This window comes from Mastacembelus armatus, chromosome 15 (assembly GCF_900324485.2).
Source record: "Mastacembelus armatus chromosome 15, fMasArm1.2, whole genome shotgun sequence".
Lineage (NCBI taxonomy): Eukaryota > Metazoa > Chordata > Actinopteri > Synbranchiformes > Mastacembelidae > Mastacembelus > Mastacembelus armatus.
Window position 1 is genome coordinate 22,941,905 of NC_046647.1, and position 60,948 is coordinate 23,002,852.

The following is a 60,948-nucleotide window of genomic DNA, read 5'->3' on the forward strand; positions in this document are numbered from 1 at the left end:
TCTGATTATATAAACATATATTTAATTAGAGCCTGAGGACTAAAAGCAGAGGACTGGTCGTGTTCTGCTCATGACTCCACTTCTTGTTGTGGACAGAACCAGGCTGGTTGTCTCCTCTGTTGTTATGTTGAGCCAAGACCAGCAGCGTCTCAGCTACCATTTAATTTGTTAAGTTGTTAATCAAACCTGTCTTTGATTAAAAACCGAGACATATAATAAAAGTGCAGCACACATACTGTACACTGTGTTTCTAATGAAGGCCTGTGGGTCTCCCATTAAAGTCAACATGGTTTTGGTTCCTTGATGAAATTGTGATACAGCTCTGGATGGTTTCACACACACACACACACACACGCACGTTGCACTTCCCTTTTATTCTCCCTCCATGTTTTTTCCTGTTCAGCCGTTTATCTTACACAGTGCAGTCTAAGCTGTTATAGGAGACTATGTCCTTTTACTGGCACACAGACTGATCACAGTCTGAGGAAACAGGGGCCCTGGATCCTGGCTGGCAGCTCTTTTAGTGCTTCCCTTCTGTAGTAAAGTCCGGAGTGGCTTAGATCTGTCTCATGAGGGAAAAGTGCTAATGTTAAATACAAGTTGTCTCTCACAGTAATAAGTTCCTTCTCTGCCTTGTTTTGCTCTGCACTTTATCTCCATTAAGTCGTGGTTCAGCACGACTCTCAGGATAAAGGAGAAGGGATCAGCTCCTTTAGACCCATTTGTTCTGTGCCCACAAAACGACTACATGTCAGCCTTTATAACGTCCAAAGCTTCCTGCAAAGTCCCCATTTATTTCCACAGTGCTGCTGGCCTGTTGGTGACTGGACTGAAAACTGTACCCCAGACCCCCGTTAGCTCCACACAGGTCCCTGTAGATCATATCCATCCATCCATCCATCCATTTTCTACCGCTTATCCGGAGCCGGGTCGCGGGGGCAGTAGCCGAATCAGGGATACCCAGACTTCCTTCTCCCTGGACACTTCCTCCAGCTCTTCCGGGGGGACACCGAGGCGTTCCCAGGCCAGCCGGGAGACATAGTCCCTCCAGCGTGTCCTGGGTCTTCCCCGGGGCCTCCTCCCGGTGGGACATGCCCGGAACACCTCCCCAGGAAGGCGCCCAGGAGGCATCCGAAACAGATGCCCGAGCCACCTCAACTGACTCCTCTCGATGTGGAGGAGCAGCGGCTCTACTCCGAGCTCCTCCCGGGTGACCGAGCTCCTCACCCTATCTCTAAGGGAGCGCCCGGCCACCCTGCGGAGGAAGCTCATTTCAGCCGCTTGTATCCGCGATCTCGTTCTTTCGGTCATGACCCAGAGCTCATGACCATAGGTGAGAGTGGGAACGTAGATTGACCGGTAAATCGAGAGCTTCGCCTTCTGGCTCAGCTCCTTCTTCACCACAACGGACCGGTACACCGACCGCATTACTGCTGCCGATGCCCCGATCCGTCTGTCAATCTCACGTTCCGTCCTTCCCTCACTCGTGAACAAGACCCCGAGATACTTAAACTCCTCCACTTGAGGCAGGATCTCTCCCCTGGCCTGGAGATGGCAAACCACCTTTTTCCGGTTGAGCACCATGGCCTCGGACTTGGAGGTGCTGATTCTCATCCCAGCCGCTTCACACTCGGTTGCAAACCGCCCCAGTGAACGCTGGAGATCCTGGCTCGATGGAGCCAACAGGACAACATCATCTGCAAAAAGCAGAGATGAAATCCTGTGGTCCCCGAACTGGACTCCCTCCGGCCCCTGGCTGCGCCTAGAAATTCTGTCCATAAAAGTAATGAACAGAACCGGTGACAAAGGGCAGCCCTGCCGGAGTCCAACGTGCACTGGGAACAGGTCTGACTTACTGCCGGCAATGCGAACCAAGCTCCTGCTCCGTTTGTACAGAGACCGGATAGCCCCCAGCAAAGAGCCCCGGACCCCATACTCCTGGAGCACCTCCCACAGGATGTCACGAGGGACCCGGTCGAATGCCTTCTCCAAGTCCACAAAACACATGTGGACTGGTTGGGCAAACTCCCATGAACCCTCGAGCACCCTCGAGAGTGTGTAGAGCTGGTCCAGTGTTCCACGCCCAGGACGGAAACCGCATTGTTCCTCCTGAATCCGAGGTTCGACCACCGGCCGGATCCTCCTCTCCAGCACCCTGGCATAGACCTTCCCCGGGAGGCTGAGGAGTGTGATCCCTCTGTAGTTGGAACACACCCTCCGGTCCCCCTTCTTAAAAAGAGGAACCACCACCCCGGTCTGCCAATCCAGGGGTACTGTCCCCGAACGCCACGCGATGTTGCACAGGCGTGTCAGCCATGACAGCCCAACAACATCCAGAGACTTGAGGTACTCGGGACGGATCTCATCCACCCCCGGTGCTTTGCCACCGAGGAGCTGCCGAACTACCTCAGTGACTTCGGCTTGGGTGATGGATGGATCAGCCTCCGAATCCCCAGCCCCTGCTTCCCTTATGGAAGACGTGTTGACAGGATTGAGGAGATCCTCGAAGTATTCCTTCCACCGTCCGACAATATCCCCAGTCGAGGTCAGCAGCTCACCACTTCCACTGTAAACAGCATTGGTAGAGCACTGCTTCCCCCTCCTGAGGCGCCGGACGGTTTGCCAGAATTTCTTCGGGGCCGACAGGTAGTCCTTCTCCATGGCCTCACCGAACTCCTCCCATACCCGAGTTTTTGCCTCCATCACCGCCTGGGCTGCAGCACGCTTAGCCCTGCGGTACCTGTCAGCTGCTTCGGAAGTCCCACAAGCCAACCAAGCTCGGTAGGACTCCTTCTTCAGCTTGACGGCATCCCTTACCTCCGGTGTCCACCACCGGGTTCGGGGATTGCCGCCACGACAGGCACCCGAAACCTTACGGCCACAGCTCCTAGCCGCCGCGTCGACAATGGAGGTGGAAAACATGGTCCATTCGGACTCAATGTCCCCAGCCTCCCCCGGGATCTGGTAGAAGCTCTCTCGGAGGTGTGAGTTAAAGACCCCTCTGACAGTGGGTTCGGCCAAACATTCCCAACAGACCCTCACAGTACGTTTGGGCCTGCCAAGTCTGTCCCGCTTCCTCCTCCGCCAGCGGATCCAACTCACCACCAGGTGGTGATCAGTTGACAGCTCTGCCCCTCTCTTCACCCGAGTGTCCAAGACATACGGCCAAATGTCAGATGACACGACTACAAAGTCGATCATTGACCTCCGGCCTAGGGTGTCCTGGTGCCATGTGCACTGATGGACACCCTTATGCTTGAACATGGTGTTCGTTATGGACAAACTGTGACTAGCACAGAAGTCCAACAACAAAACACCACTCGGGTTCGTATCGGGGAGGCCGTTCCTCCCAATCACGCCCCTCCAGGTTTCACTGTCGCTGCCCACGTGAGCGTTGAAGTCCCCCAACAGAATTATGGAGTCCCCGGTAGGAGCACCTTTCAGCACCCCCCCGAGAGACTCCAAAAAGGCCGGGTACTCAGCACTGTTGTTCGGCCCATAAGCCGAAACAACAGTGAGAGACCTATCCCCGACCCGAAGGCGCAGGGAAACGACCCTTTCACTCTGGGGGGAAAACTCCAACACGTTGCGGCTGAGCTGGGGAGCTATGAGCAAGCCCACACCAGCTCGCCGCCGCTCACCGCGAGCAACTCCAGAGTAGAAGAGAGTCCAGCCCCTCTCAAGGAGCTGGGTTCCAGAGCCCAGGCTGTGCGTGGAGGTGAGCCCGACTATCTCTAGTCGGTACCCGCTCAACCTCCCTCACAAGCTCAGGCTCCTTCCCCCCCAGTGAGGTGACATTCCATGTCCCTAGAGCCAGTTTCAGCCCCCAGGGATCGGGTCGCCGAGGTCCCCGTCCTCGACCACTGCCCGATCCACTGTGCACCGGCCCCTTATGGATCCTCCTGCGGGTGGTGGGTCCACAGAAGGACGGCCCCACGTCACTCTTTCGGGCTTTGCCCGGCTGGGCCCCATGGGGGGAGACCCAGCCACCAGGCGCTCGCCTACGAGCCCGAACCCCAGGCCTGGCTCCAGGGTGGGGCCCCGGCTTCGCCATGCCGGGCGACGTCACGGTCTTCAATTGTCGCTCCATAAGGGGTCACTGAACCGCTCTTAGATCATATCTTATTATAAAAGTACTGTAAGAAACCGAGAAGACTGAGATCTATTCCCGAGGTATATCTGGCTTTTGGTACCATCAGTGGGTGTAGTGAGGGTCTTTTGGTTTTCTGTCCAGACTGTTTCAGAGGACTTGACCTTATGGTCCCTTTGGAAGCTGCAGTTTGTGTTGCTGTTGATTATACCATGTTCAGTTTAACCTACAGTTGTATTGTGGGAAATGTGTAAACAGTCCAATCATGAACTAATTTCAGGAAACATTTTGAAACTGAAGACTGTTGTGTTTTCCTTCATTGTCCAGTCCAGCTGTGCTGAGCTACACATCTGGCTTATTCACGTTTCAGCTTTTTGCGACCTTAGGTCACAGCATCCATCAGTCTCTGTGTTATCTGTTATGTCGTATTAAGACCTGTCCACTGAACCTCCTTCCCCCTTCAGCTGCAGCAACACAGACACTGATATAATGAGGTGTGTTTATAATGGCAGACTCTTCACACAAAAGCCTGTTTAATGTTTAATCATTCAAACTTCAGAATCCTAAAGAAGCCTCTGATTCTATTTCTTTAATCCTGCTCAGTCCTCGTCCGTGGTCGGGTTCTGTCAGCACCTGCCGTCTACATGATGCGTCTTCCAGCCTTCTGACAAACTGACATCTGCCTTTGAAAATGTTCCCGTGTGGCTGATTTTCCAAAGGGAGCGTATTAAAGTGGTACCTGCCAAACGGGGTCAGAGAAGCGGTGAGCGTTCAGCTTTCTGAGGTTTGTAGTATCTGCCAAAAACTCTGACCTGGCACCTCGTGAGTGAAGAGCTTTGATCCATTTAGCTGTTTCAACAAATGCTTTGCTGAGTATCGTTGCACACACACACCTAATTTCACTTCGGTGCGTCTCACACACACACACACACACACACACACACCCCGTCTTCTCCGCTTTGCTCTTTTAGATTTCACTGTTTTTTTTCCTCTAAGTGAACAGCAATTCTTTTGGATCAGCCTTGTGTTTTTACTTCGTGTGTTATCCCTCTGACTGTTGCTCGCACTCAGTCGATGCCGTTCAAAGATTTTCCCCCTTTTCCCTCCAACCAGCCACATTAGCCAAACGGACCAATTTGTACTTTTCTTCAGCGAGCAAGTCTGATCTCACAGGTTCCTCTAAAACAAATACCATTTAGCTGAAATGTATAATTGATGAAGCAGCTGCCATCCGACCGCACCGGAAGCTTTCAGCCATCTGCTGTAGGACTGAACAGCTGAAGGGTTTGTGCCGCACAGTGTCAGCCTGGATACACTTTGCGTCCCAGTCATTCCGGGGAAAGATGCTTACAGGCACAGTGATACAGCTCTAAGTGACCTGAGAACCTGGTGCAGCTTCCCATAATCGGCTCTACCAGCCGATGTGTGATGTCAGAAATAAAAAGCTAAATGACACATTAGCATAAATGATCATAATTACAGCTGCAGTGACACTAAGGTGTCCCTCACATGTGGTTATAACACAGATGTGATGCTCAGTTCGTCGTGACTCAGATCAATCTCCAGATGTTTCCTTTTTGTCTTGTTTCATCACTGAGCATGAAGCTCGTTTCCTTCATGCACATCAATAATTTGATTGATTACTTCCTAATATCACCTTTATCATTCGTTATGTTACAATAAATGCAGCACTTCTACATGCGAGTCTCTAAATGACGGAGAAGTCAAAGTGACGGAGCTGTGTTCAGTATCCACATCCCGAGCTGTAACTACGATCCTTAATCTTTTTCACACGGTGGGACACAGCAGTGGGAATGAGATGGCCCCCTAATGGGAAGGGATCGCTGTCTGCAGGGGAGGAAATGAAATTTAAGGAAGAGAGATATGGAGGAGAAGGAAAGCCTGGCTCAGAGGACTGACGTGTCTGTTCTGAGGTTTTAGGAACGTTCGGCTCCAGAGTTTCAAATCTGAATCCTTTATTTGGCCAAGTTAAATTTCAATATGTCATCAAAAGTAGAAAGGAAATTCATCAGCCTGTCTGGAGGTTCAGTTCAGTGGCCCCTAAACAAACACCTGCTGAGAATGTTACCAACCATTCAGTGGCTGTTATCAGCTGTTACCTGGACCATACATGTTGGTTAGTAGGGCCCTACTCTGCACTGAACCAGAAGACACCCAGAAAACAAGGACCCCTGGGTGTCAAAGAGGAGTGAGCATGTAAAGGCAGGCGCAGTAAGTGTAATCTGGACTAATGCTTGGATTCTGCTCTAAAGTTAATCCTCTTTGTCCTTTCAGCTGATAATGAGAACACCAGAGCGTGTCAGTGACAGAAATGGGTGCAGGAACGCGTCTTTGTACGATGCACCGCTAAAATCATCAATGCTGCAGGAAACGGCCAATGACAAGGAGCTGCTGGGCGACACAAACAAAATCCAAACCGTGCATTAAATTGAAATAAACTCAACTTAAGCTAACTTAACTTTAACAAAGAATAAAACCTTGTGAACCTGCGTCTGCACAGCAGCGAATCTAGACGAGAGCTTGGGCTGAACAACAGTTGCTGGCAGAAACAAAGCGAGCTGCAGAGAAAGGAGTGACAGACACTGAGAACAGCATCAGAGCGAGGCGGAGGAAAGAAGGGAGGGATCGACAGGGCACAGAAGCTATGAATGCATGTCTGGTGGGAATGAATGAGAGCTGTGAGGATGTTTCCAGAAGCTGTTTAAGAATTAATCCGAGTGTGAGCGGTGAGCACGAGCACAAATACATCACATCGAGCCGCAGAGCTCCCTGAGCTGAGGCGGCTGAAAAGGAATATTATAAAGATGCAAATGTGGCCCATTTACCAAGATGCACAAGCTCAGATTGAAATTTTGAAAAGTGTGTGTGTGTGTGTGTGTTTGTTTGGTTTGTATGTACTCAAACACTGAAGCTCTGGCACACACAGCTGATGGGACATTCAGTGGATTCACTTCTTATAGTGTTGGAGGTTTAAACTCTTTCCCATCAGTCTTCACTTGTAGTGACCAAATGAAAACACGTTTTGAATGATTTTTATAAATTTGCTAAATAAAGAGAATGACTGGTTCTTCCCTCTGGGATTTGGGATTGTGGCAGATTGTCCAATTCTTCCTGGCAGATCATATGGATGGGAAGTGTCTGTGAACCTATATCTTCAGGTCCCTTTAATCCTGGACTTTGTCTGGGCCCCTCAGGACCAGTCTCAGACCAGTTTCAGACTGGTCCTGATGGTGGTTTAGGTTGGTTGCTGCAGCTTTTGTGAGAAACTGAAATAGTTTTGTCCCCCCCCCCCTTCTCAGCTAACGAGGACACTATGTCAGGCTGAATGAATGAAGAGAAATAATAATTGTCTGATTATCAGCAGACTCACCGCCAGGGTCAACAAATCGGTCCTCACTAAGAAAGCAAGAGACGAGCACCCACACACACCCCTTGTTCAGAATAATTACCCCTCCTGCATTCAGCGGCTGGAGGCATTAGCCATTAGCTCTGTGCAGCCCAGAGGCACAAAGGTGCTGTGAGGAACAAAACGTCTCCCCACAGGAAAAACCTCCCCCATATTTTTACAGCGCGTTGATTTTCCCTGGCGAACGCTCTGTTCCAGAGACCCTTTAGGGCGCCGTCTGAATAAAGCGTCTCTCAGGGCTTTCAGTCAAATAATGAAATTTCAGCCGAGCTGCTGAATGAGAGGCAAGGATGTGGAAACAAGTCGCTTTCTCTGCTGCTGCTCATTGTGCTGCTGTATGAGCTGATTGCTAAGCAACTATGAAATTATCAGAATAAAAAAAACTCCAGCTTTATTGCACTGTGCTAATTATGTTAGCTCGAAGAGTTGCTGTCTCACTGGCAGCTTAATGCCTCCATTGTCATTCGAATTAGTGTCCAAGGGCGTCTCACCACCTGTAGGTCACTGTGTCCATCAGCATCATAATATCCTGAAGCTATTGAACTTAATCTAATTGGTCACTTAGCAGAAGATTAACCTCTGTTCAATTTATTTGTCCAGCTGACTGAATGTGCTGACACTCACTGGTTGGACATATATTAGGGTCTGAACCCAGGTGGACCCGGGGCCTTTCTGTGTGGAGTCTGCATGTTGTCCCATGGTTCGGATTAGGGTCTGGACCCAGGTGGACCCGGGGCCTTTCTGTGTGGAGTCTGCATGTTGTCCCTGTGTCTGTGTGGGTTTTCTCCTCCCACAGTCCAAACACATGCAGGTTAGGATTAGGGTCTGAACCCAGGTGGACCCGGGGCCTTTCTGTGTGGAGTCTGCATGTTGTCCCTGTGTCTGTGTGGGTTTTCTCCTCCCACAGTCCAAACACATGCAGGTCAGGATTAGGGTCTGAACCCAGGTGGACCCGGGGCCTTTCTGTGTGGAGTCTGCATGTTGTCCCTGTGTCTGTGTGGGTTTTCTCCTCCCACAGTCCAAACACATGCAGGTCAGGATTAGGGTCTGAACCCAGGTGGACCCGGGGCCTTTCTGTGTGGAGTCTGCATGTTGTCCCTGTGTCTGTGTGGGTTTTCTCCTCCCACAGTCCAAACACATGCAGGTTAGGATTAGGGTCTGAACCCAGGTGGACCCGGGGCCTTTCTGTGTGGAGTCTGCATGTTGTCCCTGTGTCTGTGTGGGTTTTCTCCTCCCACAGTCCAAACACATGCAGGTCAGGATTAGGGTCTGAACCCAGGTGGACCCGGGGCCTTTCTGTGTGGAGTCTGCATGTTGTCCCTGTGTCTGTGTGGGTTTTCTCCTCCCACAGTCCAAACACATGCAGGTCAGGATTAGGGTCTGAACCCAGGTGGACCCGGGGCCTTTCTGTGTGGAGTCTGCATGTTGTCCCTGTGTCTGTGTGGGTTTTCTCCTCCCACAGTCCAAACACATGCAGGTCAGGATTAGGGTCTGAACCCAGGTGGACCCGGGGCCTTTCTGTGTGGAGTCTGCATGTTGTCCCTGTGTCTGTGTGGGTTTTCTCCTCCCATAGTCCAAACACATGCAGGTCAGGATTAGGGTCTGAACCCAGGTGGACCCTCACACTTGGTTCCAATCTAAACCTCAGACTCACAGGGTGAGAGGTTTTGCAGCACCAGGGACAGCTCCCTGTGCAAACCCAGAAACCGCTGAAGTTTGTTGTGGTGCTTTGCTGAGTTACATTAATCTGAGACTTCATTATGTCACTGTGCATGTTCTCTGTTAGACACTTAGCCCCTTTCCATAGTATAGTTAGAAAGGAGTTGACCCTGTAATAAGTCATTTAATTATCCTTGGCAGTAAATGAGCTTGTTCTTCTTCACCACTTCTTCTCAGTGTCAGTCACAGAGGAAACGACAGAGACAAGGTCACTGTTGCCGTGAGGAGTCCAGAAATCTTAATTAGCCTCTGACAGACAAGTGGCGTGTGGCAGACTTCAGCTGTCACTTAACTCCTCTCTGGTTGTCACTAAGACCGATTGTGATCGTATAATTAATTTCTGAAGCGGGTTACTCAGAACACATTTTAAATAGCAGCTTCTGCCCACAGATGGAGACTGGGACTGCTTTTTCTTTCCATTTATATCGACGTTTATGAACAAAGTCATTATATTCGTTTTTCTGCGTGTGTGTGTGTGTTTACAGAGTTAATATAACAACATTCAAGCTCTGGCTATAAGTTATATAACCATGCAATGTGAAATAAGCAAAGAGCACAGACAAGTTTCATCATTTCTTTTTTTCAGAGCTGCAGGATGAAAATCTTTACCTGATAAATATCAAAGATATGTTGAAATTGTGACATTCAGCAGGATGTGACCTGACCTGATTCTCAGAACAGCCAGTGCCATCACCGACACAGTGTCGACTCACTGGGAAGTGTTGGAAAAATTGGCACCATGCACTTCAGGATCTGTTGCTTTTAGTTAAATGAGAGGAGACTGAGCTGTGGAAACCAGAACTGACATGCACATGAATTTAATGCAGGTGTCCAAGTAAATTAATTATGGTTTTTATTGAGTGTGTGTGTGTGTGTGTGTGTGTGTGTGTGTGTGTGTGTGTGTGTTGGGTGTGTAGATAAAATAATTAACTATTTAAGACAGTAATCATGCACTCACAGAACATGTGTAACACCATGTACCCAAAGAGTTCGGCCGCTCTGTATTTGAAATTTACCACCTGCCCCTTTTGATTTTATCTGGAGATCTGAGTGAGATCTCTGGTCTCAGTGATCCATCAACACAAACATAACCGTGTGTGACCTTTGACCTGTACATATACACATACAGAGGAAAGAAGCTCGGCCATCACGTGTCTGATTACGTAAGAGCAGAGGAGGAGGAGGGAAGATGGAGATCACTAGAAACAGCACATCCACTTTTTACTACTCAAAAGCAAAAGTTCATCAGATGTTTCTGAACAGTGGACGTTAACTAATTTATTTAGATAACTGGTAATGCTTCCTCTGAAATACAACCAGGTTGATGACGAGTTAGTGTGACTATCTGTTCTGCCTAAATCCAATAAACTGATTAAATCCCACAGACAAACTGTTCAGTTTATTCAGTTTATTCCGTTCATGCTTGGACATATTTTCATCGTTAACCGTCGTACAACACTTGCAATGACCTGCAGTGGATAATAACAAACCCAAAATCTCTTGCACATGTGAAAACTAGAGGGAAGCCCCCTCAGTCAGTTTTCCTTTAGGAACCTAAAATTAGAACCAGGAGGTTCTGAAATGGCATCACAGCTGCAGACTGGGGTTATATAATCATGTCTGAGTCCATCACTTATTCACCCGCTAAAATAAATAAAGTATGAAAGAGTGAAGGAGTTACAGGACAGGAGCAGCAGAGGTAATGACTGCTAAAAAGGAGAGGTGTGTGTGTGTGTGTGTGCGTGCGTGTGCGTGCGCGCCCGTTCCCCAATCAGTCAGAAGCAGGTTAGTGCTGTTGGTGTCTGACATGATTTGTGAGCAGCAGCAGTTTCTATTTAAACCAAACACATCCTCTAATTCACCTGAACTATTTAAGAAAATGCTGGAAAAGACCATGTCATGTGCTGCAAACACATTTTTGAACAGTTGCTGTAAATGCGTGGATTAAAATATTACTACTTCAGAATAAAAGCCACTGTAGAGTACATCTTGATAGTTAAATGCATTTAATGTGAAAGGCCTGCTGCAGTTTAATCCAGCTCCACCTGTGTAGGAAAACAATATGGTTGATCAATGAGATAAAACTACTTTTTAATTTGACATTATGTTTGATTGACAGGCTGCTTTTTGCACCGTGGCAGCCTCGGTCCTGGGACCAGGCTGGACTTGTTTATTAAAATGTGCCACATGTGCCTCTTCAGAGCTGCTGAGTTATTAGCAGCATCAGTGTCACTGACTCGGGCTGTTTTCATGACGGTTTGACTCCTTTGATTATGTCCAAGTAAATATTTGAGTTTCTGCTGGTGTTTTGTTGTGTTTCTAAATTCCCTCATACGTTGCTGGTCCATAGAGACCGAGGGTGTTTGTTTCAGTAGTTTCCACATCTTGGTGCACTGGGTGAGCTTTTGAGTTGTTTCTTGAAAAGAAGCCACAGATGTGCACTAACAACATCAAATTAAAATGAATGTGCAGCTGATTGTAGCCCACTCATGTAATTGCACATAATGCTGAAAGGAGGGTCTTGTGTGGTGAGACGATGTGGTTTTGTTTGATTAGATCTGATGAATTACAAACCAACTCAAGCTGTGAGGCATTTATCATGAATGAGACACAGATAAGCAGGAGTTTCATACTGCAGCCTTTCATAAATGACCCGAAAGCTGAGGATCCATTTTCCCACAGAGAGAGTTTGTGGAGGGAGGGAGTGAAATATAGTGAAGGAGACAGTTTATTAGGACGGAGTTAAAGGGTGAGTGAAAAAGTGGGGAAGATAGGAAAATAGGAAAAGAGGAGATGAGGATCTTCCTTTGGTTTCAGTCCAAAAATGACTTTTTGGTTGAGCTTCTTCTGGAAACAGGATCTTTTCAAGGGCAGCACAAGTTCAGGGAGATATACGAGGGCAAGGAATCTACAGCTCAATACATACTCGTCATGGCCCAAAGAATGTGGTTCATCTCAGCGTTGAGACTTGTGGTTTGCTGAAACACACTGTCTGAAAACACCATATTATGCTGTTATACTGGACTCAAAGGCCCAGTCCAGTCCTGTGGGCCTCAGCTGTAGCTCCTGGTTCACAGTGCAGCGTTTGCTTCCTCACTGAAACAGGAGGCATCTTGATCAGGCTGTGTTGTGTTTAACTGCATTACCCACAGTAATTCCATCATCATTACTTCATCTTGGTATCAGAGTCTGCAGAGTTACAGCCAGATAACGTTTGTTTTGTTCTGACTAATTACTGATGTGGATGTTTACAGTCCGTAGTTTCAGCCACTGTAACAATGATAATGTCATGAGAATCAGATGTGTGGTGGAAACGTTCAGCTTGTCGGATGCTGTTTTAGATCTTTTTGTGGAGAGACATGAAGCCGGAGGGTCCACAGCAGGTTTCGCATGTGACCTGTGGGAGCTCGGCTGAACAACGTTTCTATGGTCTTTGTTTTTCCCTTTGTTAGAGCTGAGTGCTCAGACCTGAACCAGGAGAAATAACACCGAGTCCACATGCATAAGATGTGATTTATCAGGTATCTTTGCTTCATCCTCATCTCACCAGCCCTGCGATATTTTGGTGCAGTGCAACTCACTGCGAGAGAGATTCATATTTTGAGTATCGCCACTAATGAGCAAGCGAGAGCTGCACAAAAGAAAACATGAGCCGATGGTCATTAAGAGCTCTTTCTCCTCCTCCTCACGGGTCTCTGTGCTGAGGCTTTCGTGCAGCACGGAGGCAGGTAATCACACATGATTTGTTTGGAGGTATTTATGGCTCTGTTCATATGTAAATGAGCATTTTTAGGAAAAGAAGGTGAAAGTTTCCCAGCCACACTGGGAGACACAGACTATTGTTCATGGCCGTGCTGAAATACAGGCTGCAGCTGAGATCAGTGTGAAATTATTTACATCGATTTATGAAATGATTTAAGGATCCCCAAAACCCTGTGCGATGGTTCGTCCGTCGGGGGATGACTAGCGAGCTAATGTCTTGCTGTTCAGGGACAGTTGTGATGTTTCCTCCTGCTGGTTTGTTCACATGCTGCCTGTCTGTCTGTTTGTTTGTCTGTCAGCCATCTTTACTGTGACAGGTTTGGGTTTATAGCTGATCTGACACAACAAATAGCAGCACAGGTTTCACCCTGTCCCACGATGGTCCCAGTCATTTAAGGATTTTTAAGGATTTGACTGAAAAGCTAAATGAATAAATCATCATCATCAGTGTCTTCATCAGCCAAAAAGCTCTTTAGTCTTCAGTTTGTTCTCATCATATCTGCCGTCTACGTCCAAACAGTCTTCACTTTGTGTTCAGCACATCAAAGTGTCTATGCATCTTCGACCAAATGAAATTAAAATGTGACCGACTGAAGTGAGTTGGCTCGTTCGCTGTCAGCCTGAAGAGACGACGTCTCTCAGCTGCTCTTCATTCTGCAGCAGCCTACAAGACGAGAGACAGGGGAAACAACATGAAAGGATTTTGCCTTTTAATTGGAAATTTGGGGTTACCAAAGTACTTTGAAGATCCTTGCTGCTTCCTAAGCAGTTTCTGGGGTGTTATATTCCCCCGGCCCTGTCCAAAGACGTACTTATTTAGGGATCATCTACATGTCAGACTCTTGCTGCTCCCATTTAACCTCGCTGCCTAAAAACCCTCCTGTTGGACTTTTTTTTAACCCTTTACACTTATTTTCATGAAGAGACTCTCTCACCACACCGGCTTTCCCCTCCTGCCTACACTGTGGTTCAGTTCGATTCATCAGAGTGACGGCTCCTTGCTCGTGTCCTTTTTACTCCAGTAGTTAATTGGATTAACCCGACCGAATCCACCGTATCATTCCTTCAACCGAGTTCTCTGTGCTCAGCGTAACGCCAGCTGCTGCCACGACTGCTGCATGTGGTGAGGAAGAGGTGACCAGGATGTAGAAATGAGTCAGTGATGGAAAAGAAAACACATTTTACAGCCTAAGACTGTGAATGTACAAAGCCCTAAAACAGAAACTCTGATGGATGGATTCAGGTTAAAGAGACTATAGGCAAACAGTGACGCCTGTGAAGGAGAAGGGATCGAAGCGAGAAGAGGAGGGAAGAACGTGTGAACAAAAGGAGGAGACACAGACTGAGGGGAACAATGACACAACAAGAAATCAGATATTGTGAAGGAGAAAGGGGGACGAGAGGCAGGGACAGGCCTGGTTTGTGTGAGGGAAAGAAAAGCCATGTGTAAAAAACGATGACGGACAACGGTGAGTTTAAAGACCAGAAACAGGAGACTGAAGGGAGGGACTGTGAAAACAGAAAACAAGAGCTCTAGTAAGGAAATGAGAATAACATACAATTTTACTGAGACAGAAGAAGATACTTGATATTTAGATGAAGGAACTGGAGCTTTTAAATGGGGCAAAACTGTTGTGAACATCGCACAATGAATTTAGGTCACAATCTAACAAAACAATGCAAGTGGCATCCTCAGATGATTTGGGGGGGGGCTGTGTTTACACAGTGGACATCTATTTTACATAAAGATATGATCTGCTTTAAAAAAACAAAAGAGTAAAATGGGGGAAATGCAGTTAGAGTGTGTGTGTGTGTGTGTGTGTGTGTGTGTGTGTGTGTGTGTGTGTGTGTGTGTGTGTGTGTGTGTGTGTGTGCGTGTGCGTGTGTAATTAGGTAGGCTGGCTGAGAAAGCAAAGACAGACACTAGCTATAATTTGTAAGCACTTTAAAAGCACAGTTGGCTGTTTAAGAAGGACCTTTCAATGCACCCAAAGCCAAATTTGTGCATTATGTTTCTGCACAGGCTGGAGATTTAATGGCTAGTGGGCGTTTATTATACGTAAAGTGGCTAAGTATGAAAACTCACTCCCTCATTATTCTCAATCTTTTATCCAATAGGGCAAGTTTCACTGCTTAAACTGTGTGTGTGTGTGTGTGTGTCTGAGTAATGGCTGAGTTAGATGGTCATGAAAGCTTTTATGGTGGACCTTCTGTGGTTTCTACAGGACGAGGACGTGACATTAAATATTTTGAAGCGTCTTCGTCGTGTCGTCAAGCGGCTCCTGACGTCGGCCTTTAAAACTAAATTCCCCGACTTTCTTTTTTTTTTTTTTTTAACTCCTGTGACTCAGCACTTTTTAAAGTTGTTTATTTCTGCGTCCAGCCGACAAAGAAGAGCATCTGCTTTCAGCCGGAGCTGGGCTTGTGTCCACTTGATGAATTCTCCTTTTAGCTGCTATCTCTGCAGCTCACCAGCTGATCGTTAACTTTACCGTCTGGTGCAGAGGACACAGAGATCTGATCCTTCATTTGAAATCAACCCTTTTTCCATCTTGATTTAGGGAACAATGTTCTTGTCTGACTTCTTTTTCTGTGACATGGGATGAATCAGAAGAAACTACATTGAGAACATGAGGACATGGTCCAGACCAGGCCAGTGTTCACTGATATCCACCACCTCCCTGGATTGTGGTCTGGGTCAGGTCCAGACCAGCTGTTTCACACGTCATCACCTCGTTAAATGGCTTCACATGGGCCAAGCTGCAGCTCGTAGTACGTCAGAAGGTTCAGGTCATCAACGCTCAGACACACAGTCTGCTGATTAGTTCTGACCCCACATGGTCCCGTTGACCACTGAGCCTCTGAATGGTGTGATAAAACCAGAACCACCGAACTAAGATTGTGTCGACTTGGCAAAAAGCCACTACAAAGTCTGTCTTCTGAAAAATCCAAAGTCAGGTAAAGTGTCTGAAAAGTGAAACATAATGTGCCAAAGATTATTTTCAAGTTAAGTTTTAGTTTTGACCCACAGTTCATGTGTCTCAAGGTGAAAACTTCAAGTTACCATATGATGATTTTTACATTTGTTTTTACGAAATTTTAAGGTTTAGCAAACGTGTCACCTGCATTTTCTTCCTCATGGAACATTTTTAAAGTAGATTTTTTTTTTTTTTTAAGGGTAGATTACATCCAGTTTCTAGTCAGCAGTCTTCTTCTTCCCTGCTTTTGTTGGTGCAGATTGTATTATCTCCTCCTGTCTGGACTGACATGACACCATTCAAAGGGGGTTGTGTGTTGCGTCCCATGCTGCGTGCACCCACAGTAAAATAAGCAAAACGCAGACGGACAGCTTCGGAGCAGCAGAGGTCAGGAGCTCCGCACGGAGCCTTTAATTCATCCTGAGCTGGATTTATACAGGGCACAGCAATAAGACCATAATTGTGATGGTGGATATTAGTCTGTCAGCAACACAAAGTGGCTTCAGATGAGTTTCCCAGTCAGGCAGCCTCCTCTGCTCATGCAGATAAACACTGTTCTGTCTGACATCCAAGTGGAAGTGTGATGTTATTGTCTTAGGGAGGAGGTCAGGGTGCAGGGCGGGTGGTTTGGTGAGCAGAGATCTCACTTCAGCTGTCGGTGCTGATATTTCCCCCACCGCTAACCGGGTACACTTGGTTCTCTAAACGTCACTAACCCTTAAGGAACCATCGGATGATTCCCTCTCTGCCTCCGCTGCAGCTCTGTCATCCGTGTGGGCATGTGAGTGATTTCAGGTGGACCGTCTTTGCCTCCACCAACGACAAATCAAAGATTGAACAGTCGTCCTCACAGCCACGGGCCTCGGGTCAGAACCGGTGTCGCTGCTTTCTTTTCTGCCGCCCCCTCGCTCAGTGACTCGTCTTTGACTCATCATGTTAACATTGCTAGTTAGCTCACGTCACTGTAATAACACCAGAAGCCAGTAATTCAGAGCTGAGTGAGTTAGACAGCAAACTGCTGCCTTTCCCTTTTATTCCTGTCTTTCATTCATGTGCATCCCATCTCTCCCCTCATTTCTCCTTTCACAATATTTCCCTCTCTCTCCTCTTTCTCTCAGCACATCCCCTCCTCCTCCTCCTCCTCCAGTCCTGCTTTCTGCACCTCCCACTCATTTTTCATTCTCTTTCACTTCCCATCTCCATCTCCCTTCTCTTCCCATCTCAGGCCTCTTGTTTCTCACTCCTCCTCCTCACCAGGCATGCAACACAACTCACTTTTGGACTTGGGGAAAACAAACTTCTCACTTTGCAGCTCACAAAGCCAAACTTTGCCAGGGAAAGAAAGAATAAAAAAAAAAAAAACCCCACAGAATCCACTCGGTCTTTGGTGTAGAGGCACAGTACTGTAACACCTACAGTGCTTCGGCTTCTCCCCTGCTGTCCGCTGCGTTTTGAAGACAGCAGAGTGAATACTCTTTATGATATTTCTGAGCGTGAATGTGGGAAGGCTGAATCGATAGCAGCCGCTCATGTAAACGCTGCCCTGGGTGGCAAAGTAAATGAGTCAAACAACAAACCGCATCACTGCAGGCATCAATCACAAATGTATGCTGATAGATAGAAAACACAAAATCGATGCAGCTTTCTGTCACGCACAAAACTCAGCTACACTTTTAGTGCAAATGCTCGCGGTTATGACGCTGGATCTCATCTCCATCAATTTGATTTTCCACAGTTGTCAGGCGGAGGTCCTTGCCTGTGCTGACGTCCTTTAGCAATGTACCGGCTGGTGTGAGAGGCTGCCCAGGTATGCAAACTGGGCTGGTCTGAAATCTGCAGTGGGTAAAATTTTGTTCACAACAACCCTGAAGCTGAACTGGAGTGCATGAGTCAGAAAAGACCTTTTTCCTCTGTCTGTTAGTGAGTGAGTGAGTGTGTGTGTGTTGTGTGTGGTGTGTGTGTGTGTGTGTGTGTGTGTGTGTGTGTGTGTGTGTGTGTGTGTGTGTGTGTGTGTGTGTGTGTGTGTGTGTGTGTGTGTGTGTGTGTGTGTGTGTGTGTGTGTGTGTGTGTGTGCGCGCGCTAAAGCGCGTTCAAGCTGAACACAAAGGAGCTGTGCTGTTGCGTAACAGTGAGTGTTAATACCATGTGCAGCTACAACAGTCAGTCACTCAGACTCACACTCAGGTATCTAGTTAATCCTGCAGGTGATGCAGAGTCTTCCTAATCCAAGTAGAGAATCATATATGTTCATCTGTCGTCACCATCAAAAAGGAAAAGGGACGATCACAAAGTCTGAATGACACTAATGTCAAAAACATCACAGCCTGCAGGTTGAGCCCTTCAGTATTTGGAACTAAGCAGTGCAGCCCTAAGTTTGGCAGATACAGAGTTGTGGTAGATTAGAACAGGAAAGGAGGATTATTTTGGTTTTATGTGCTTCATCGACTCTGGTACCAAAAACAAAGATTATGAAGGTAAAAACTCAGCAGCAGCAAATGTCCTGGTTATTCTGGATAATCAGCAGTTTTCATAGAAATAACTTTGACTGAAGGAATCGTCCTGTTGAGACGTGCCCAGGTTATATCTTATATTCTTTATAGGGTCAGAAACCTAATAAAACATGTTTTTATTTCATGATGTGTTATTGCAGTTTATGATGTTGATTGTGAAACTACCTGCCATAACCTTTTTTAATGCCTCATATATATATATAAGTGCATATTGCACACATAAATATCAGTGTGTTATGTGACATTTAATCTAATCTTTCTGTTTATATGAAGAAAATGAAATGTAACCTCATACCTGATCAAGGTTTTCATAGTTGTGCAGCAGCAGCAGCAGCACTGGGGAGCAGCTTTTTGGCAGACGAGCAGGAATTTTAAAATTTGGGTCAAAAACAGTGTCCTGGTTTTTGAACGTGGTGTTATTGAGTTTTCTGCTCCAGCTGAGAATCACACACAAAATATAACAAACACAAAGATGTTTAATGAACATCCGGTTTTTTTCACTACCTACCTTCTGTCTCCAAAATTAAATCTCATTTGCTTTTTGCTTGAATCAGATTCAATTATTATTATTATTTTTTGTTTGTGCACATGTACGTCAGAGAAGTGACTCACCAGTCATTTAGAGAAAAACTCTCTTTTCGAAGGTGCTTGAGTAAGAATCCTCAGGAAACAGGAAGAAGTTTAAGAGTTTGTCTTTTAGTGTGTAATGTAACTAACTTCCCATACCGGCCTGTGGACACGGGCACATGTCCTACTCTAGTATATAGATGAGTTTTAACCTGCTGCTGTTCCCGTTTTGAGAAGTTTTCATTTATATGTTGATTATTTTCAGGAGCGCTGACACAGCGTGACTGTTTAAATCCAGGCCAGTGCAGTTTGTTGAGAGAGTTGTGGATGTATTAGCCGTTTAGCCTCGGTAACTGCCTCACACATCACAAATGTGTGAAACTGCTCGGCTCCCTGAGGTTTTTACTCAGCTGGTTAGTGATTCTTCAGTTTCACTGGGGAATTATTTATTTCTCGCTTCCTAATTGTTTCAGCCTCTGGCTTTGCTCTGCTCCACGTCAATATTTGCATTCAGCCAAAATTACAATCTGCAAAGTTCAAACACGTCGACTCTGTCTCCATCAACCAAAACCCATAAAGGACTCACTTGTCAGTTCTTGCTGAATGCTGTGTATTTGGACCGGATTTGTAAACGCTCGTCTCAGTTCCACAGACAAAGAAGTCAGAGCTGTTAAATATAACACTCACTCAAACAGTCATTTACCGCGACAGCCTTTTGTGTATCTCTATGCTGACTGTCATGAAACGAGGTCCTTTTATTGTCTTACAAATAAATGTAATACAGCGGAGGGCGGAGGTTTTGGTTCTTCATGTATTTTTAGAACCTGGACCAGTTTTATTCTTAGAGCTGTCTAATCAAACACGGTGCAGCTGGAAGTTGTAGAAAGACAAAAGCTTTGTTCAGTTTCATGTGTCATTTTTAAAACTGAGCAGAAAATCGTTTGTTGAGACAATAATTCAGTTTTAGAATCATCTTTAATGTCAAACATGGTTTGAGAATAACAGCGAAGCTTGTGATTGACTTTTGTACAGACATAAATTAATGCTTCTTAATCTTGTGCTCAGGTTCAGACCCAAACACACATTAGAAGGTATTGACACTGATACCAATCAGACCAATCAGACCTGCTTCACACGTGGATTTAATTAACACGTCTGCTCAGATAAAACTGTACAGACTATATTTACATTTGAAACAGGCTGTGGAGCCTTTAACATGGTCTGTGTGCTCGCACCTGGACTGTTTTCCTTTTCTATAGGATCTGAACATGTTTCATGGACAATATGGTCATGACAGTTTATTTTGAAAGTCTGTGGTTCAAGTAAAAGCATAAACATTTCACTGCGACAGCAGCAGCAGCAACAACATAAGGATCTTGCAGTTTTTGGTAATTACACAAGCAGTTTGGCGTCTTGAGTTCTTGTGTGTTCACCTTAAAGCTCGTCTTGTTGTGGTGGGGTCACTGGACAGTAGATGAGTGAGTCACTTCCCTTTTCTCCTTTTCATCATAAAGTACAGAACAACTGAGCTCGTCCCTGTGCAAAACTACTACAATGTACATTATTACAATATTCAAATTACAGTGATAGTTTTGAATTAAACACATTAACTAGTTTCCTTCAGCTTCAAACCAACAGGGTAGATGGACACACTGGAACATGGGCCTCAATGCATCATTGATGATCGTATGTGTAATATTTAATCTGCTGAAAAGATGTTTTTCATGGACCTTTGCTAAAAATGAATTCAATATTTAATGGGTAGAGTTTGTAATTATACTTCTGACAGAACTTTATCTGTAAACCCTGACGGTCTGGGTCTGGGTCTACAGACCTCCCACCTAAACCTGAAAGGTCTCAGCAGTTCACCTGGTACATGTGCTCATGTCCCCTGTGGAAAAATAAAACACACAACATTCGACAGAGAGGAAAAGCTAAAGAAGCCTGAGCTCTGGGTGTTGATCTGTTGGTTTCTGCTCTTGGTGAAGATCAAACACATTTATCGACCAGAGGAGTGTCGTCAAGCTGTCGGGGCTGAGATTCATCTGACAGTTTTTACAGCTTTAATTTAGTTTTAACACATCTCCCCTCCACTGTCTCTGAGAGGCAGCTTGTTCCTGAAAGCCCTCTGAGAGTCTGCATGTTGTCCCATGGTTCGGATTACGGTCTGGACCCCAGTGGACCCGGGGCCTTTCTGTGTGGAGTCTGCATGTTGTCCCATGGTTCGGATTAGGGTCTGGACCCAGGTGGACCCGGGGCCTTTCTGTGTGGAGTCTGCATGTGGTCCCTGTGTCTGTGTGGGTTTTCTCCTCCCACAGTCCAAACACATGCAGGTCAGGATTAGGGTCTGAACCCAGGTGGACCTGCAGATCAGGTTGGTTGGTGGCTCTAAATTGCCCATAGGTGTGAATGTGTCCATCTCTGTGATTGGCTGCTGACCTGGACTCAGGGTAATGACACGACGACCAGAACAGCTCAGTTCTCAGAGAACTCTAGTCCCCTCGTGTCCTGTGCAGTTGTTTAGCAGCCTGATATGATAAAAGATACAATCAGCACAAGAATAAACTGAGTGTCCTGTTTCTCTCTTGTTTTGTTTAGTGCAGTTTGGATGTTGTTAAGTTTGGACCCTACAGTCGGTACGATTTGCCATTAAGGATCAAAGCCAGTGCCAGCATTTACTTTAGGCAAATCTACAGCATCTCTGTGGCGACAAAGGCTCAGAGCTGGGTATGTGTCTGTATTTAAGAAGAACAGCCTCCGTTAATGATTAGAGGGAGAATAAAGGCAGCAATTACGACGCTCACACTTCTTCACTAACGAGACATTGTTCTGAAACTAACTGGCCTCACTTGCTCCTTCTGTTAGTCGCTGTACGAGCTAATGAGGACAAATGTTCAGAGGTACACGCTGTACTAACACTGGGGGCTAGTAACGGGGCCATCCTTATAGTCTTGAAGTACTGAGTACACAAAAACAATACTGCAGTAATCTCTGTACACATGAAAACTTTAAAAATAAAACACGCTGCCTGATCTGGGGCTGAACACGGCGACATGGAGCTTGTTCCTGCTGCTGCACACAGAGAACGGCATAAATATTAATGAGCATATACAGAACACGAGCCGTGTCACTGCTCCATTACTGAGCGGAGACTGTGCTCTACAACAATGAAACTCATCATCTGCCCACTAATCTGTGAGAGGTGCTTGATGGGAGCTGTCATCTGTCTTCAAACAGCCCAAGTCATGTCTCACAGCTCTGTGGTCCCATAGAGGGACAGGTGAAAGACAAATACTGCTTCCTAAAGTCTGATGCTTTGAAAAATATAGTCAGTAAATGAATTCATTAGAGAACACAATCAGTTAATTTCTTAGAGGCCTAGACAATCTGTTTTCTCAGTCGGCTTCTTTTAATGAAGTGTGATGGGAGGTATCATGTTCTGTTCAACAGCAGTGTTTCTGTGTTTATGGTCGGCCCCTGTGTTTTGGGGCTGGGTGGTGCTCAGTCAGACTGTTGAGATACACAGGAGATCAGATCTGATCACCCGTAGACACTGGACTGGCTTCGTCGTTTGCTGTTAAACGTTTAACAAGCCATAAGCAAGAATGTTTTTTCTCATGAACTGGGTTTGATTAATACCAAACTTCCTGGAGCAGCTTCTCAGATTTAAAACCGTTTGGGTTTTGGGCTGATTCTCAGACATTTGGTCAGTTAACCACATAAAGAAGAATCTTTAAAGGAGCTTCTCCAGCTACTGTGTGACTTTGTGCACAATAAGGTCAAAGGTCAGTCGTGGTCATCACCATGTGCCCACAGGAAGGTCGTACATGTCCAGTCTGAAGCACACAGTGGCTGGTCTGACAGGAGCCTCAGCAGTAAGGTAAGTGGTCATGACGTGAGGGAGAAGGAGGGACCTTTGGCACATTGGACACACAGTGATACTGAGTTCTCTCTGAATTAAAGTCTGCAGGGACACTGCTGTTTGATTCTGTACATGTCAGTTCAGTTTTAATCTTAAATCGTTCACACTTGTTGAAGCAGCAGTGAAAACAGTGACTGTGATTAGACTTTGTGAGACAAAGGTGAAGGCGTTTGAGGTTTTAGCCTCGTCCGACCCAAGAACTACTGCACTGTTGTTTTCCTCGGGTCAGTCTGAGTTATCTCCACCCTCGGTGGTGGACAAGTACAAAGTCACTGTGCAGATCCACCTGCTTCTGTCAGTGTTTTTACATGAAGGACAGCAGAGCAGCAACTTGTCCTGAAAGCAGCAGCTGTCCTTATGACTGAGGGACTCCACCATGGTGGGACTAACAGTTCAGAAGCTGTGAAAATACTGATAAACAGCAGCAGAGTTCACTGCCACTGATTCAAGCTTCCCCAGAGTTTCATCAATCCTCAATAACGACTTAGGCTTCCTCTGTGCCTTCATGTGCTCCTGTTTAATCTCAGCATCCTGTCTCTCCTCGCCTCAGCAATCATCCCGCACATGTGGGGAAATAACCAGTCTGCCAGCGTGGGGCTCTGTGCCGTAGCCCGAGCCCCACTAGGTGTTTTCTCTGTTGGGCTGTGTTGGCAGGTCTATAGCTTTACACATCAGTATCTGGCTTTTCCACCAGTTTCAAAGCCTCGTGCATCCCAGCTGCCGACAGCTTCCGATTGATGTTCCTGTAGCGGCAGCGCAGGAGGTTGCTGTAGGTGGTCCTCAGATCGCGGTTGAAAAACGCATAAATGAAGGGATTGATGAGGGAGTTGGCGTACCCGAGCCACAGCAGAGTTCTCTCCAGCCAGAGCGGCACGCAGCTGCACTCCACGCCGCAGACGAAAGGCCTGGCAGTGGACACCAGGAAGAAAGGCAGCCAGCAGAAGGTGAAGGCTCCGACCACGATGCCCAGCGTGGCTGCTGCCTTCTGTTCCCGTTTGAAGATGGACTGGTTTTTCCTCTTCCGCCGTTGGTGGTGCTCACCGGTCTTGAGGAGGCGGGACACACGCGTGCTGCACTCCTCCTCCACCTCCCGCTGGAGCTTCAACGCGGCCGCCACGCAGTCCAAGCTCTCCTCCTCCTCCTCGCCTTCCGCTTCCTGCTCGGCCTCCGTCCCTTCCACGCTTCCCGTTTCTCCCGATTCTGCTGGACGGCGAGCCTCGTGCCCTCCTCTCCCACCCCGTGGAGCCACCCCTGCGCCGTGCTCCCCTTCCCTGGGGAACCCGGTGATGGTGTGCTTGGCTGCGCTGAGTTTGGCTGCTCGGTAAATCCTGTAGTACATGATCAGCATCACTGACATGGGGATGTAGAACGCCACAGCCGTAGAGTAGACGGTGTAGCCAAAATCCTGACTGATGAGACAGACCCTGCCGTCGTTGACGTTCTGCGCCCAGCCGAACAGGGGGGGAAGGGTGATGGAGGCAGAGAGGAGCCACACCGACAGGATCATCTTGGCCATGCAGCAGCCATTTTGCCGGACAGGATACGTCAGTGGTTTTGTGATACCCAAATACCTACAGAGGATCAAACATCCACAAGGACATTTTCAGAAGCAATCAGAGAAATAGCAGTTTTTTTAAAAAAATCAACATACTGAGATATTGTGTTGGCTTGTCTGACCCTGACAGAGTGATGCTCTCCCCACCCTCAACAAGGTGCCCTTGAGCAAAGGATTATCAACAATCTGTGGTTGCCATATGCAGCCCCAGGTGGGAGCGCGGTCATTTTGAGTAAGACCGTATGAGATCAGCGTTAAATAAAGCCCAGTTTCAACACAGTATTTACCTACAGCGTCTCAAAACCCTCAGGGGGAGAATTCTGCTGAAAATGACGCGTCGCTTCCGCCGCTGCTGATGTGATGAGCCGTTTTATAAAACGACTGAAAACATCGACGCATGAAAAGGTAGAAATTATTGATCGTTTCAGTTTGAGTTTGCCCTAAATCAGACGCGGTATTTAGTTCCAGAGGAATCTAGTGCACAAACAGCCAGAGGTCACAGGTTTGATCCCCACACCTGCCACTTTGACTCAACAGTTTTATCTACGCGCTCTGACTTCTCTTACCCAAACCCCGTATGACGCTGTGTCGCAGTGGACATAAGTTTGTTGTGTGAATATCAAATGTGCGGTTTAAATAGTGAGTATGAGCCACATGTGGTGGTTCTGGTCCCGGAACGACGATGCGTAAAAATGGACTAAACCAGCGACATAAACATTAGAGTCTCGTGTTTTAGACCAACTTTCCCATCAGCCTTTTCTGCTCCAGGGGCTTTAAGGGATGTGGCTGTTCGGAATCCTGCGTTCACTTAGTGAAGACGAGAATCTCACCTGTCAATGCTGATTACGCACAGAGTCATAATGGACGCGGTGCAGCACATCACATCCATGGCGATAAAGACGTTACAGAAGAACTGGCCGAATATCCACTGACCACCGATCAAGTCGGTGATACTGACGAACGGCATCACGGCCACAGCCACCGACAGGTCCGCCACGGCCAGAGACACGATCAGGTAGTTGGACGGCTGGCGCAGCTTCTTGACAAAGCACACGGAGATGACCACCAGTAAGTTCCCGCAGATGGTGGACAGCGTGAGCATGGTGAGGACGCCCCCGATCAGGACTTTCTCCACCGGTCCGTAGCTCAGGATCTGCTCCCCGCACCGGGTCCCGTTCGTCTCCATGACCTCGGGTTGGCTGGAGGTGGACGGAGACGTCGCTGCTGCCGCTGCTGCTGCCTCTGCGGCGCCCTGCGCAATCTTCAGCAGCTTGGGCGCAAGTGCCCCCGAGATCATCATGTTGGTGTAGCCCCCTGGATCTTCGCCACCGACTCTATCCTCTATCATGAACGACGACCTCATGTTGCCGCTACCGAAAGTCCCGTTACTCGCTCCCACAACAACCATTCTGGTGCCTCCGGTTCCTTTTTATCCATGGACTTGGAGACTCTTCCGGTGGTGACATAGACGCGCGCACAAATGTGCCGGTGTCGATGTGCGAAATGAGTAATAACTTTCCACAGTCCCCCTCAGGTGAAACTACTCTGACATGCTCTCTTCCCCTTCATAAAGTCCGGACGCCTTAATTCTTCTATTTACAGACACACTCGTCATTACGCACGTGGTGCGCCGCAGGCATATTCCCAAAATACCTGACCTATAAAATTGTGGTTTCTGTCCTGTTGTCGGAGGCCACCCTGGACAGCATCCAGCTCGATGTGGAGTAAGGCTGGAAACTTCAATCACATATATATCACAAAAGTTGACGTGTGACGTAAAAGCAGCCTATAGGACGTCGAGGGCTTCAAATCTAAAGGTGCAGACACATTTTAAAACCGAGGAGAATCTCTGGGGCCTTGTCAGAAGTTCATGCCCCTGGAATTTGGCTAAAGACGCCGCGTAATTGCGAGTTTTGTCGATTTCAATATTAATGTCGCCTGTTATCAAACATCTTAAACACGCACACGCACACACACGCGCCTTAGGCTGCTCTCCATGTAACCAATGGGAGGGATTTCAGTGCTGGTTTGCCGCTGTTTACCCCCCCCCCCCGTCATTCATAACACGGGGGCATTGAATTATGGGTGTTGGGGCAAAAGGTCCAATCTGCCTTCACCTCATTTCCACAGCTGATGAGATTTATGTTGCTGGGGGTGAGAGCAGGAACCCAAACTGCTCCCGAAGCCTTTTCATCATTTTCTAATCTGAGCCCAATTACTGAATGATAAGCGAATACGTGGCTATGATACTAATGCCTTGGGTAGGCTGGACAGCAGCGCACCCAAGCGGCCATAAACCGCTACTACGTGTAGTTGCTGGTGATTTAACTGTGCAGAACATTTCGTATTTTATGGAACCAAGAACCCATTTGTTAATTTACTGATGGACTTATATAGTCGTGTTTTTAAAGGACTGATGGAAGAGCAGCGGCTCTCAGACTGTGGGGGGCCCAGGGGCCGTGCAGAGCTCAGAGTTATCTGAAGGCCCCTGACGAACAGTTTCATGATTTTATGCTACTTTAAAATAAAGTAATGTAATGATGTAAAATTTATGCTGTGAGCTTTTATCATGGGGCCCATATGGAAGTCTTTATTCTCTTTAATCCACATGATATAATACAGTGAGAATAGCGTCTTATTATCTGAGGCTCTACAGTCGAAACGAGAGCGAAGTCACATTTAATCAGGGCCGATGCTGCAGAAACAGACAAGACTCCATCATTAAACATGTTCATAAGCACGTTGAAGTGGTTTAACACAAAGCAGCAGCACATTCACACAGTGCAACGTGTCAAAAGGCTCCAGAGTGACACCAGTTGCACCTGACGTTAGTGTGTTTGATTTACTGGGCTCCTGTTGTGTTTTAAAGGTCGTAAACTTATTTTTAAAAGCCTTTGCATCTAATGTAATTTGCTTTGTTTGGAGAGAAGAAGACAGAGGGACCTTAGTCCCCACCCAGCACCTCTGGGATGAAGGGACTAGTCCCCTTGTGACTGAATGGGATCAAATCCCTGGTTCCCAAAGGACATGGTGGTTGTTACAGCAGCACATTAAAGTCCACATGTGCAACTATCAGATATGGATGTGTGTCTAATTACTTTTGGCCATGTAGTCTGTCTGTCTGTTCTCAATATTTACTTTAATGTATAGTCTGACAGGAAGCAGCCTTGCTGGCTGCTGCAGCAGATACCAGCTCACATCAGAACCAAAGCTCTGGTTCTTTGACCCGACTGGATGAAAGACACAGCCTCACTTTTGTTCCCTGGGAACCTAGAAATGTCTCCCAAGCTGCAGAGTAACACTGAGACACTTTCTCCTTTAACTCTTTCATGTTTTCATGATCCAGGTCAGTGTGTAAGCTTCTGTTTTTAGACGTTTGACAGGTTTGTTCTGTTGTTTGTTCCTATTTTTATCTTTGTTCAGTTTGAATCTTTTCTCGTCCAACATCCGATGGTTCTGATGGGAATAGATGGGTCAAGCTCACAATATCTCCCACGTTGCTAAACTGGCTCCGCATAAACATAAAACGGATCCAAAATGAATTTAATGAATTGAATTTAAAGGGGACTGGGTGCTGTGGAGGCCTCCTCCACCTGTCGCGCTGCTCACGTAGTCCAGTCCATCCCAGTCCAGTCACTCCATCCCTCCCTGCCACAGTTTCCCTCCTCCCCACTGAGAAACTATGTAAATACTGTGTTGCCAGGTTGGAGAGAGATCCACATCTCGTCGTGCAGCGCTGCCGTGTTTCCCTGGCGTGCAATCGGCGGCTTGATGTGAGGGACAGAAGGAGCCGGATCTGGAGTCGGTGAGGAAAAGCAGGATCCACTGGAGCGGATCTGCAGACACGGTGAGCGCAGGCAGAAATGAGAGAAGGGCGTTTTGTCAGTGACTTGATGAAACACTGGATGGGTGTCAGGTTATCATGATTATTTGCCAGATGTCAGGTGGCCGTGTCTGTGCTGCCTGGGAGCCATAGCGCCGGGTTTACGCAAAAGACGACAGACGCTTCCTCCTTCCACCTCCAGGATCGACTTCTGGCCCGACACCATTGGCTGCTGGTCGGGAATGAATCATCGCCTTTATGAGGGGGGTTCAGGGATGCTGTCCCTGTCACTGCACCCTTAAAGTACCACTGACAAACCCACACGTACGCACATCAGCCGGTCCGGGCCCAGAGTCCGTCCTCTGACATCACACAGCCGATTATTCTGGAGCCACCATGGAGGAAATCCTGCGAAAGCTGCAGAAAGACGCGTCCGGCCACAAGCACAAAGGCATCCGTGATGCCTGCGTCTACGCCTGCGGTGAGTGCACGGCAGCCCCGGGCTGCAGGAGGGGGGACAGGGCTGCTGGGGAAACATGCGACTGTTATTATTCACCTGCTCGGTTTAGGGAAGCAGCTAATCCCGTAGGCCTGCGTTTGAAAAGATGGCACACCGATATTACGGCGCAGTCGTGAGGGGAAACAGCTGTTCTCCCAAACTGGCAGTTGATTTAAGGCGGCGTCCGCGTCCATGTGCCGCTGCTGGGAGGCTCCATCACCCAAAACAGGACAAAGCTGCTGTTTTTACCGTCACACTGCAAATGAGTCATTGTCAGATTCAGTTTCTAAATGAAATCTGACTGTGCAGCATCTTGTCAATGTGAACTATGATGCAACATCTGGGCACAGCTGCAGCCTATTGTGTCAGAGGTGTCTTAAAACACCCACTTCACACCACAACCCCACATTATTATCATAATATATGTTAATTATCATTATTATTATCGTCGTTATTATTATTCATGGCTGAACTCTGGACGTTATAGACGTTTAAAGAGCAGACGCTCATACAACATCATGTAGGAACAATAATCCACAGGTTCATGCTCGAAGTATCTGACACTGTCAGTGTCCTGAGCAGTAACTGTCTGTCTGCTGTAAACACAGTAAAGATGAAGGCGCAGGAATAATAACACGTTTCCCAAATACAGAGCCTGCAGCTTCATGTGTAGCATTAAGCAGCTGTGATAACATCAGTGATATTTATATGAATTTACGACTATTATGGGAATCAGAAGAACGGAACTTGTGTTAGGACTGATGAAGACTCAAGAGTCCTCATCACCTCTCAAAGTTCAACTGAGTCTCGGTGCTGTGACGTAGGGAGGAAACCGTGAAGCATCTCACGGTGGGAAGAGTGTGTGAATAGAAAACACTTCTGTGTGTACACGCCAGTTCTCCTTCAGGTCTGTGAAGCAGCGTTCAGAGCAAACGGTTTAGAAAAATCCCAAAACAATGTTTGGACCCAGTTTAGGCAAATGAAAAAGTGACGTCAGGGCCACGATGGCTCAGCCGGACCTTATGGAGGCCGGTGAGACTGGAAGAGGAGGATGGATTGGCATACTGCTGATGATGGGAGAATCCTGTAATCCTGCGCGCACACACACACACACACACACACTCTCTCTCACTCCTAGGGCATGTTTAGAGCTAATCAGGGTTGAGCAAATTGTCTGCAGACCTTGAAACCAGACTCATGCGCAGTGTAGAAAATGAGGTCTCAGTTGGGACACATCAGAAATATTTATCTGCTGTGTCTGACACTGATGGACAAAAATGTTTCTCTGGGAAGTCGATGAAGTTCATCTGCCAATCAGATGTCTCTAGACTACCTTGACATGTTGGAGACACACCCACAACATTGATCATCGCCCCGAGTTGTCTCTGAATGTGAAAGACGCCTGCATGATAAAACGCAGTGCAAGGGCAGGGCTGTCGTGCACTAAACCTTGGAAGGTGACGAAGGTGTCAGTCAGGCTCATTTTTCAAGTTTCCACCAGGAGAAGTTCACTGGAAACGCTGCAGTGTTCTCACTCAACGTGGTCGAAGCCTCAGTTTATGCTGCCTTGTTCTTTCCCCAGTCAGTGACGACAGATCTTTCAAAATCAATCACAAATATGTTGTTGCACTGTGTTTAAAAAGCCTCAGTCACTTTCCAGAACAGCTGCTTGCTGTAGTTTAATTGTCAGATGTTTTTTACATCAGGGAGAGTCCGTTTGTCCGTTTGTCCCTAACCCTAACGACAGCGTTTTCTTTGTCCCGTTAAATTACAGAAACCCTCGAGTCTCAGAATGGATCAGCCAAGATTTCCCCTTCACAGCTTCGGTAAGTCCAGCGATTCAACATGAAGCCATGAGGTCAGAATTTTGCAAAAACAGGACCTGGAATGTAAAACAGGAGAGTTTGTCCAACCATCTTTAAAGAAGCTTCATTAGACCACCTGAGAGGCTCAGTTACCGTAACAAGTTAGTTTTGCCTTAGAGCTGCACAGACTGTACGGCCTTTACATTTACTGCAGCAGGAAGCAGAAACTCAAACGTTCCCCCTGTGAGCCCCAGAATAATGCAGCCCTGATGTCAGACACAGTTCCAGCAGTTAGACACGACCGTTATTTCTGTTCTACACAAAAAGGAGCAGCTGAATCAGATTTTCACTCTGATCACTACACTTTGCTCCTGATGTGACGTGTGAAACCAACAGGAGCTGGTTATCTGCCAGAGTTCCTAAATCAGAAACAACCAGTGGTTAAACTGGTTAAATAGACTTTGTCGGCTTCAGCCCTCGACATAATCTGATAAATTCCTCTCATTATGTTAATGACTAAACAAACGATAACAGCGCCGCAAAGTGCAACCTCAAAAATCCAAACCTGTTCCAGAGCGGTAACAAAAACAGACCTCGGGCTTCAGAGAACAGGATCAGTTTCAGGGTCATGTTGGATCTCACAGACTCTCCTAGCGGCCCGACTGAACTATATGATTCCTGCACATTTTAGAGTGTTTCACTTGTGAATTCCTAACTTGTTTTTAAATGTGCGGGTCCAAAGTGTTTAAATGTGGAGCTGGTAAAGCTGAAGTGAATGGAGGACGGCTGCTGGTGACGACGAAGCTGTGATGAAGGTGTCATAAATCCTGGATGCTGCTGCAGCTCAACACACCATAAATTATTCATCTAATGACCTCTGTTGTTTTATTAGAGATTATCAGATGAAATATTGATGATAATGTCTTTGTAATGTTGTAGTGCGATGGTTCTCAGCCAGCGTGCTCCTCTGTCCCTAAAGAGACAATCTGAAGCCTCTTATTACCAAATGGGCTCTCAGCCCCCGACACCTGCTCGTACAGACCGGGCTCCACAGGATACGACTCCAGCTCTTTGTGAATGATGGCTGCTGTGGGACGTCTCTGACCGACAGAATAATAAGTTGGGTTGAAAATGCACCATTAACCCTGAAAAGGTATAAAAGTGAGCTGTGGCCTTGTGTCTTGTGAGGCCGCCTCGTGTGGCAGCTTGTGGCTTTTCTCTGTCGCTGTCCACCCATTGGTCAACGGAGTCCGAACTGTCGGGCCAGCTCCTCGCGGCTCGTTTGGAACAGCGTAGTTGTGACGGCTCAGAGACGGAGCCCGGGAGCCGCTATCAGCAGCAGAACACAGTGACTCACCCAAATACAAATAAGAGGGCGAGTGCAGCAGAAATGGAAAGAACCTCAGCTCTGTTGCTGAGTTATGTATACAAGCCTACGGGGAAAAGGATTTTTAGTGTTACCTGAGAGAAGGTACCTGTACTGACAATGTGCTCTCTTTCCAATGTCCTGCACACTGAGCGAATGCAGCCAGACTTTTAGCAGATTATTGGAAACTGAACATTTTCCAGTAGAGACTAAAATGTAGGAGAGAAGGAGGAAGCACAGGAGTCATGTTCACAGTCCCAGTGAAAGGCTTAGCTGTAGTTTGTATAATGGGTTTTTCTGTCTCCACACTGTTACTGGTTCATCTGTCCCCAATATTTAAGGCCAGTACACATTTTAAAGTCCTTGAAATTCAGGGCTCTAGACATTAAGAGGACTAGAGAGAGCAGGTTTAGTTTGATTATTGCTAGAAAAAATAAGAGGTTTAGCTGCAGGAACATGTACGATACGAGGTGCAACTCTAAGGAGATGATGAGATCGAGGAGATGTGAAGTGGAAACACTAGAATGACAGATGCAGAGTTCAGTCTGAGTTTCCCATGTCAGAGTCTGATTAGAGAAGCTCTGTGGCTGTGGTTGATGAAATGTGAAGAGAAATCGTTTCCTCCTCACTGCTTATGTGACATTGTACAGTATCGCTGAGGCAGGAAGTCCTGCACTTCATTATAGAGGACAGGGCTGAGACCGTCTCTTATTCAGAGTCCTCCAGAATTTCTCCTCATATAAAATCACAGCTGCTCTCCCAGATTGATGTTGTTAGGGGTTGATGGTCAACAAAAGCTTCAGTTAGTCTTGTTTTACTGTAAAGTCTTCAGTACAAGACCGACAGGTTTGATTAGACCCTGGTCACTAAGATTATTTCTGCCTTCACCTTAAATGTCCTGTTGTCTGGCAGGATTCAGACGCTTCTGACAGCACAGTTGTGTGTGTGTGTGTGTGTGTGTGTGTGTGTGTGTGTGTGTGTGTGTGTGTGTGTGTGTGTGTGTGTGTGTGTGTGTGTGTGTGTGTGTGTGTGTGTGTGTGTGTGTGTGTGTGTGTGTGTGTGTGTGTGTGTGTGTGTGTGTGTGTGTGTGTGTGTGTGTGTGTGTGTGTTTGCAGAGAACGCTGTCTGCTGCCTCTGCAAATGGCTCTGGAGTCAAAAAACACCAAACTGGGACAGACGGCACTTACTGGAATGCAGGTACTGGAAGACTCAGTGGAACTGGTTTGCACTACAACGGTCTGATCCTGATCACCTCTCTTCTCACTCTCCATTCAGAAGCTCCTGTGTGAGGACAGGTTTGTGGGTGGGGGTGGTAGGGAGGTGGAGGTCCTGGAGAAGCAGCTGCTGAGCCAGATGTTGGAGGCCATCAGAATCACCCCATCTCTGCATGAAGACCTGCAGGTGGAAGTCATGAAGGTACAAACTGGGGACAAACAAATCCCAGTCTCAGTTAGTACCTGGACTCAGATGACCTGGTCTATATAGCAGATTGCAGCTTTTCCCTTGAAGGTTTTCTGTAAACCAGCTTCTTTAGACCCCATTAGTCACCTCATTTCACCAGTTTGTGTTCATCTTAGTATGGACTCAGTTTGTCACAGTGCTGATGGTTTTAATGAGGTTTCAGAAGTTAGTCCTTTCCCCTCAGCTGTTAATGCATCTTCTACTCTCCATAAAGTTTAACGATTACAGGCCAAAGTCTGTTTTAGAAAGTAGAAAAGTGTGTTTGTGTCTCCTGTGTGCAGGTCCTGCTGTGCATCACCTACTCACCAAACTTTGACATTAACGGAGACTCCATCCTGCGGATTGCTGAGGTATCGTAGATCCATTTGTATCCCCGGAGTATTTACTCTGTGCACCTGGGACTAAACGACAATTGAGCTGGAATAGTTCAGAGATGTGTTTTCAAAGCTAAATGAGCTGTGGCCTTGGACTTGGCTGCGCTCTGCTGCTTCACCAGTGTGGAACAGGTTCTGACTTTTACTGGATGACAAAGAAAAATGGAGTCAGGTTTTTTAATGGTCCCAGTATTTAATGGTCCCAGTATTGATCGGACTGTCCTGTACCGTCCTGATGACAAATAGCATCAGTCAGTTTTAAAAAAGAAAAGTGAACTGTTAGAATAGCAAGCAGAACATGAGCTGTGCTCCGTCCCTGCCCACCCAAAGGCCTGGTCTCTGCTGTAATCTCATCAATATTTCACACAGTTGAGATGAGTGGCCCTGCACGCACACACACACACACACACACACACACACACTGACATGGAGGTCGATTCATTTTGGAATCGAAAAACAAGCAGTCGAGACCTTTGAGGTAGAAAAAAGATATTTACCATGAAACAAACATGTGGTACCTTTACCTGTCGGGCTGTTTGGGCTTTACTGAAACTAATGTGCTTTTTCTTCACCTTGACTGATGCTCAGTGTTTCTTGAAGTGAACAAACGAATAGTTAGAACAGTTTGGATAAACATGAGTGCACAGCACTGTGGTTGGAGTGTTACACGTGAGGAATAGTTGGAATCACAGTTTCCAGTGAAATGCTGGACCAGTTTCGATGTTTGTGTTGTGACTGTTCCTCCTGTGGCTCTTTGGGGCTGCAGGGCACCAGAGGAGCTGTGAATTTAGCTATTAGACACGAGGAGAAGGGGATCGTGCTGCACCAGAGGGTTTTCAGAGACTTTAAACAGGGTCACATTAGAATCCAAGCTGACAACGGCAGGAAAACCTTCCACACACACACACAACGATGGAATTGTGTAAAAATCAGCAGACGAGAGCAGAGTGACCCCAGCTGCCAGAGCTGCAGAAAAACAATCATCTGAAAATGTCGTCTTCGTCATTAATGTGACCAGCCTGTTATCGCCAAACATAAACCTGCCCAAACACACACAGCAGCAGACTGTTATCTGTAGATTGTCTCCCTGTAACATCCCTGGGCTCCCTCAGCAGCAGCGGCGGCGGCTCCTGGAGCCAGGTGATGCTTTTGATGTCCATTAACAGCTCGTAAAAACCTGGTCAACATGTTGTGTTAATGGGCTCTGTGCTGCCCGGGCGGCCATCTGGTCTGGGTGTGTTTCTGTTTGTGTTTGGTCGTAACTCAGGCAGAGCTGGAGAGGTTGTCAGCACCTCTCCATTATCAGTAACATCCCATACAAAGAGTGCAGCTTAGTACAGGTTCTTAATGCAGGGATTGGCACCGCTGAGGGGTTTATTCAGTTTCAGCCGCCCGGGGTTTGAGATATATACTTTAATCCAATCGTATCACTTACATTAAAAACATTCTGCTCTTCACGGTTATACACACTTAGGCCCAGCAGTTTAATTGCCTCTTTTTAAACATGGTCTAAGGTTTCACAGTGACGTCTGTGTGTCTGTGCTTGTCTTTATAATCGGTCTGCCACAGAAACTCACCATCACTAAATCCACTGGTTGTGAAGCGCCTCTGCTGCAAAAACTTCAAATTGGAAAATGAGAAGACGTGTAAAGGAACCGGCACTGGTCAGTCCAACAAGTGAAGAGCCGTGAAGTCACTGTGAGGTCACTGAGCTGTGCCCCCTAGAGGAAAGGAGGCTCATAGCAGCAGCTGCAGTTTGACCTGCAGTAAATGCATGTTACAGCTGCTGGTCTGTGTTTTCTGTATCTGTGTATAATAGAAGTGATGACTATCAGACAACTGCCCAGAACTCTAGTGACAGAAAAGACAAAGCTCAGTCTCATCCAAACCCAAGTGTCCAAATTAAACCAGCTGAAACGCTGCTTTGCTGCAGGCAGTGCGAGTGTTAAAGCTGCAGGAGCTTCAAGACCTGTTTAATTTAGGAAACAGCAGGAGGCCGCTCCTTCCCCTCCTGTCCATCTGACTCACATGCAGACTCACTGTGGCTGAGGCCAATAATGCAGGATGGATCGGTCCTTTATTGATCGGGGACAGCTGGTGTAAAACATCGGAGGCTCTAAATCTGAGGATAATTAGCAGAGATGGTCTGTTTGGAGCTTTGAGTCCCCCCAGGATGAAGCGTACTGTTTGTGCGTGTATGTGTGTGTACGTTTACTAGCTTGATGTGTACAATGTGCCACTAGCACTCATGCTGTTTTCCATCTCACTGGGACCATATGTGACAACATGCTGTACTTCTGTAATCCAGTAAGATGACCACAGAAAAAGCAAACCATATGTCGTGCACTGATCAGCCACAACATTTAAACATGGTGCAGGTCTCTCTGCTCCCTGACACCAGCAAAACCTTTCAGTCCTGGAAGCTGTGAGTTTAAGAGGTCAGTGCTCTATGGATCAGACTTTTTTTTTTTTTATCCAGCATCTCCTCCCCTGCATCTGGCCGTCCATGTAATGTAAACATTATTCATCAGACCAGGCTTCTTCCTTCCGCTGCTCCCAGGTCCAGTTTTTATGCTCACGTGTCCATTGTAGGAGCTTTCAGTGGTGGACGGGGGTCAGCATGGACCTGAGCTGGGGTCCCTGTGTGTTTCTGACAGCTGTCTGTCACAGCAGCAGTTTGTGCTGCAGCAGCTCTCCTGTAGGATCATCATTTTTGCTGCATCCAACACATGGACTTCCAGATCTGACTGTTCACCTGCTGCCTGATATGTCCCACCCCCTGACAGGTGTAACCAGATCATCAGTCACTTCACCTGCTACTGGTTTTAACGTTGAGGCTGATCAGTGTGTGTCTGCTCAGCTGCTGTCTGTCTGTGAGGCTTCCTCAGGACCAAGTGTCGTGACTTTTCTAGTTTTGGTGACTCAGACGTGTGAATCGCCCTCTGACCTCTTGACCTCTGCGTGTTTAGGTGTGTATTGACACATACGTGTCCAGCTGTCACCAGCGCAGCATCAACACGGCGGTCAGAGCCACGCTGAGCCAGATACTGGGAGACCTGACGCTACAGCTGCGGCACCGACAAGAGGTCACACACTCGTACAAAGCGCACACACACGCACGCACACACACTGCAGCAGATATAACACACACACACAGTATGTGTGTGTTTTTCGAGCTCAGAAGCTCAACAGTTAGGTGATTGATTAGGAATCTACATTTTGATGCCAAATGTGTTTACTACATCTGTATCTCATCCTCTGTGCGCATACAAAAGACCCGCTCGGTGTAAACATGACTCCTGCTGTGTGTTGCTCCCCAGGGTGCAGATGGAGATGAGATCACTGCGCCGCCACTGCAGAGAAGAGGTACGTCATTATCGGTGCCACCCTTCACCTCTGCGGCAGTCCTCATTAGCTGCAATCACTCCCATTGTATGATCACACAATAGAGCTCTGACACACACTTCATCAGGCAGCTCTGCCATCAGATCCAGCCTCATGAAATGTATCTGTTGACATCGTTTTAAATGTGTCGTCAACGTTTATTACTGCGGACATAGTTAAATGCTGCTAATCACATCCTTCCCCTTGGCTCAGGACAAACTTCAGAGTAGGAACAACATCAGAATCTTCTTCTTTTTTTTTTTTTTCTATGTCATGATGTGTTTTGTCATGTCAAAGCTTCATGGAGCAGCTACTGCCTGTGGACCTTTTGTATGCAGCACAAAGTGTTTTATAGTTGTCATCAAGCCATTGTAATGACACCACAGTGTGCAGGTAGCAAAGACTGGCTTCTTTATGATACTATAAACAGACACACACACACACACACACACAGTGTCTGCAGGCACACAGCCAAACAGCTTCACAGAGAAAGTGATTTATTTATTACAGAATATAGGAAGGTGAGAGACATGGCAAAGCTTTTATCTCGACATGGACCTACTGAATAAAGATTGCATGGGTTATTGAATTTCTTTGGTGTGTGTGTGTGTCTGTGTGTGTGTCTGTGTGTGTGTCTGTGTGTGTGTGTGTGTGTGTGTGTGCGCGTGTGCGCAGATATTTCTCCTACCAGTCAGGCGCTGTGTGAAGATGTGGTTACGGTTCTGACAGTTTTCTGCGAGAAGCTGGAGTCAGTGGACAGGTAACACTGCAGCTTTGCAGTATTTGATGTGATATTTCAGTGGTAACGCAGCCAGAAGCTCCAGTCTGACAAGAACCTGATTAGAACTGGTTTTGTGTCAGATTCCATTTAATTAAAATAATATCAATTTAGGAAAAACTGGTTTTAACCATAAAAGGTGTTTTTAGGTGACGTCTGAGGGTAAATCAGGTTCAGCTCAGCAGCTTTGACAAACAGCTTGTCAGCAGTGGGATTGAAAACCAAGTGAAAGAGCCAAGAACAGCTGCTTTTCCACCTTCACCTACACGATTATCGTCACAGCAGTGATGAGAGTCTGTCTGACCTCTGAGGTCTGTTGTTTCTGCTTTCACCCTTCAGTGATCACCAGCTTCTGCAGCTGCTCTACCTGGAATGCATCCTCTCCATGCTCAGCAGCTGTCCTCCCACAATGCACCTGTCCAGGGGTTTCACAGACCTCGTCTGGTAAGAACCGTAACCAAAATAACTTCAGTAACCGTTTCAGAAAATACCCGGTTTCCCTAAAATCTCAAATATATGTTCTAATTTTCAGGTTTAAGGTCGTGTCAGATTCTTGTATCAGTTGCAAAGAAGTCAAAAACAAAATGATGTAGGCTCAGTGACCTAATTTAAATATTTATGGGGTGGGTTACTGTCCATCTGTCCAGCTAATGATAATCTGAGACATAATGGTCTGTTTAGTATTTTGAACCTTCCCCCTTCATGGTAATAATTATTATTTACTATTTACTGTAATGTCTCTTCTCTCAGGAAGCAGCTGTGTCCATCCCTGGTGGCGATCATGGGAAATCCGGTCAATGACAAAACCATCGCCTCCCACCACGGATACATGGGGGCGCCAGACAGAGACCGGCTCTCCGAGAGGCTGAGTCTAGGTAATAAGAGAAACCACTGGGGCTGGTGTGAGTCAGTGGGAATTAAAATGAGGGGTCTATATGCCCAGGTTTAAGAAACGTCTTTTGACAGTTTGTCTAATGTTCATTTGTAACATGAACCAGCTGCTACAGGACCTGACTCAGGTTTCATTTGGCTGTAGCAGAAACCAGACTCCTCCACAGATCCAACATTAATCGTCACATTTATCAGTGTGATTTTAGGGTTTCAGCTCCATGTCCCTCCCTCCCCGCCCTACTAGGAATCAGCCAGGAGCTGGACTCCTCTGGTGGAGGGGTATCAGACCAAGGCAGGGGGTCCGGCTGCTCGTCCAGCGCCCCTGCCAGGATTGCGCCGGTCGTGCGGACGGTGTGTTACATCGCGGCGGAGCTCGTGCGCCTTGTGAGCTGTGTGGAGTCGATGAAACCGGTGCTGCAGTCGCTGTACCACCGGATTCTGCTGTACCCGCCTCCTCAGCACCGCACGGAGGCCATCCGCATCATGAAGGAGGTGGGAGGAGCAGACACACCAACTTTTTAGATGTGTTTTCTACCTTCGCAAATGAATGACTTAATGCGTAGGTACATGAGGCTGTGTGGTTCTGTTTCTGTCTCAGATTCTGGGCAGTCCTCAGCGGCTGTATGACCTGGCTGGACCATGTGTCGCTGAACCTGAAACCAGGAAGCGCTCCTTCTCAAAGAGGAAGTCCCACCTGGACCTGCTAAAACTGTTAGCAGCTCCTCTGTCTTTTGATGCTGTTTTCTGAAACACATCATGTCATAACAGCAGCATGTCCTCTAAACGTTACGCTGCTCTGTTTTGTTTCAAACGCTCCTGATTCATGCGATGTGGTTTAAAAACATGTGTTTCCTCCGGCAGAGTGATGGACGGAATGACGGAGGCGTGTATGAAGGGCGGCATCGAGGCGTGTTACTCTTCTGTTTCCTGTGCATGTGCTCTGCTCGGTGCACTGGATGAACTGTCGCAGGGCCGGGGCATCCAACCTGAGCAGGTACGCGCTCAGACATCAGTTACACATGATGAAGGCACGGTAATAACACCTGGTATAACACAGCAGCTGTGTTTCCAGGCTCGGCTTCTCCTCAGGCGACTGGACGATCTGAAAGACGGGACAGAGTCAACTCGTGAGTCCATGGAGATCAACGAGGCCGACTTCAGGTGGCAGAGACACATCCTGTCCTCTGAGCAGGGCCCCTGGGACCCCAGCTCCTCTTCCTCCAACGTGGCCACCGCCGGAGCCACCGAGCGAAGCCCCGACATAAGCATCAGCATCACCACTGAAACAGGCCAGACCACCCTGGATCTGGAGGTGGGAGAGCTGGGCCTGGGTCTGAGCCACACCACCCCTGACGAGTGTGGGGAGGATGCACGGCTCCCCTCACCCTCAGCTTGTCCTGGCCAGAAGGGCACCAAACCTGAGCCGAGCCTTGAGCCGGAGCAGGGCAGCCAGAGGGAGGAAGGAGTAGCGGCGGGGGGCACCGAGGGCAAAGCAGACAAAGAGCGAGCAGGAGGAGGAGGCGGTGCTGTGGGAGCAGGAGGGGTGGGAGAGAAACCAGGTGTGGTTCCTCCAGATGTGGTCCAGCGGAGTCATGCCCTCGTCTACCCTGATATCACAAACTTCCTGTCTGTGGAGTCCAGGACCAGGTCGCACCACGGGGGAGGGTCCCGATACAGTGAGAGTAACTTCAGGTGTGTGTCTGTGTTTTAATCATTTCCCGACATCCAGTGGAAATAAAATGATTTGCAGCCTCAGATTCACCTTCAGACTGTGATTTAGATCCTGAGGAGTGTGTGTTCTTTACGCAGTCAGGTGGGAGAGTGTGAAGGAAATGTTTAGGGTAGACGTCAAATGTATTCTGGAGTTTTTAGAATGACAGAGCTGCCGTTGGTTTTTAGGTTAATTCACTTGGTTACAGACACTTTTCATTTGAGCAAACTATGAAACTGACTTTGAGTTTGAAACTTCCATCAGTGTCCAGGCTCTAGTTTGATGCCTGACTTATGTTATTGTGGTTGAAAGTGCAGGTCAGTTTCACATCAGTATCAACTTCTTTATGCCTGATGTTTAACTTTTAGATTATTAGGTATAGGTTACTGCACAGACCTGAGGTCAGCGTTAAAATGTGTCTTACAGCTGCGTCACCACACAGTGACCTCATCATGAGTCACTGCAGGAAGTTGTTCATGTCATGAATCTGAATCTGTCTGACACTGACTCACGTGTCTCTGCCTGGCACATAAATCCATCGGACTAAAATCCTGCTGTGATGTGATGTAGTCACACTTCTCTCTTCTCATCCACCAGTATGGAGGAGCAGGATTTGTCTCGCACGGAGTTCGACTCATGTGATCAGTACTCCATGGCTGCCGAGAAGGACTCGGGCCGCTCCGACGTGTCTGACATTGGCTCCGACAACGTCTCGCTGGCCGACGAGGAGCAGCAGACTCCTCGCGACTGCCCGGGCCACCGCTCCCTGCGCACCGCCGCCCTGTCGCTCAAACTGCTCCGCAACCAGGAGGCTGACCAGCAGAGCGCCAGGCTGTTCGTCCAGTCGCTGGCGGCGCTGCTCCCCCGGCTGCTGGGATTGGCCACCGCCACAGATGTGGATCTGTCGCTGCAGAACTTCTCCTCCACCTTCTGCTCCGGGCTGCAGGCTGGTGTGTAGATCTGCTGTGACTTCACTGCTTTTCATGTGTGAAAACTGGGAACAACAGGGACTCTATCATTGTCCGAGTGTGTGTGTGTGTGTGTGTGTGTGTGTGTGTGTGTGTGGCTAAACAAACACGGGGTATTTGCTGAGGGCGGAGAGATCTGTGCAGCAGCCTCTTCCTTTATTTATCAGCCCTGGTGGCAGTGAAGTCTCTGCTGTTGGCCGAGGCCCAGACTGAGACGCTCAGTGTGAGCGGGTTCTAAGATATATTCCAATGAGATCAAGCTAGAACAAATGATTCAAAGTATTTATGCAAATGAATGGATCATTCACTAAGACCAGAATCCTGAAGTGGGAACAGATTTTATTTTATATGGCTATGTGGATTACTTTCCTTATGACACTGTATTAAATCAGATAAATCTCTTTGCTTCCAAATCCAGAGAAGTGAAATGGGAGGAATTATTTCTGGTGACATACACACAGACATAGTGTTTGCAGGTGTGACCTCACTAATACAGTCAAATATTACACTACCTGATCAAACACTAAGAATATTAATTATTGATAATATTAATTTCTATCCCAGTGATGTGAACTAGGATTAAGGAGTTGCCCATTTAAGTGTAGTTTGAATGTATATAGTGAGCTCCACATTCAGTTCATCACCATTTAATCAGACATTTGGCCCTGAAGGTTTGACCCATAATCCATCAGTACAAACAGGAAGCCTGCTGGGAGTTTCTGCATCAGCAGAGCAAAATGACGACTCAGATTAAACTCTATGGTTAACTGACTTAATGAATCTGGTGGAGGCTGTAAAATCCCCCAGTGTGACTTTCTGATTAAAACCCTTGACCTGTCAGCTGACAGATCATATCCCACTGCCTCCTCTCACCTCTGCACACATTCCCAGTCTTGCTCTCCACGTTTCACCCTCTGGCTGCTTTTCCATGTGCTCTGTTCTTCTTCCTCCCGTGGCTGTGTGTTGTGTTTATACAGTAGCCTAGAAAGTCCTTCCTCTGCCTCAGAAGCTTTGCGGCTTTAGTCCCTGACCCTGTCCTCCTGTCTCTCCAGGTGGGATCCACTCTCCGGGTTTTGAGACAGGTGCCACTCTGAGCTGCCAGTCTCTGATGAACGCAGACGGTCTGTACCTGGTGTCGTACTACGCTCTGCTGCTCAATCTCAAGCTCTGCTGCTGCGACTACTACAGACGACGGGCGCTCAGCCCCGTCCTCAGCCTGGTGAGGGTCACGTCCTCCGTGAGACCAGTTAGTGGAGTCGTTAGAGACAAAGAGTAAAACACACCCTGACAGTGCAACCACAGACCAGAACACATAGAACACACAGGGAAACATCCAGTAAAACAGATCACTGCACTGATACCAGAACCCAAGTAGGAAAGAATAGACAGAAGAGAAAATTATATAAATGAAGGTAAAAATAATTAAAAGATGAAGCTGATCTGAGGACAATGAGAAAATCTAATAGAAATGTTGGACGTGGAGAACAGCACAGAATTAAACACGATAACGTGTGTGTGTGTGTGTGTTTGTGTGTTTGTGTGTGTGTGTGTGTGTGTTTGTGTGTTTCTGGTTGTGCAGAAAGAGTTTGTGCGTCTGATCCAGAGCAGTGGGGTCCTCGTGGTTCTGTCTCAGGCCTGGATTGAGGAACTCTATCACCAGGTGTTAGAGCGCAACCTGCTGGCTGAGGCTGGGTACTGGGGCTCACCTGAGGACCACACACTGCCACTGATCACCATGCTGACAGGTACACACACACACACACACACACACACGACAACCTGATATCATCCAAATCTGTCCTCAGGGGACTGGAACCGCCTGGACACTTCCTGTGACTGTGTGTGTGAGGTGTTTTCACAGGATCAACAGTTTTATGACTTTTCATTATGTTTCATCATCAAAAGAAAATTAATATAAAAAAAAATCATAGCACTGCATGTTCACACTATTTTACACATTTATTGTATCTTGTGTCACTTTTGTGGGTGACATGGCAGATTCCTTTCTTCTTTTCATCCCCCCCCCCCCCATCTCAGATATCGACGGCCTGGGCAGCAGCGCGATCGGAGGTCAGCTGATCCGGAGGGCGTCCAGCCAGCCGCCGCTCAGCTGCGACAGAGCAGGGACCGACACTGCGATGGCAGGTCTGTGGGGGGGTGTCATAAAACATGCAGTCTGAGTTTGGAAGGGTTGTTTTTACCCCGTCAGCTGTAAAAATCAGGTCAGACCCTCTTGATTCACAGATTTTCATTGTTGCAGCATTTCTAGAGCCGTGTTCTCTAAACCCTCGGTTCACCTGATAACTGCTGCTGTGTCAATCAGGGGCGAACGCTCCTCCACAGTGCTGCAGTCTGTTTTTGGGATGCTCTGAAAACCAGAGGACACAGACGAGTGAGGCCTTAACACAAAGAAACCAAAACCTGCGTTAAAGCAGAAACTATCCCAGAAAAACTGCTGAATAATGAGAACCAACCAGTTTTTCAGGTTGAACCTGTCACTGTGCTTTAAAGGAACCAAACTGTGTCTTAGTGTGTCCATCCAAATGAATGTTCATTTTGAGAAAAGACCAAAATTGTCAGTGGATGTGTCTTAGATATTATAATTATTATTATTATTATTATTATTATTATTATTACAAGAACTGTACAGTGACAGACTCAGACTCTGAGAGAAAAGAAGGAGCTGGAGAGAGCAGGTGCAGAGAGTGATGGAAAAAATGAGTCAGAGACCAACTGTGCTCCTGCTGCGTCCCCCATGGTAACCACTGCTGTGTGTGTGTGTGTGTGTGTGTGTGTGTGTGTGTGTGTGTGTGTGTGTGTGTGTGTGTGTGTGTTTCAGGAGCTGTGTTCTCCCGCTTCATCCTTACCGGTGTGTGGAAGAACCTGATCGATGTGCTGTCCACGCCGCTGACGGGCCGCATGGCGGGGAGCTCCAAGGGCCTGGCCTTCATCCTGGGAGCGGAGGGGGTGAAAGAGCAGAGTCAGCGGGAGAGAGACACCATCTGTCTGAGTTTAGACGGCCTCCGTAAGGCTGCTGCGCTCAGCTGCGCCCTGGGTGGGTGAAACCACGACTGGTATCTGTACTAACAAGAAACGGATCAACTGCGTGTGCTTTTTAAAATGATGTAGTGAGGACTGGTAACACGGTGCTGAGGTTTCTGATGTTTCCAAGTGGCAGAATGAGAAATCTCAGGTCCAGCTTCTACTCTGTTGGAGCTCTAAGCCCGTCGACAGCACTGCACCTTAAAGATTCTCAACTCACAGTTTTAAAGTGACGTGTGTGCAAAAGTGAGGCGCATCAGTCAACCATGTCCTGGCTGCACTGGAAGAAATCCAATAGACCTGGTGGCTATAAAGCTGAGTCCAGGAACAAATGGACATTTCAGTCCGACTGTTGCTTTAAACAATTAACTGGGTGGGATTGATGGTAGCTGGACGTTATGTCAGCGTTCTGCTGCTGTGAGGCAGAACTGAAGCTAACACCTTACTTAGACCTTACACCACAGGCCAACAGGTTCCCCTATAAACTGTTAAGTCAGGGAGCGAGTATCAGTTTTATTAATGATCCACTTCAGAAGCCTGAGTGTGTCAGTTATTCAACAACCACATGGCCAGTTGGGGCTGAGGCCTGATTGAAATTAGCAGCACAGGAGCCTGATGAATATGGATGAACACATGGTGGAGAGAGGACAGGGTGTGAGGGACGCTGCAGTTTTTATGGACCATTTAATTTAAACACACAGAGGAGCAGAAAGACCAGGCTGGGGACAAAAAGCTGCATCAGTACAGTCGTCATTTGGCTTCCATTGTGCAGTGATGATATATTTAGAGCGAGAGAGTGACTGAAGCTCAGCAGCATCTTCTGTCTGTCTGTGTCTGTGTGTCTGTGTCAGGTGTGGCTGCCAACTGTGCTTCAGCTTTAGCCCAGATGGCTGCAGCCTCGTGTGTGCAGGAGGAGAAGGAGGAGAAGGAGGTGGGAGAGACGGGAGATGCCATCACACAAGGTACTGAGAGCAGCACTGTTTTCACTCATCGCCCTGTAAACTCACAGTTGATACTGATACATTGGAAGTCACAGTCACACTAATAGACAAAATGCTGTTACTACAGATCAATAAGACAGTGTTGAAAAGGGTGTGTCTCATTGAAAAGGGTGCAGTGTGATGTTTTCTACTTGAAGGGGCTCTAACCCACGTCTCCTGACAGAAACCATTCATAAATAGGCCTTTAGCGACACCTAGAGGGAACTGTGGGGACTGCAACCACAGACCTTGCTGTGGTTTTCAGTGTGTGGGTTTTTCTGGACTCTGACAAAGGCCTGTTGCCTTCTGACTGGGAAATGTTCCTGTCATGTGTGTGGATGTGGGCTTGTGTGTGTGTCCAGTGAAGCATCGTGTCGAGCAGCGTCTGGAGCAGATCGGGCGTCCTCAGGGAGTTCGTCTGCATACGGCTCACGTGTTGTGTATGGACGCCATCCTGAACGTGGGACTGGAGATGGGCAGCCACAACCACGACTGCTGGCCCCACGTCTTCAGGTGCACACACCTTAGCGTGCTGCAGAATACCTGCTCCATATAAAGGCCGACTGCATCTGTTAGTAGTTACAGTAGTTATGCAGCTTCACTGTGTGTAAGACAGGGCTGCCTTTTTCATGCTTTGGGAAGTTCTAATATCTTTGACTACGGTTTATTCACGTTCCTACGTTCTTCTTCTTCTGCCTCACCTCATCCATATTTCTGTTCTCCTGTCCCTCCTCCTCTCCCTCTCGCAGGGTGACTGAGTACATCAGTTCACTGGAGCACACCCACTTCAGCGACGGCTCCTCGCAGCCGTCCTCCCTGACCACCATCACCCAGCAGACCCAGCAGCCGGCCGGCGTCGACATGGGGCTGGAGCTGAGCAGCGAACCCAGCCCTGAGGCCTCGGAGCTGGGCCTGAGCCAACCGGTCATCCAGCCTCTGTCCATCCAGGAGCTGCTGAGGGAGAGCAGCAGCAGAGGAGGCCGAGGTCTGGACCTGAAGAGCGGCAGCCTCATGACTGGAACTAGCGCCGCCAAGGCCGTGTGCACGCTGTCGACGCAGGCTGACAGGTAAGGCTGAAACAGCACGTGGAGGAAGTACCACAATATGCAAATATCTGCTGGTCCCAGCTCCTCTTTGACATTTGTTTGACAAATATTTTGACATTTAACTGGATTTCTAAATGAATCAGTAAAGATGATCCAGGGCTGCCCCACAGATTAGTCACCCCTATGATTTTAGGTGAATCTTTTCCTTGAAACTGATGCAGTTTCCTCTTAATAAGGTTAAACAGTGAGAGAAATGTTTTATGGCTAGAGGAACATTTGATGAAGGAGATAACACTGATTTCTGGATCCCAGTGATGTTTTTTTTTACAGCCACAAGGTGGCAGCAGAAGCTGAGCGATCCCACAGTGTGTGTGTGTGTGTGTGTGTGTGTGTGTGTGTGTGTGTGTGTGTGTGTGTGTGTGTGTGTGTGTGTGTGCTTGTTTATTATTGTTTATTCTCCCTGTGTAAATAAAAAAAAAAATGTACAAATTTAAAAAATGGAGCATGTTGTTCAGGTTTAGAATTAGATTTAGCTTAAGGACCAGTATAGAAATACAAAAGTGTGTTTATGTGTGTCTGTTTATTAAAGTATCTTCCCTGACACGCAACTAACACACACACACATGCACACACATGCAGCTGCCGTAAATATGGAGCGTGTGTTTATTCCAAGGATCATCTCTTACATAAGCAGTGATCTGGGCTGCTTTTAGAAGCAAATAATACGAATGTTCCCTCTGATCTTTTGGAACAGATGGACTCAACACATTTACAAGCTGAAAGTGGTGCCAAACCATAGTAAATACTCCTGCACAAAAAAACTCAGCTCAGAGGGCAACGCCACTGCACCCCTGCCTTTTAAACTGTGTTTCTGCACTATCTCAGCAAACGTGTGTGTGTGTGTGTGTGTGTGTGTGTGTGTGTGTGTGTGTGTGTGTGTGTGTTCCAGGTTGTTTGAAGAAGCAGCTACCAAGCTGAACCTGGTGGGTCTGGTCGGCTTCTTGCAGCAGCTCAGGAAATCTTCTCAGTCTCAGCTGTTTGACTCTGTTACTGAGACTGGAGACTATTCACTGGCAATGCCAGGTACACACACACACACACACACATACACACACACACGTCAATAAATACACAGATTTCCTCCTCTTAATTATAACCCAAACACTCATCTGTGTAAAATCTAAATTTCAAAGGTCATCTCATTCTTGAGACCTGATGCTCCCTGTTATTTACATCACGATATAAAACTGGGATTTAATTTAATTGTGAGTTCAGGGAGACAAACGTGGTTTTATTTTATTGAAGATATTTAAAAAAACATCACACTGGTGCTGTTGGTTGAGAGAAAATGACCAAAGTTTAGTGGGAGCAAGACGTCATGATATTAACTCAATATAATTAAATAACTCATTCCCCAATACATTTCCATTACAATAATCATGATTCTCAGATTAAACTCAAACAAACTGTGAGTTTGTATCAGAAAAGCAGCATCTGTATGTGGACAGACTGAGACTGGTCCTGCTAATTACAGATTTACAAGCAGAAAGTCAGACCCTGGGAACATTACACACATTCATCAGATCGCTGCTTATATCAAGTTTGGTCAGAGTCTTTTTGTCCTTTGTGTGTGTCCGTAGGGGAGGCCAAGTCCACGCTGGACCGACGCAGCGCTCTTCATCTGTTCCGTCTGGGTGAGGCCATGCTGAGGATCGTCCGCAACAAGAACCGACCCGTGCTCCACATGATGAGGGCCTGGAGCGTGGTGGCGCCACACCTGGTGGAGGTAGGGAGCTGCAGCCTGTGGTGTCATGTTACTGTGAGGAGGGTTTAGCTGGTTGTTCCTAATAAATTGACGGTGTATAAATACTCACAACCAACAGTGTAAAAGTTTCTTCTATTTCCAGGCAGCATGTCACAAAGAGCGCCACGTATCCCAGAAGGCCGTTTCCTTCATCCACGATGTTCTGACGGAGGTGCTGACGAGCTGGGCGGAGCTTCCACACTTCCACTTTAACGAGGCGCTGTTCAGGCCCTTTGAGCACATCATGCAGCTGGAGCTCTGCGACGAGGACGTACAGGACCAGGTGAGGCCACGTCCTTGGACTGAGACCACACGGTCATACCATCGTCACTAAATCATCATCATCATCATCATGACTAAATTGTATGAGCGTGTCCCTGGTTACCTCCCTGCAGGTGATAACGTCGATAGGTGAGCTGGTGGAGATGTGTTCTCCTCAGATCCTGTCAGGATGGAGGCCTCTGTTCAGCGCCCTGAGGACCGTTCATGGCAGCAAGACCGACACCAAGGACTACCTGCTGGGAGAGTACTCCATGGGTACGCCAAGTGAAAATACACGTTTTATTAGAAAATACTTGTCTAAGACTCAGTCACCTGAGTCGTGCTCATTCAGTCCACTCCTCAACACCTTCCTTCCATCTTCCCTTCCCTCATTTCCTTCTGCCCCCCCTCTCCTCCAGGGAAGTCCCAGGCACCGGTGTTTGATGTCTTTGAGGCTTTCATCAGCACCGACAACATCCAGGTTTTTGCCAACGCTGCCACTGACTACATCATGTGCCTCATGAAATTCGTCAAAGGCTTAGGTTTGTCTCCTTCGTGCTAGTTTTTCAGTTTGAGATATTACTTTTACAGAACTTAAGTATTTTGTTTCTGCAGGAATCAGGCAGTAAACTGTGTGTTTGATCATTTTATTGTTGCGAGATTCTGCAATTTGCAGCAAAATAAGCACAAATAAAGATTTTTTTCTAGGTTTGATTCTGATTATTATTATTATTGTATCTTTCATAGTTCTCACCTTTTTTCATCACATGTAAATGTTTTTCTCTAATTGTTCATTTCAGGAGAGGTGGACTATAAGGAGATCGGAGACTGTGTGCACGTGTCGGGCTACAGCTCCACTGACCTCTGCTTACCTGCTCTGGATTATCTCCGCAAATGTTCGCAGGTGGGAACCCTGAAGTTCACACTGTTGTTGTTGTTTATATCAGGAAGACGTTTTCTTCAGGAGACTGCTTCCACTAAGTGATGGAATATAGTGGAGAGCTGTAGAGACTGAGAGACCAAATTGAATTTGAGGACATTATCTGTAGCTGTTTGTTTTCCATTGTTTGTCCATGTGACTGAATGAAGCCATGTTGTGGTTGATTGACAGCTGTTGGCAAAGATCTACAAGATGCCGTCCAAGCCGGTGTTCCTGGGCGCACGGCTCGCCAGCCTGCCGATGAGGTCGCAGGAACGTTCGATCAGCAGCGAGGATGGGATGGACTGTGTGCTGCAGGAGTTTGATGACGATACAGGTGAAGGCAAAGTCCCAGGTCTCTGCTTGTCTCTCTTTTAAAACACTGTCTGATTCTGGCTCCTGTGTCTTGGTCACTTCCCGTCCTGCAGGCCTGATCCAGGTATGGATTTTGTTACTGGAGCAGCTGACAGCGGCTGTGTCAAACTGTCCCCGCCAGCACCAGCCTCCAACCCTGGAGCTGCTCTTCACTCTGCTCAGAGAGGTCACCATTGTACCAGGTACCACACACACACACACACACACACACACACACACACACAAACACACACACAAACACACACACAGACACACACCAGCTCTAAGCTGTGGGACATGCAGGACCATTGTTTTTCCACAAAAACACACACACACCTTGACTCTGTCTCCTCGCTACAGGTCCGGGCTTCGCCATCTTCTCAGTCATCCAGCTGCTGCTCCCTGTGATGTCACTGTGGCTGCAGCGTAGCCATGGCGACCACTCCTACTGGGACGTTGCGGCGGCAAACTTCAAGCACGCCATTGGCCTGTCGTGCGAGCTGGTGGTGGAGCACGTGAACAGTTTCATACACTCAGGTGACGGGTGGCTCTGTGCGGGGCTTTGGGTGTAGTGAAGGTAACTGTGTCACCGGTGAAGGATTTATGTTTGTTTTGTTTTTCTCATGAGATCTTGTTTGTCCTGTGGGCAGCGTGTGCTCGTGCTCTGGAGGGAAGTGGAGCATGACTGATGGCTTGTTGTTCCGCTGTCCTAGTGTTCCACTGCTCTTTAGTCAAATTAAATTGTGGAGACTCCACCTCAATCCCTTGAACTCACAGCCTGCTTTGTTGTTGTTGGGGTGTGTGTGTGTGTGTGTGCGTGTGTGTGTGTGTGCGTGCGCAGATATTGGTTATGAGTCCCTGATCAACCTGATGTTGAAGGATCTGTTCAAGCTGCTGGTGGCCTGTGTGTCGGAGCCAGCTGAGACCATCTCCAGAGTGGGCTGCTCCTGCATCAGGTGCCGACCGCCGACCCATCACTCTTCACCTCTTCAGGACTAGTCAGTTGTATTTTTGTCACCTCTGTGAAATGACATGTGACCAAACTGCAACTGAACGTCATTCAGTTGGTTTCTGCAGCTGCAGATTTCCTTCATTGATAGACAGAAGTCTTGTTATGATCAAATCCCATGAACAGGCCAAAACAATGATAAACTCAGTTACAGCCTGATACATCATCTTCCTCTGTGCCACCAGTTTGTGGGAATGTCTGCTGAAATCAGACTGATGCATTGTTGGACTTATGGTTTTTTTTTGTTGTTTTTTTTACAATAATAAAAATATAAATGATGTCATCCTTCTGTTTTTCTGAATGAGGTCATTGTTCTCTCTCTGTAGGTATGTTTTGGTTACAGTGGGTCCAGTGTTCACAGAGGAAATGTGGAGGTTGGCCTGCTGCGCTCTGCAGGATGCCTTCTCTGCTACGTTAGAGCCTGTTAAGGTACACACACACACACACACACACACACACACACACACAGTGCAGGGTGCTGTATAGAGTGTAATGGCCTGCATGTGTCACAGACTGTAAAGGGAAACTGTTACACACTGAACGGGTCAGTCCACTACAGCAAAACCACATAAGCCATCCTCAATCTGAATCTGCTGGTTGGGACAGAAGTAATCCAAAAGCCTTTGCTGTTAATACTGTCAACATGCCAACACTCCACGTTAAGCTTGATAACCCCAGTTGACCTCACACACACACACACACACACACACACACACACACACAGGCCTGCAGCCATCGTTTGTCTCCTCTCTGGATCAGGGTTTGTTCTGGTCCACCTCTTTTCTATTAAACTGATTAAACACTGAGGAAAAAGGACAAATGCAGCTTTAAAGCTTCAGTGCCTCCTCCCTCAGACGAGACGCAAGAGGCACAATAGCTTCTTTTGTTTCACTCGTTAAATGACAAATTCAGTGACAAATTCTTTTGTTCTGTATGTGGAGGCATGTTTACCTGAGGCCAGGTGAAGGTGTTCGGTTACGATTAAAAAGCCTGAGAAGCAGAAATAATCTGTAGAAACTTGATGTTGGAGGTGATTTCCCTGAGAAATGCAGACACTTAAAGGTTCACTAGTATTTGACTAGTGTCTTCTTGGCCGGTTTTTTAATTTGGCGCAGGTCTCTCTCAACCTCTATCTCATGTTCTGTCTGTCCGTAGAACCTTCTGGCGTGCTTTCATAGCGGCTCAGACAGTTTTTCTGGAGACGCCTGTGAGGTGAAGGTGGCGGCGCCGTCTCATTCCCCGTCAGCAGAGGCAGAGTACTGGAGGATCAAGGCCATGGCTCAGCAGGTCAGTGCGGCTTCTGTTTGCCACTTAGTGTGTTGATGCTCAAGCTTAAATAATTTGTATTTTATGTTCACTGGGCTGCCCCAAAGTCCAAATGCTTCCAGCTGTGAGCGCAGTAAGTGTTTGCACATATTTTGCTTGCTGAGGCGTCAGTTTGTGTCCCAGGTCTTCATGTTGGACACCCAGTGCTCTCCAAAGACGCCCAGCAACAAAGACGGCTTCGAGCACGCTCAGTCCTGCGTTCTCATCATCGAGCTGCCGTCTGACCAACAGTCCAATGGACACACACAGAAGAGGTGAACCGCACACACACACACACACACACACACACACAAATACACGTGATCATAATTAACAGCCTTGCATTTATTTCTAACCCCAAACTGAAATTACCTTCCCCTGCTCCTGAGAACATTTCTAACCAACAGGAAGCTTGTGGGTTATTTGGTGCTGCTCTGATTCTTTGTTTAAATATTTGTTTGTGCTCTGTTTTGTCTTATTTCATACTTATATACCAACGTTACATTTACTCACAAGATCTAAAGTTTAACAAAGAAAAACCAGCTCTGCAACAAAAGGAAAATCATATAGTGGAAGCAGAATATATTATATATATATATATATATATATATATAAATAAATCTAACTCAGTAACTTTCTCTGTCTTTGTGCTGCAGGAAAATTGGGTAAGATTGTTTTCTGTGACATCTGTGTTGTTGTTTGTCAGATTTGAACAGTGTGAAAAATGCCCACATACATTAGAGTTTGGCTCTGGATGGGTCTACATGAGCTCCATAGTCAGGCTAACCTGCCACCCCCCCCACCCTCAGAGCTGCACAATGTGGAGAAAAGCTATTGATTAGCACCAGCTGATACGTTGCCACAGTTTAAATGGGTTTTCACTGCTGTAGTGACTCTGTCTCCTTGTATGCTGCCTGCATCCAAGAAATAATCAGAGTAAGAATGCAAACAGAAAAAAAATGGTCTGAATCTGAACTTGGAGACGTTTCGCTGAGGCAGTGGGTATCAGCTGGTTCTGAATGCAGCTCTGTCCACATATTGTCTCTGCATGTTGTGCAGTGCAGCACATGGCTCATTGCTCAAATGTGTGTGAGTCCCTGGTGTTTCTTGTGTCAGTATGTTGAATGTGTAGTTCTGGTGGTGACAAACATCTGCAACATCCACAAGCAGCTTTCAGTCTTTATTTGAAGCCTTTTTGTTTTTGACTGTTTTGCCTCATAAAAACATGTTTCTGTCCAAAACATCACTTTCACATGTAACAGGCCAATAATCTGCTTTAACATTTTGAAGTGTCAACCTGATTGAATGCAGCTGGTTTCACCAGAAGAGGGACAGAGTTTAGCTCCTGTGCCGGATAATGTTGTTTAAAGCTAAATCACCACTGTCGCCCTGCAGGATCCCGTTTCGGACCATCGTGGTGAGCCTGCTGTCTCATCAGGTCCTGCTCCAAAACCTCTATGACATCTTGCTGGAGGAGTTTGTCAAACAGCCCGAAGGTCATGAAAGGGTCACACCTGTGACCTCTGACCCCAGCAGACCCACCGCAGGCTTCCTGCGCTACATCTCCATGACGAATTTAGCGATAATCCTGGATCTGCTGTTGGACTCTTACAGGTAACTGCAACAAAGAGTCAGACATTCATGCTGATGACAGTGTTTTGTAATATAATAATGATGGTGATAATATTGATCAGCTTTAAACACAGCTGACCAATCTGTTGATCTCTTCCTCCGCAGGACAGCCCGGGACTTCGACACCCGGCCCGGGCTGAAGTACCTGCTGATGAAGGTGTCGGGCGTTTGTGGAGCAGCGAATCTTTACCGCCAGTCTGCCATGAGCTTCAACCTGTACTTCCAGGCGCTGCTGTGTGCCACACTGAGCCAGGCCGACAGCATGACCGCCCAGCAGGTGGGAACCCGTCATCCAGACAGTTGTGGAGTTTACTTTAAAGCTGCAGTGATATGTTTTTATATTAACACTCAGCTCTGTGGAGCCTTTTTATTGTCTTTCAGCTTATTTTTGGTCCTACAGTCTATAACTTTACAGTTTACTGCAAGAGCAGTTATTGATATACTGGCTGATGAATAAAGTAAAACATCTAAAGAGTCAGATATTTTTCTTCCAAGTTGTCAGAGAACAAAGCTGAGCTAAAAGAAGAGCAAGTATCAGGCTTAGATTGATCAGCTGGGCAGAATCTCCTGATAAATGCTAATGTTGCTAAAGCAGAAATAGGAAACCGTTTTAGTGGACGCGTCCATATAAACATGTCAGACGTGTATAATCTTCAGTTTAGAAAATAATGAATTGAAGATTATTTTCAGTTCACGTTCGTTTTTGTTTCTGTGTTTATTTGATAAATGCTGTAATTTGGTTTCTGCTTTGTGTTTCTGGTAGGTGTAATGAACGAAATTCAGAGCAGGTATTTTACATGTTTGAAACAAATCTGTCACATAAATAATAAACTGATTCATTTCATTAATTTCATTTTGTCCAGAAATCCGCACACTTTTGACCTCCACCTACTAAAGACACAGATATTGCAAGTTAACATTTTAGCAGCCACCTAGAGTAGTTGTCATAACCATGTAGCAACACATCAGCTGCCACTCTGAGGATGTTACAACTAACAACTCAACAACCAAACCTCTGTTCATCGTGTTCAGGTGAAGAGGATGCTGTACGAGGAAGAGGAGGGAAGCTCGGACTCCTCTCATCCCGGATCTGCTTCCTCAGAGGACGAAGACATCTTTGAAGAAACAGCACAGGTGATACACGAACACGTACGAACACACTCGCGCAGCCTCCGCTAACAGTGGGTAACTTATCCCGGTTAAAGCTTTCACGGTTCCTCAGAGGGAAAATCAACAGCTCCAGAGAGAATGAGAGGAGGTGCCCTCTGAGGTCAACAATAAAGGATTTCCCTGGATTTCTCATCCTGCTCTGTTCTTCCTTTAGGAAATCCCTCTTTAGTTTGTTCCAGTTATTGAAGACAGGCGTCAGAGGTTTCCCTGAACTTTCGATCTTTCTAATGAAACTTGTGCTATTGTGATATCAAAAATCACATCAGCCTCTCCTCCGGCAGGTCAGCCCCCCTCGTGGTCGGGATAAACGTTATCAGTGGCGAGCCCCCATCCCTTCGCTCAGCGTGCAGCCGCTGGGCAGCACTGACTGGGCCTGGCTGGTCAAACGTCTGTACAAACTGTGCATGGACCTGTGCAACAGCTACATCCAGATGCACCGGGACCTGGAGAGCACCTTAGAGGAGGCGGCGCTGCTGAGAGGAGCAGCAGGTGGAGGAGGAGATCACGTCTTCTTCCTGCCTCTCTTCCAGTCGGAGACTTCCACTCCGACCTCAGCAGGCGGGCTTTCGGCGAGGGGGACGCCCTCGGAGGAAGGTGGATACAGGTGTCAGACGGCAGACACGAGTGCTGCGTCGCCAGGAGACACGCCCACACCCAGCCCAGGATTCAGGTTTGCCTTCAGTCATATCAGACCTCAGATGTCTTCGTCCACATTAGGGATTTATTTTCAGCTGCATGGAAACTGACTGTGTGTCCCCACAGCAAATCTACTAGTTATTCACTTGCAAACCAGATGTGTCCTCGATCCACGTTTGAGCTCACGTGACAGAACACACACAGTGTGAACACACTCCAGGTGTTTCTGGTTCTTCTTTGTGAATGATGTTGATGGATAAGTTGTTTTCATGTAGTGTTATTCAGCCTGAACACAACGTTGCACCACAGGCTCCTTCACTTTAGGAAGAAAATGTAAAACTTGTTTGCACAGTAACAAGTGTGAACAAAACTAGTTTGAAAAACTCTTTCTTTTTAATGTAGCTTCCTGACTTTGTGTAGATTCAGCTGCAGACTCTGTTGCTCCCATTGCTCTGTCTTCACAGCTGCACCGGCAGTCTGCCCCACCACTTCCGCACCGGAGGAGAGAGGAGGGACTCCAGCATCACAGCCAGCTCGGTAGGAGGAGTTCCTGGCTGCGCCGGACCGGGAAGGAGAAAGGAATGGTGGGAAAGTGCTGGGAACAAACTGTACTCCATCGCCACAGACAAGACCATCAGTAAGCTGATGATGGAGTACAAACGCAGGAAACAGCAGCAGCAGCAGCCACAGCAGAGTCACCTCAACCTGTTCATGAAGGAGCAGGGCCGGGCGGCGGCAGGAGGCCTCGTTGGGGAGAGGAGGGGGCCCGTGGAGCAGCAGAGGCCTCCGCAGAGACCCCAGCAGCTGGTGGACCAGCAGGGGCCCCCTCTGAGGCACTCGGTCAGTGCGGGGCCCGAGGTTCTGAGACAGGAGAAGAGGCCACGGTCAGGCTCCACCATCAGCTCCCACAGCATCTCACTGAGGGACTCCGAGGCTCAGATACAGGTACAGGTGTTTGTCTGAGAGCATCAGAGGTTAGTGTTTAACTTTAAAGTTAGCTGTGGATCTGCTTGTGTACTGAGCTCTGTTCTTGGACTCGTCTCTCTCCCCCTGCAGGCGTGGACCAACATGGTCTTGACTCTGCTCAATCAGGTCCTCCTCCTGTCAGACTCCTCTTTCCTGGCACTGCAGCCGGCGCTCTACCCCTGCCTCAGCCAGCTCTCCTGCCACGTGACCGACGCTCGCGTCCGCCAGGCGCTACGTGAGTGGCTGGGCCGCGTCGGCAGACTCTATGACATCATCGTGTGACGCCGCGGTGAAGAAACGGAAGCGCACCTGATGTGCAGTCGGTCAGTGAAGGATGTAAACAGATGAGAAATAAGCGCGATTGCTGCGGTATCATGGTTCGACGGTGCCACTTTGCTGTAAATCGATGAATGACGTGATTGGCTGATACCAGTGAAAAATGAGTGATGTGTCAAACTGTGACATCATCTGGTCACAGTGTGATTGGTTGATAAAAGCCGCAGGGAGGAAGGTGAAGGATGTAGTTGGCCTGTAAAGGAAATGATTTGGTAGTGAACATTTTCCCTCAGAATATACATCATTGCTGCCTGACCATAATATGGATGCAGACGTATTAAGTCAATGAGTTGTGCATATTATACTCCACCTACGTACGTTTTCCTTTACTGTTCCACCACATGTTCTGCCACCCTGTGGCGTTTCCTAATGTAGAACCATTCATAGAACCATTCACCGTGTCGCTTCATGTCTTGATGTGCTGCCGCCAGCGACATGTGACAAATGTTTCATGCGTGTTTTGAGATGTCTCACCTGTTCGGTATATTGGTGTTTGTTTCCTCCTGCAGCAGCAGCAGGGATGTGTGTCCTGTCGTGTCGATACAAACAAAACAAAGACACACTCATCAAAACGTCTCTCCAAAGCAAACACAGACACTTCACCTCCTCTGCCCTTAAGGGGAACTTGTGTGTGTGTGTGTTTTGGACGAACTGGGCCATATTTGCATCTACATTTTTCCCTCCTCTTATTGTGGGAATCATTAAGAGAAACAATAAGAAAGGAAAAAGATGCTGTGTCTTAGTTCTGCCCCACAAACCTGGACTAAACCAAAAACACAAGAATCTTGAGGAGCACTAGAGGGAAAGTTTCAATCCAAAATTAGGTCAATTTATTTCCCCAGAATCAGAGAACGAGGCTACAGCTCATTATACTGAGACTAATGAGACACAGTGTTGGATATTGTGCATTTTCCTATAGCTTGAAATACTGTGTCCTGTTGATTCTTTGTCAGTCCACTATTCATTTTAACCCAGTGCGTCATTCATTGTGTATTTTGATACTTGGTACCTGCTACACACTGTCTGCTGTTGTATGAGCATATTCATGTGGTGTAAACGCTTCGTCCTGTCATGTGATTGGTTGGTTTGTGTTTTTCCCAAAATGCAGCACCACTGCTCGATAAAACGACAAGATGCTGATTTAAAAACACAGTCAAATACGTTTAGGTCAAACAAAACCAGTGGAATCAGAACCCGACACAGTTCGACAGTACAGTATGAGCTGGACTGACTCCGTTCGCGCCTCTGTGTATTCTGGGGCAGATTATGAGTGAATGAATGAAAGAAGAGCGTTGAAGTGATGCCACATTTAAGGACAGGCAGGTCGGGCAGGGTGGGCGTATCTGCAGCTCCTAAGAAGATTTACTTTTTCACCCAGTGCACCAAGCGCAGGGTTTGCTCCTTTCGTTTGCACTCACCGTCCTCTTTTCACTGACATCCTCACTTTTCCTGCTACTGTTGCTCCATTCACTCTTTCTCACCGTCTCTGTCCTCTGTCTGGCAACGTGACTGAGGATGGAAATGCCACAGGAACAGTCTTTAAACATCAGGCCAACACGCAGGATGTGTAGCAGAAAGTGAAGCGGTGTTTGCTCCAGAGGGGAAACAAAAGCATGTGTCACCTCTATGTCCTGTCCAGTGTCCCTGCCCAGCCCCGTTTGTCCTTACTCCCTGCAGTTTGAGGGCGAGCAGCGGGTGGACAGATGTTGTCGGCCATCAGTGTGATCAGCAGCAGTGATGGGAGGATTTAGCTGTTAAGTCCATGACAGCATCTAAAAAAAACCACGTTGATTAATGTGTCAGTGCTGCGATTCTGCACCGACGGTTTGTGATCATTTCTGCTGTGCATGGTTTTCATTCAGTCGCTCACTGTGGTGATTTTATCCTGCTTGTAGTTTCTCAGATCTCGCCTGGTTTATATTTATCCCACAGACGAGACAAATCCCTCTGTGGGTTCTGTGCCCCTCTGAGGTTTACTGCTAATGTGCGTTTGACATCGTGGAGCTGAGGTGGTCTGATCCCTGAACGTTCTGACTGTGGTACGCTGAACATGTGCGTCGTAAATGTATTTAATGCACTTGGACATAAGTCGAGACTGAAAAATCAGCTCTGAGTCCGTCCGTTCTCATGCTCCCTCACCAGAAAGGATTTATGAGGCGGTCTTTGTTGGACTTTAAGCTTTTGAGTGCTTTCTGTTTTGCCAGGAAACGGCTCCTTCTGTCCGTGTGCTGAGAACATGTAATCGCATTTCATAATAATTTACAGTGAACTCATCCACATCTTATTGTGCTGGTCAGGGATTATTGGGATTAGACGAGCAGTTTGTCTTCAAAAAGCGCAATTTACTTTAAAAAGTAGGTTTTGACTGAGTGAGGACGGTTGTTAGTGGACAGGATGGATGTCGAACAGTGCTACTGGTCAACTGAAGGGAAAAATCCCTTCATACTAAGAAGGTGGTTCTTGACCTTTCTTTTTTTTTTTAATTGCCTCTTTCAAGACCCTCAGTTCTAAACCTGACAAAGTGAATCACTGGAGTAGAAACTGCTATAAGTATAAACTGTATTCGTTAATGCAAATCATATTAATTAATGTTATCAAGATTTCAGACCTGGCTTAGAAAAGCCCAGACCACGTCGCTGAGCGTCATAGACTTGTCTTCTGTTTTAAATGCATCTAAGTTTAAAGCCTCTTCGCCAGAAAACCTGCATCTTCCGTTAGAGGAGGAGGCGCCTGAGTATTTACTGCGACTGGACTGAGTGAGGCTGCGTTTGAAACGGCACATCTGTAATAAAGTGGGACATGTGAATGTGCAGAAGGTGCAGGTCATGAAGACAGGCTTTCTGCAGATTCATCCAGCTCGGTTTGGCCGTTTGCTTCCTTCACTGACCTTGAACACCCAGAACGACATCAGCGGGTCGGCTAACGCTGTGACTGTGATTTCTAAAAATGTATTTTTTCTGCTTTTGATATCTAAGAAAAGCACCAGTTCTCTTTCCTCCAGATGTTTCCAACCTGCTCTTGGCTTTTCTCTTCTCTCCTGAGCTCGGTCTTACAGTCCTGCAACTGCTGTATGTCTCAAAAGCTTTGCCCAGCAGGCTTGTCTGCTCTGTGTGTTGCACAATAAAAGCATTTTGTGTCACATATTGTTGTATGTGTTCACATCTACAGTATAATGACAAGCACTTTGAATTAAATACCCACAGCAGTGAGGTCGGAGAAACACAGGAATAAACCAGAGTGTGAGTCAGTGTCATTCTTACATTGGACTTCACCAGTTTTTACCTTCATCCACCTGGTGATGTCTATTCTACTGAGGACCTTTTATGCTCACACTCACACTCACTCACACACACACACACACACACACAGAGTTGTAATGCGTTGCAGCTGACCGCTCCCAGCAGCTGTCAATCCTCCTATCAGGACCAGTGATGTGTCCCCTCTCAGCTGGACAGTCTGCTGCCCTCATTTCTTCCTGCCACCTCCCCCCTCACTGGTTTTATTTCAGGCTGATCATTTTATCTGTGCGCTCAGCGTCATTCTGAGCTCGCAGTGGACTTTTCATCTCTCCATACACTGTACCTCCTCTGAGCGCTCCCTGCAGCCCCTGGCTCCGGCTGGGCTTCGCATCATCTGCACATCCACCATGAGGTTTCTGTTGGAGAGCAGCTGGATGAAGTTTGGACCGGCCGGGCGGGACTCTCTGGACTGGTCGCCTGGACCATCGGCTCTCCCCTCCACTGACAGACAGCCCCCGGTGAGCTTATCCAAATCTGATGAGTGTGTTAGGATGCATGACTTTTATTTATCAATTTATTTTGATTAACTCATGATCTGTCACTTACAGCCAATAGTGAATTGGACCAAATTCATGTAAAACGTTTGCCCAAACAAAGAC

General features: G+C 47.2%; 2 protein-coding genes across 3 annotated transcripts; one reads left to right on the forward strand and one right to left on the reverse strand.

The window, feature by feature from the left end:
* Window positions 1–23,363: 23,363 nt before the first annotated feature.
* LOC113131888 (5-hydroxytryptamine receptor 7) lies at window positions 23,364–26,011 on the reverse strand. 2 transcript variants are annotated; one of them, XM_026309634.1, is made up of 3 exons: window positions 25,361–26,011; window positions 24,222–24,546; window positions 23,364–24,113 (listed from the first exon to the last, which is right to left on the reverse strand). In XM_026309634.1, exons 1-3 carry the CDS (start codon window positions 25,936–25,938, stop codon window positions 23,640–23,642), a joined length of 1,377 nt encoding a protein of 458 aa, XP_026165419.1. In that variant the 5' UTR covers window positions 25,939–26,011; the 3' UTR covers window positions 23,364–23,639. The 2 variants fall into 2 exon arrangements, with proteins under 2 accessions (XP_026165419.1, XP_026165418.1); XM_026309633.1 differs by having other exon boundaries at window positions 23,364–24,546.
* Window positions 26,012–28,314: 2,303 nt separating this feature from the next.
* On the forward strand, window positions 28,315–60,183 carry arfgef3 (ARFGEF family member 3). The gene is made up of 41 exons (XM_026310232.2): window positions 28,315–28,834; window positions 30,627–30,678; window positions 33,139–33,220; window positions 33,299–33,439; window positions 33,766–33,834; window positions 36,828–36,944; window positions 37,179–37,224; window positions 37,918–38,002; window positions 38,360–38,464; window positions 38,771–38,895; window positions 39,156–39,403; window positions 39,510–39,622; window positions 39,773–39,905; window positions 39,984–40,603; window positions 41,220–41,572; window positions 42,643–42,809; window positions 43,170–43,335; window positions 43,628–43,735; window positions 44,430–44,645; window positions 45,484–45,594; window positions 45,975–46,125; window positions 46,362–46,679; window positions 47,608–47,741; window positions 48,299–48,444; window positions 48,566–48,745; window positions 48,858–48,999; window positions 49,143–49,265; window positions 49,524–49,627; window positions 49,835–49,979; window positions 50,071–50,199; window positions 50,357–50,533; window positions 50,838–50,952; window positions 51,332–51,434; window positions 52,161–52,292; window positions 52,455–52,585; window positions 53,706–53,924; window positions 54,048–54,219; window positions 54,975–55,076; window positions 55,394–55,782; window positions 56,213–56,693; window positions 56,805–60,183. Exons 1-41 carry the CDS (start codon window positions 28,750–28,752, stop codon window positions 56,994–56,996), a joined length of 6,927 nt encoding a protein of 2,308 aa, XP_026166017.1. The 5' UTR covers window positions 28,315–28,749; the 3' UTR covers window positions 56,997–60,183.
* The last annotated feature ends 765 nt before the right edge of the window (window positions 60,184–60,948 follow it).

Bases quoted from the DNA above. Each gene is read 5' to 3' on its own strand.
- LOC113131888 (XM_026309633.1), bottom strand. From the start codon at position 25,938: ATGGTTGTTGTGGGAGCGAGTAACGGGACTTTCGGTAGCGGCAACATG. The intron at 24,547-25,360 runs GTGAGATTCTCG...GATCCTCTGTAG, and splicing joins TGCGTAATCAGCATTGACAG to GTATTTGGGTATCACAAAAC.
- arfgef3 (XM_026310232.2), top strand. From the start codon at position 28,750: ATGGAGGAAATCCTGCGAAAGCTGCAGAAAGACGCGTCCGGCCACAAG. The intron at 43,336-43,627 runs GTACACACACAC...CCCCCATCTCAG, and splicing joins ACTGATCACCATGCTGACAG to ATATCGACGGCCTGGGCAGC. The intron at 54,220-54,974 runs GTGGGAACCCGT...CATCGTGTTCAG, and splicing joins ACAGCATGACCGCCCAGCAG to GTGAAGAGGATGCTGTACGA.